Source organism: Papaver somniferum, unplaced genomic scaffold (genome assembly GCF_003573695.1).
Source record: "Papaver somniferum cultivar HN1 unplaced genomic scaffold, ASM357369v1 unplaced-scaffold_10, whole genome shotgun sequence".
Classification (NCBI taxonomy): Eukaryota; Viridiplantae; Streptophyta; class Magnoliopsida; order Ranunculales; family Papaveraceae; genus Papaver; species Papaver somniferum.
Window position 1 is genome coordinate 20,718,877 of NW_020618825.1, and position 72,089 is coordinate 20,790,965.

A 72,089-nucleotide genomic window follows, 5' to 3' on the forward strand; every position below is an offset into this window, starting at 1 on the left:
TTACTACAGTTAGACCTAAGTTTCTCGTTCGGATGAACTGAAGACGAAATATATCAGACTTAGACACCACAGGTTGAAAGATTACTACAGTTAGACCTTAGTTTCTCGTTCGGATGAAATGAAGACGAAGTATATTAGACTTAAACATCACAGGTTAAAAGATTAGTACAGTTATACATGAGTTTCTCGTTAGGATGAACTGAATACGAAGTATATTAGACTTAAACATCACGGGTTAAAAGATTACTACAGTGACTTGAGTTTCTCGTTCGGATGAATTGAAGACTTGGTTGTTTTGAGAACTTAGTGAAGCTTTCGTTACATGTGTAACTTTGTGGAGCAAGTTACTTTTTGGTATAGTTTTTTGTTTTGTGAACTTAGTGCTGATGTGCAGCTTCTTTTGATAGTAAGTTCTAAAAATACTTGTACTCTTAGAATTACTAAGAAATATTATGTCTTTTTGTTTCTCAAACTGTTCTTCCATTAGTAAGAAAATCCCTTTTCATCACGGTTTTTTACCGTGACCAAAGGTCTATGGTCACGGTATTTCAATTTTGAGAAACCGTGTCCAAAGCCTGCGAGGCCAAAAGTGTTTCCCATTTGGTCACGGTGAGTTTCGTGACCAATTTGTACATTTCACCGTGACCACAATTTCTTTGGTCACGTACTTTTGTTAGACACCATGACCAATACGCACAATTAGACACGGATATCGTTCTATACCGTGACAAGTTCATGTTTTTAAACCCGGGAAACTAACATACACCGTGTCCAAATTTGATCATTGGTCACGGACCACATCTCATACTGTGACCAATCAGTGTAATGGTCACGGATCAGGAATACCCACCGTGTCTAGTCCAAGTATCCCCCAATGTTGACTACAGATTTTTAGATCAATACTGTACCCAGAAAAGTCTTAAAAGCCATAACTAACAATAAACTGAGTTTTTACTGAAAATAAAATATTATATCCATGACATAAAATTCAATAAACATATATAGCTTACTGTTAACAAGAATGAACAAGAAAGCATAATGAAATCCCTATTTACAATGCTGGTACCACTTGTAATGTCCAACTTAGACCACCAAAAAAGTCTTAAAAGCCATAACTAACAATAAACTGAGTTTTTATTATATCCATGACATAAAATTCCATAAACATATATAGCTTACTGTTAACAAGAAAGCATAATGAAATCCCTATTTACAATGCTGGTACCACTTGTAATGTCCAACTTAGACCACCAAAAATCTAATCACGGAGATGGAGACAACTCCCAACCTAGGCACTTCCATGTCAGTATTACTGGAAAGCATGCACTGTATTGATCACATCTTCACAGGCGAGGTTTATTTATCCAACAAGAAACTCATTGAGATCATAGCAATGAAATACCTTTACGCGAATATAGTTAGTGCGTTTAAGTCTCATGGAGCATCTAAGTCTCTGACACCGCATGTGTGGCATCTCCATTAGCATCTTGGTGTGCCTGAAATTGAATGCATATTGCCTCTTTCATATCTTTACACTTTTCCAGAAGTTCCTGAAACGTAACCAAATTAGTGTGGTTCACTGTTCTATCAGATTTTTAGATCAAACACTACAGCTAAAATTACGGGTCTGATATATCAATGACAAAATGAAGGAAACAATTTGTTTGTCGTAAGTTCTGCAGCTTCAGCTATAAACGTAATGCTCAGACCTGTGCCAGTAGTTTTCCATTGCGGATAACCGTTGTAGGTCTAAATCAGATAGCCAGCCATTCACAAGTACTGCAGCCCCAACCACCTGAGAAAATACCAAAATCTATTTTAACTTTAGTTTGTTTAAGTTCTACGGAACACACCTCACTTAAGCACCCAAGTTGATTGTTTTATTCATTCTCTGGTCAAGGGTTGGTAGCTACAATCAATTCAACTAACAAGAACTACAGCCGTCAATAGGAAGTTGATCCATACAATATATATTATGGGGACAGTATTTGATGCAGTACATTCAACAAAGACGAAGAGACACACAAGTCAAAAGCTCTTCCGAAATACTCAAATAGTTTCACGGAAACATTCAGAAAACTGGTTTACCTTTATCGGATGGTACTTCGAGAAGGAAGCATGACCATGGTCCATGGGCCAACTCTACAGCAGTTTATCCCAAATGACCAGATATCAGTTGTGCAAGGTGTATAAACAAAGAAACTTCACAAGAGTATATAGTGGTTCTTATAGACATATGAGATAAGGGTTTTCTGTGTATCAGTAGTTTTCATGGAAAAAATCGAGATCTGCCGAGTAAAAACTGTTATACAGTACAGTAAGAGATAAAAAACAGCCACTCATTTGAAATCGTATCCACTTCTCGGCTGCAAAACTTCTAAGCCATCCCGTAAAATATGGGAATGTTTTCTAAATTCAATTGTGTACAGCGGTGAAGAATGAAAAAAGGAAAAAAAAAAGGAAGAAACATAAGATTTTCATTCAGAAAAAACTTGTTAGAAGGAAAAAAAAAAAACTGACGAGCATGCAGTTCTTACAAAAGTATCCCTTGAGCGTTGCCTGCCACCCTTGTCAAATACACAAGCTGAAACACCGAAATCCCCAAGCTTCACTATTCTATCGCTGTCAAGCACAAGCCTGCATAGATGCATTCCTTCAGTTCAATCAATCTCTCCAAATAAATCACAAAGGGAGCACATATGTATCTGTGTCGCTTCTAGTAAAAAGCAATAGATAAAAAACCTTGACGTCATTTCAGTTCAATCAGCATAATGTACTTACGCCAGTTAAAGCCATACTATATACGTCACCTCCAGTCTAGTTTAGCTGTGTCTCGCTGAAGCAATCACAATAAACTCTCCAGTGTACCGGAAGGAAGAAACTCAAATCAGTAATGATCAATTCAGCCAAACTAATTAGAATTATAATTTATCTGAATTGATAAAAAAAAGTAGAGTCGATAATTATAATACAGAACAAGTTACACATCTAAGAGATAAAGGGTGCATTTGAATTGATTGACTTCCCAAAGATATTATACATTCACATTGAGAAATAATGTAATAGCTAGCATGATATAATCAGTGACCAAGACTCCAAACTTCTCATCTTACCGGCAAGATATTCACCTAATGATCCAGGATTAGAAAAACAAACGAACAACAAAGAAAAATCAAAATAGTATATTATAATAAAAATTACCTGATCAACAACCTCAGTGATGAAATCCCCAGCTACCTCCCTAGACTCCGCAACTCCTCAGCGATCCAATTCCTATTAGTTTCAGTAGTAGTAATGAAACTAGCATGTGTGAAAATCCTACATTTTGAGGTGCAAAATTCTAAATCACGAGACATGAGTGCTTCTCCACATTTTGGTAAGTTTTCAGAAGTAAAAAATAAACTGACCTTGCACGGTGGTTAATATTAACCAAAGAATCATCCAACATGTTAAGCATAATATTTTCCAAGCCACTTAAAACAGTACTTGCCGTTAACCGAAAAAATCTTCATCGCTTTTCTTTACCTCGCACAATGTAGTTTGTTTCCACAGGTTTTAAGAATTTAATGGTACAACCATACATGAATATATCCAACATAGATAATGGAAAGGTAAATGAAAAGAAAAAAAGACTTACCAGGGGTTGGTATACCCCCAGCTGGCTACTAGCACATGACCTTCATTGCCCTTGGTTCTTGATGCTTATGTACCTTGCAGAAAGTAGAGTAAAGGTCAACATCGTAAGTCTATGATGTCCGTTATATAGACAGAGTGTTACTGCCATAACACATTAAACAAGAAGTGAAGATTGAACTTCAATCATAGTCTTAACTGTAGAATCAAAAAAATCAATAAGAAAACACTGAAAAACTAGAACATCAATGGGAGATGACAGAATATTGATGAACACTTTCTATTTATTTCAAGAAAACCCTTATCTAGCATCAAAATTCTGCTGGTGATTCGAGCTAGTTATAAGATATTCTTGCCAAGGAAGTACAACGGATTACAGAACATAAATAACAAGTAAAACAAGATAAGAACTTAATTATATGTGCAAATAGAATGCAGAAATGGAAGTAAACGATTTTGAATCTGCCGTAGCACGATAACTACACACAAAATCCACCCTCCCTTCATAATAACAAGCAGGAGGAGTTACCTGCAACAATAAAGCATGGATGAAAGATAATCAATTTATGGGCACATTACCAGCTTGTGAAATTACAAACTGAAAACAAATCTAGCTTCTTTGAAACTGTACTGTTAACATACTGAAACTGGTGGGTCTCTTACCAGCTGTTGCTACCATCTTATTGTTCAAAGCAGGGATCAACATATATCCCCTGACCATCATCGCGAAAATAAGAAGTGTCAGAATCGTCGTCCACATAAAGTGAGCTCATATCTACTGCCATATTATCTTCTGGCCGACGATTCTCAGACATTAGCTCATCCTCAGAAATTTCATCGACATTATCGTCATCCATATAGTTATTTAAAGGGCACGATATAACAACAGACCACCTTGGATCTCCTTGATCTTCTACATAAAAAACTTGATTAGCTTGGGAAGCTAAAATGAAAGGATCCTTTTTATGCCCTAATCTGTTGAGGTCGACTAGTGTGTAACCAAGTTCATCAGTTTTGACACCATAACCACTGTGTACCCAATCACACAAGAACACGGGTATCTTTACGCAGTGGTAATCAAGAAACCAAATCTCATTTATCACTCCATATTGGGTTACTGTCCTTCGCACTAGCAATGTGCATTCCTGACGCCTCCAGGCTAACCCCACAGTTTTGGTTTACGCCAACATCATGACTTTTAGTGCGATACCGGGATCCATTTATGTCATATCCATTGTACTTTACAACTAAATGACGCGGGCCCTGTGATATCCACCTAAGATATTTAGAGATCTTCTTCTCCTCTGCCATGATTTCATCTTCGTTCTCCAACTCCTTCTCGACCTACATAGTTAATGTTTTAGATTAGAAATCGTGGAACATAGTTACGATGCAAATAGCTGTACGTACTAATCAGGGATAGAAAGAGATGCCCAACTTATTAGAACATAGTTAAACTGCACATTAGGACATACATGTATCTTCACATAGTTCAAACCTAACGGATTAATGGATTTCTTAGCTTCATATGTAGAAGAAGGAATTTCATTACCATCAGGAAGCATCTCGTTCTTCAACAAATCTAAAATCTCACCAAAAAACTTGTCTGATACTCCATGCTTCGCTTTCAAGTTGTACAGCTTGATTATTGCCGACAGCTTGGTAAGTTTCGAGTCTCCTGGAAATAAAGGCTTCTTAGCATCCTCTATTAACTTCTCAAACTTTCTACGATCACCTGGAAAGTCCTCTAGTATCTCGTCGACCATCTAAAATCTTATATCAACAGAGAAAAAAACAAAACTGAAGTTAGAAATTTCTGAAGGAGATACCAATCTCTAGTAAAAAACAGAAAAAAAAAATGAGAATCATGTATGCACAAGCTCTCTCAGCAATAAATTTCAACATTTTGCTAGAAAAAAAAAACAAGTTATGAACGCATACCTTAAAAAAATGATGAGTTAGGGGAATGATTAAGAGCTTATGCCTCTTCTTCTCAAGCACATTTAAGGGGATTCACGACAACACAATAAAGTAGGAAAACCCTAACAATGAGTAAACAAAAACACAAAATTAGATAAGCAAAAACTCAAATTTAAAACTTAAGAAAAGTAAATCTAATAAAGGGTTAGAAATAAGTCAGATCTAAAAGAAAAGATGAGTTAGATTGAAGATTTAGAGATTACCTTGTTGACGGAAGTTACAATGGAGACGATTTCACTGTAAAATTAAGAAACCCCAATACTATCACCATACGAATTCGAGTAATTCCAGTACTCGAAACAGGATGTTTCTAATATGAAGAAATAGGAAACGAATATTAAGTTAAACTAAAATTAGTGGGGAAACTGGGGGAGGTGCCTTCTAGATTCTTCGTTCCCGCCATTATAGGGTATAACGGGGAGGATTAAGAATACATTAATCACGACGATGAATTCTCTCCTAATAAAAGTAATAAAATAAAATAAATGGAAAGAGAATATAAGTACTATGAAGTTTACATTAGAACGAGCACGTGTATAAGTATTTCATGGGACATTTTGGCAAAAATAAAAATTCTCACACCATGCACAAAATCCCACTTGTAATCCAAAATATTAAGGCATAAATATTGGTTGAAGAGTAAAGAAGGTCTCCAAACAACAATAAATTTATGGTTGGTTTGTTTTCAGAATTCACTGTTTCTAGGAACTAATAATCCTATGGGATTATAAATTTTGGATTCATGTAATTTTTTGTGTGTTTGGTAACTCAATAAAAATTCCTAGAATTTATAGGATGTGTTTGATAACAGAGAAAGGAAACAATTCCATGGAAAGTTTTTCCATGAAATCAGTTTCCCGGAGGAGGCAAGGAAAGACTTTCCATGAAATTCCACGGAATTGAGTTTAAAAAATACCTTAGGTCACGCTTTTATTGCAATTCCATGGAAATAGATTTTTGACCAAACGGCGGAAAACACGCTATTTCCATGGAAAGATGGCTAATTCCATGGAATTAAATCCTATCAAACACATCCATAGAGTTTCTTTTATTAAAGTCTTTACATCGTTTGGCATTACCTTCAAATCTTAAAATTGCATATGTATATATATATATATACATGAGATTTAGAGTTAAAAAAAAAAGTTGGTTCATAAATCCATTGATAAGTTTCCCAGCAAATCTTAGGGGGAGGGGTCGGACTCCATATGGAGGATTTGATGGAAAACTGAATCCCATAGGAATCATTATTCCAATTATTCGGGCAACCAAACATACAGAGGGAAACATAATTCCACCAAATCCCCTAGACTCATAAATTCCACCTTTAAAATTCTACATCCAAACTCATCATTGACTTCAAAAGAAGTTATTACAATTCGGTCGATTAGGGTGAACCTTAGTCAAAGAGATAAAATAATGTAGCCTCATACTAAAAATGGGGGAAGGAAACCTCTTGATTTCATTAATATGTCAAAATTGAATACATCAATTCCAAGTACTTCAAAGATGGGAACAATAAAAATTTACATATATCTTGTTTTATAGATGAAACTGGTATTTGAAATATGGCATGTGAAATAAATTCCTGCCATTTGAATTTGTCTTCTACATTAAGATTAAAATTTCTCGGAGGAGAATAATATGCCCAGAAGGGAATAGTATCCCCAAATCATCGCTATCACGATCACTTCTTGTTAGCCATGTACCTTCAGAAAATCATAGAATCATGGCCGCTTTTAAAAAAATGTTACTGATGACATATCTGTGATGAAAGCAATCAATGGAAACGCCATTACGGCTGATATAATCTTCTAATTGGCATATAAGAGCCATTGGATATGAAATCAATTGATAAAAAAATACATCATAATCATAGTTACTACTGATCTAGATTAGATTGATGAGTTATTTCTTTACTGGCATGATCATACCCTTGGCATATCCCCTTTTGTTATTAGTTGGTCAAGTATGTGTACTATTGTTATGTGGTTCATTTGGAAGTTAAAGTATGATGTAATCTTCAAGAGTATTACTATACAGATTTGAATAAAGTTATTACGGATGCTAGAAGAATGATTAACACTTATATTGCTCCCCTTTATTGATTAAAAAAGTGAATAAAGATGTTAAAATTCTTAAAGTAGTGATCTTATTGAAGACTGTCGGAATTTGCTTTCTAGTTGTCATTCTTTTAAAATTGTGTGTATTACTATAAGGCGTGTTAAAAAACAATCTAGCAGACTGACTTGCACGTCGGGCTAGAAAATACTGTGTCAAGGATATTTTGATCTCCTTTCCTTATTTTTTGGATAGTCTTGTTAGGAAGGAACCCTTAATTGGAAGAAGTCTTAATGAACCCTTAATGAACCCTTCGCTTCGTTAAATCTAAGGTAACTTTCTCACCAAAAAAGAAGAAGGTACAAGTCCTTTGAAACCTATCACAGACTCGAAACTTGTGACCCATAATCATCCATGCAATACAAATTTTAAGTAATGTGACCCGAAATCCACTTTCTATCTGAAGCATTTCCTCATAACCCGAAACCTACATTTGAAATACAACATTGTGACATGAAGCCTCTCACTTGACCGGAGATATGGTTATTCACCCAAAGTCATCAAGTGATTCAAAACTTGGACAATATAACCCAAAACATAAACTTAGCTAGAGAATCTCCAATGCAACGGTCCAAGGTTTTAAAAAAGCATGACATATAGGATTTAATATCTTTTTCACCAAATTTTCATATCCAATGCAAGGATGAAGGTCATATGGAAAAATGACATGACTAAGTGGGGGTAAAGTAGAAAGTCTGATCTAGACTTTCTTCATAACCCTGGGTCTTCAGTCTAAAATCTAAATCATCTTTTGTCTCTAAATTTAAATAAAAGGTGTTAATAAGACCTTGAGATTTTTTTCTCTTTTCTCTCTTTCTCTTCCCTTTATAAAAAACAACCCTAGAACCGTTTTGCACAAATTTGTTCCCTTTAGGCTAGATTTGAGCAAAGATTCTTTTTCTTTTCAAGTTTTTGGTAGTAGTAGGTAACTGAATAAGATGCGTTTACATCACTTTTTCAAAGATTCGTTATGGGGAGAGTTTTTCAAATTTTAATGGTTGGTTCATGGCTTGCTATTCTCGAATAAAAACATCGACGATTCATTATGACGTCTTTTTCTATCGGCATCTGCGTTCGTGTGGATCGACAAGTTTATTCGAAAACTACTCCTTTATTTTAGGAGCATCTCTTATCGAAGAAGAATATAATCAGATTAAATGGTCAGAATTTACTTGCGAACATAACATCATCTCTCCCTTATACATAAAAAGAAATTGGATATCATTACGGTTTATTGTTCTTTCTCTTCGCGATATACTTATAGATGTCCTTATTTGTATTAGGGTCTTAATTATCTTGCATTTTAATGTTTTTGTTATTCTTGTAAGCGAACATGTAATCCCTATTTTGATTTGTATGTATTGAAATAGTTAATTATCTAAAAAGTCTTATCTTTATTTTGTTTTGCCATTTAGCAATAACTCACACTCAATTCCATGCTCCCAAAATTGAGCACTTTGACCAAAAATATTCTCACTCAATTAGTACATGCCTCACATGTGATCGAAACACATGTTGTCAGAATCTATCTTTGGTTTAAGTAATCACGGAAACCTGTTAAGTTTTCCTTCACACAGATCCCCCTTTTAAAGTTTCTCTCATGCGCAGTGAAGGATATCCATTCAAAATGAATTATGAGCACCATTTGCATTATAAATTTAGATTAAAATTAAAACAAAAAGAAGAGAGAAGAAAAATGAACACAATATCAGACAGTTAAGACTTAGGAACACCATTTGCATCATAGCTGCACCAATCCTTTAAAGTTCAAACTAAAATAAGGAGCTAGGGAAGAAAGTATTTAAAACGTCATTAAATTAATTAATTCAAACTAAACAACAATTTTTTTCTCAATACTTCTTAAGAATTGGTGAAAAAACATCAAATTGTTTTCTCAACTTCTCAAGAATTGGTGAAATATAATCCATCCACTCCCTTTTGATTTCATCAATTTCTGTCGTACCATAGTTCATCCCGACTTAAACATCTGCAGTCAAAGAGTTCAAACACATGTAAGCTCTGTTAAAAACATTTTTAGTATCACATCGTGGAAACATATTGAGCTGCATGAAGAAGTTGAATCACTACCTCCTTAGGGTTCCTCATTGAAGTGTCATAACTTTCTATAATGTGCTTCATATATAGCATCACAAAAAATCCACACTCCCAATCTCCTTTTTGTTTAGGGTTGTGCTGCATGTATCAATTCTACGTATTTGAAACATACTCTTTAAGAGTTAACAAAATAATGGTAAAATAATGGTATTAATCTTAAGTTTCTTTTTCTTACCTTCACGTCCACCCAGAATACTTTCTCTTCAGATCGCTTGACACCTAATTTTCTTAAAGCTTTTGAAACACTGGTGAAGAACAAAGAGATATATTTATTAAAAACTGGATACTAGTTTCACAAATCCTTCAATGGAAGTGCCATGAGTTTAAGCATTTTTCCTTCTATGCATACAAAAAAGTTCAAACCCAAAATCAACTTACGTGCTCATTTGCTCCTCTAGTTTGTATCTACACTTCTCATCCAACGAATTTAAGTAATAAAATACCCCATCGAAAAATACAATTAGTAACCAATGAATTCTACAAAGTGAACAGAGAATAAGTTAGTATATGCAAGTATGCAAAATCAATGTCAGCAACACCAGATGATATCAAAGAATACCTTAACTATGCTTCAAAAAAAAAAAAACAAGGATACCCTAACTCTAATAGTTTTTTTTACTTGATATGCAAATTAAGGTTAAATTCTGAAGAAAAAAATATATCTAAATTCGAGATGAATAATGCAATGCATCTTCCGCTATCCTGTATTACAAGGAATAAATATGTATTTTCGACTCGCACTGAATCTTTCAGTCTATTTAATACACTTTTCACGAGTTCTGTTTTATTGACTGAAAAGTGAACTGCCGCTGGATTCATAAATCCGAACTTGGTTTTGGTGCATCGCATCCAATTTTTCATACAAAAATCTAGGAACAAATAAAAACACGAGTTCCAATAGCATACCATTAGCTAGTCAAAAAGAAGTAATTATTTATGAAAGCAACAATCACAGAGACTTACCGGATGAATAAGACTATAGCATTGTTCGTAAGTTTCTGAGACGTGCAAACAAACTCAATATCTTCTAGTGCCATATGTATAGGCACATCTACAGTTTGACCAAACACATCGCGATGCAACTCAACTTTGATCGCAGCCCTGCTTCTGAACACTTCTTTTGCTCTCTTAACAAATTCATCAAATGCATCCAATCTCGTTCGCCCCTGCAATAAAAAAGTTCAAGTACAAGACGACCAACACCTAAAAGAGATATTAAACTACGCTGTAAATGATTTCATAATTGAAAAAAATAGAGATTAAAATACATTTCCGACAAGGACCACCAAGTGTTTTGGCCATTGAACAACACTTTCACGGGCATCATACACAGTAACAATATCACCAGATGGATATGGAAGTATTGCAGTTTTTATCTCCACAAAATCCACCGACACACGCAAACAATCATCACGCATTTTTTTTCCATGAATCATTTTTGAGTCGCTGTGAATAACATGTCCCAGCGCAACAACCCTGCTGATTTTGTCGTACAATTCACACGGATGGCTCTACATGACAAATATAAAATTATATTTGGAGTTATCTAGTTTCAGATGAGAACGCCATTAGTAGGGGGTCTTTAGATTAAGAAACTTACCCTGTTAGAAGGCGGATGAGGTGGTCCTGTTGGTGGCTGCAGACGTCATATAATAACATATGAATGTCCTGCATAATCAATTAATCTGGTTTGATTTCTAACAAATTAAACAACTCACCTGTGCAACCACTTTTTTTGAGGACATCGATTAGGTACCTAGATAAATTAAATGAGTAACAAAATCAGGATAACCAAAATAAACTATGATTTATCACCATATCATAATTAGGTACAAGATTCCAAACATTTGAGGATAAAAAATGTAGAAAAGAAACCGAATAAAACACTCACTTGGGCGGGCGCTTTAAGAGAGGCCGGGATAGATGTACTGTTCAATTCTTGAGACGTCTTTCTAGCATCCAGTTTAGAGCTTTTGGCCCCATTATGTCTCTAAAAAATTGATATCCAACGAAAAAAAATTTATCATTCTCAATATATCCTGATTGGTTACTGCAACTCGATTACGACAAAGGTATCGTACACAAGAACAATAAGTATATGTCTAAAGTTCAAATTTTGACAAACCCGAATATTTTGGGCCTTTCCTTTCGGATCGTGAACAGCTTCCCCCCAAGTTTCAGCTAAGTCCTTATCCTCAGCACCCTGAAAAATTTGCAATGCCATTTCCATTAAGGTGTTCAAAAACGATCAAACCAGATTAACCCAATTCATCCGGGTTCATGATACCACAATTAACTTCATCATAACAAATATTAACTTGTATTTACTTCTTCATAACTTTCTATGTTCAGCATACTATCTATATTTCTATTTAATTAGAAATATAAACTAAAAAAACAACTCACTAAGGCAGGGACATTTTCTGAGGACATCATAGGTGGCTGAATCGTATCATATTGGGATTTGCCCAATAATTCTTTGAACTGAAGGAATTGTTTCTGCAATTTTCTCTCTGTGTCTAGTGACTGTTCCTCCAATTGTTGTTGGAATTCTTTTCTCAAGTTCTCTTCACTTATTCTTGCTTGCACATCTTTCACTCTTAGTTGCTCTTCCAGTTCTCTGATTTTATTCAGATTATCTTTATTTGATGATCCACGTTGTCGAGGAGTGTCAAAATACTGACTATGGGTCACTCTTGTACCTGCAGCCCTTACTCTTCCACCATGTTCTTCACCCAAAATCTTTACAAGGGCATCTGTCTTACCTTCACAGACAATTGTACCCTCTTTGATCTTTTTCGAGCAGTCATCCTGTTACAAAACCAAAATTTTGCACACATAAAGAGTTAAACTGGATATCTACTTATTTTGAAATAGAACTTGTGTATAATTAAATTGAAGTTGTCTATCTTACAATTTGAGCAGCAACTTCACCAATCTCATCAGTCTTATACTCCCCATTTTCATTTTGGCGTGCAAGTATCCATAATAATTCTCGTGGAGGGGGTGAATCACTTGTCCACTTTCCTTCTCTTTTCTGTACAGCAAATACATTAATATCAGTATGATGCTTATGTTGTATAACACTATATTTCATCTAAAAGCTTATGTTGACAGAACACAACAAAATTGAAGTTAGAAACTTTGGAAGCAGATAGCGAACTCAAGTAAAAAACAAAAGGAAAAAAAATGAGAATGTATACACGAGCTCTCTCAGCAATTAATTTCAACATTTAACTTCACAAATTAAAAAAAAACAAAAAAAAAACTTATGAATGCAAACCAGTTTGTCCTTTAATCCAGCATAGGTCCTTCGTCCCATCCTATGCGGATATTTGTGGTGAGCTTGTACCGTTTTGCCAATTTCAGACAACTCCTGAAAATTAAAAATGTATTAGCTCTATATAGTAACAAAATAATTCTCGACCCAATCTTGTTTAGCTCAATTGACATACCTTGCCTTTGTCGCTCAATCTCCGTTTTACAAACTCTTTCCATTCTTCTTGTTCTACAAAACCTCTTAAATCTGAAGGAACATTCTTAAGCTTTTTTCGGCTTTTTTCGAATGGGGTAACATGCTTTGCAGCAGTTCGTTTCCTCCATCCTCGCCACAAGTCAGAAAATTGTCTCAATACATCTTTCCTCTTTGATTCGTCGAGATCAAACTTAAACTGGAGGTAAATAAACATCGACTAAGTGATATATATATATATATATATATATATATATATAAAACATTGGTAGGGATTTTAACATTGGGCATTTCATTAATTAATACATACCGTTACGTCCTCCCATAACTTTTTCTTCACTACAGGTGGAACTTCTTTCCAACAGGTATACTTCAGTCCAAGACTTGGACCAACTTCGCTGCCTATGTAACTTGAGAGCAAGCAACCATTTTTACCGGTTGCTTGGTTGGCTTCATCATAAGTAACAGTCCGCCTTTCACCATTAGTATCCCTTAAAAGCTTTGGTAATCTTGTCTTACCCCGCTTTCCTTTATTTGCATCCACGTTATCTTCACTTGAAACTTGAGATCAAACAAAACAGAAAAGAAAAACGAATTAATAAGTGTTTGGCGCGGTACAACCTTAAGGAGCTTTATATTGTCAATTTTTTTTGGTCCAATCAACCATGTATACTGCAAGAAAACACTTAAACAACAAACCTGATTGTTCGCTGTGGGAAACTGACTGTTGTTCGCTGTGGGAATCTGAATACTCTTGAAGCCCGCCATCAGACTCCGTGTCTGAAGTATCCATGAAATGAGCTGCAAGAATAGATAATATATAAGCTTCTAGGAGCAAAAAATTACAAACATATCCAAGAACAGATAATATCTGAAGTTCGAGATTACTAGTAAAGACAATAATAAAAAATTACAAACATATCCAAGGTGCTATTACTAATGAGAGATCGGCTAGTATTTGCTATTACTAATGAAAATAGATTTCTATTCAATTTTAGCATGAAAAAATGTGGTTAACTAATGAGAGACCGGCTAGTATTTGTTAAAATGTAGCACTTTCACTATACCAAATATCATAACCATTCAAGCCATTTAGCAATCAAATGAAGGATTCAACTTAAACTGGTACGAAATTCACGTCCTGCAACAGCTTAGAGTATGCACTACAGACCCTGTCTTCCTTTTCTTCTTTAATTGTGGTCAATGCAGAGGTCTCCCTAACACCTGATATCACTAGCCCCTTAGTTAACTTATTCTAATCCTATAAAAACAACTAAAAGGAAAGAGATGCAACAGATATAAAAGACAACAAATAAAGAAACGCAAAACCAAAGGTAACAACACTTAATCTTTTCTTTCTAAAATACTGAAAGTGTGAGAATCAGGCAGTATCCGATTATTTGACATTTCACCAAGCACCTTGTATGCATGGCCCATTGATCGGAGTAGTATAAGATACCGAATTCGGAGAATGATCCCAAGACAAATATAAGAGAAAGATTTGATTTTAGGAGGGGAATACCTTGTAATCAACTGTTTAGGATTTCACCTTTCAATATATTAGTTTCAGGGAAATGGAAGGATTTTGCTTGATTAACATCAGATAGAGAAAACAACTTGCAGTTGGCTTCACGTAATCTCTTCAAAACTGCTACAGTTTCAAACAAGGAAATGATGGAGAGAAAATAGGGAGTGGAGTGGTGTTGATCGTGGGATACCAAAATTGGCAGTAAATTTGAAATGGGTACATCATAGGCGCGGGTATTAAACAGTTTCATCAGACACGATTTAATGTAAGCCGTGTCCAATAAAAAATCTCCGTGAGATCTCATCGATCAATAAAATCTTCGGTAGAATTAGCTGAATGGATAAATTAGTTAGGGATTGATAACAGGGGAGAATGGGTTTTGATTTCGAATTGAAATTTGGCAACAGGGGAGAATGGGATTGATAGCAGGGGAGAAATTAGGTTTAGAAACGAGAGTTGTTCTTCATCTTCCAGGCTAGAACCTTGTCTCCCCCTTTGTGAATTTCGTTTGTATCGAAACCAAGGTCCTAAATCCACAACACGTCTCTGGAGATAAATACGTGTCCAATTTACTGTCTCGGCTATCAATTAAATACTGCCCAATTTACACGTCTTTGGAGATAAGTACGGTTGTAAAACCGGGTCTATTAAGTATCTAGAAATCTAGTGTCTCGGCTACAATGAATGCCGGGACTAAAGATATCGTGAATAGTCCCGGACCTTTATATCCCCGAGACGAACTCAATTTTGGTCACGTGTTTACATAAAACCGTGACAAGGTCAACCGTGACTAAAACCCCTTATTGTACTAGTGTTCATGTCCTATTACCATCTAATCTTTGTTACACTCTTATCATATCATTGCTTCTCTTTCATTTCCTTTTTTATCTCTTTCATTTCAGAGGTTGTACTAAAGAGAAAATGAGCCAAGCCAAGGCCATGCTTACAAGAGTTACAAGTATAGATGAGACTGCAGTAAACTTCACAACCAAAGACTGCAGAAAAAAAGACTCCAAAACAACCCAATAGTGAAAACAAAACATTGCCTAAACAGTGCTGTAGAAATAGTGCAAAAGATTTGAAGACCTCAATACACTTGAAAAACAAAGGAAACAAAACATTTCCAACTGCAAGATACTACAGAGCAATACACAAAAAGTTGAAAACTCATACATAGACTAGGCACTTGAGAAATCATCTTGCAGAACACCAAAACTGCAGACAACAAAAAGCTGAAATTTATTATAGAAGTTTATGTAGTTTCTGTACATAGACAAGGCAGTTCACATACACCAAACAAAATTTAGAGGAAATGTACACAAAACTTTCATATCTTGATGTTGCAAAAGATATGAAAGAGGCTAGCAATGATAGACAATATTGAATGAACTTGGCGTGATTCGAACACACATCTTCTGACGGGAGGTCAGATGTGCTACCATTGCACTACAAGTTAGGTATTTGAGCACACAAAGACTGGAAATTTTGTTTAAAAAGTCAAATATCCAGAAAAGCTAAGAAATCCCCGCACAAAACAGTCAGAATAAGTCCAAACTTAAGTCTAAGTTTTGATCACGTAAGTATTTTCTAGTGTGCATTGTCTACGTAGTTTTATTAAAGTTATACTGTAACCTAACTCTAAGTTGATGACCCACCGGCAATGGTCCAGGTACCAACATAGTCTGTCAAGAATAGGATAACCCTGTCACCGAGAGTACCTTTCTTGAATGGGCAGCGACACCTGTGGCAGCTGCACTCACAGTTCTGAAATGAGCCATTTATGGCTTCCCTTTCAGCCAGCTGCTGCCACTGCTTGTCCCTATAAAGGTTTGCAGATCAAAAATGCATAAGCTATTAGTGCATCCATGAATATTTGGAATGGGAAATATAATAAAGACCTCAGCATAGTGAATGTCAGATAAGCAGTTTAAAAATGGGAAATAGAATAAAGACATCATCATCGAAATGCTAAACCCGCTAAACAAAAAAAGAAATAAATACAACTTCCAAAAAAATATTCAACTTGCAGGTTAGCAAGAAACTTCAGTCAACCAACATGTAATACTCGCCCTCGCCTGCTTCTCCAACTATGGAAATATCACCTGGAACTGAAAGGGAATTTAAAGTGAGCAAGCGTGCCCAGTGGATACTCATAAAGTCCAGAACCAATCACCAGAATTGATTTTTATAACATTTCTAACAACGATAACCTTGTGCCGAAAAATAAGCTTACTGACAGAAATTTAAACATTGGGCAAACATGTATATATTGCGACTTCCTCTATTAATAAAATTAATAAATACTACTAGCAAAGGCCAGGCCTCGGCACCATTCCATACCGGAAAACATGGTGAAGTCCCCATAGCATAATAAGATTATATAGCGGGATCACTGGATCCCGTAATATCGAGGAAATACCAATACATACGCTCAAACAATTGGGAATTCCGTTTCCACACACAACAAGCATCAATAAATATACCTACTCCTTTCTAATCAATGGAGAGAAATAATTGGACAGGAACATTTCAAAGAGTTTTAAGTTCAAACATCGACTAACAGATATGAATGACTTCCATAAATAAATTACCCAAACAATAAGAAATGCACAACCATGATTGCAATAAAATTTCATAAGTTCCCACCTTAATTTTTCTACGCAAACCTTAAGCTCTTTGATCTGCTTGGTAGTTTGAAGTTGTCGAAATCACAGAGAAGCTAAACTAAAGATAAAACAAGAGTCCAGTCAACTTACAAAATTCTCAAAATATTCTACACCAACCAATTTGACTATAACTTTCTGGCTGCACAATGGTTTTCGACAAATGATACCTTTGGTATAATTGGCGCGAGCAATAAACTCTACAAGGTAAACCTAAAGCTAATAGGAACGTAAGATGGTCAAAATTTCTGGTTAAGTATGGAAATCGAAAATTATCCTAATTCACTAATTCTCATACATATTTCTTTCCCAAACTAAAGAAAATTACCTAGTTTCCATCGTTCCATCAACAAGAATCGATTAGCTTATCTAACTGGCCTAATAGTAAAAATTTCCTCAAATAAAAACTAATCACTACTCAAATATTAATAAGTAAAAGAGATAAATATGAGCAATGAAAGAAAGTCAATTATTACCTTAAGGAAATCCCGATCCTAACCTGCCCTTACTTTTTCTTCTTCATCTAACAATTCTACTCTTCCTCTTTCTTATCTTATCTTTCTTTGTCCTCTCTCTAGCTATCTATACTTGACTGAAAACTCAAAGCACCTTATTCATCTAATTGGGGTCACTTGAGGTGTCGTTCGATCTAGATAGTGAATACAAAGCTTATCTACAGTATCATGTCTAAACAACCTAATTCTAGTTGGTTTGTTGTCATTGCAAACCGTCTACACTTCCTGCCATAAGCCACTAAAACCCACTTAACTACCCCTGCTAAAATACCCAGGTCCAAATCAATACCTAGTCAGTAAATGATGTTAACAAAATAAAAATAATAATAATTAATAATGAAAAAAAAATAAAAAAATGTGAGATAAATAATAGTATGGCATCGAAACTGTTGATCACTACAGTACCGCCTGGAGGTATAGCAACTTTTAAAAGTGCAATTTCCAATCCAATCATTTAGGGAAGACTGGAGTTTCATAGGAAAACAACCTGATATAAAAATACAAAGGCCTAAGTAGTCACCAGAAACAACTAGAGCTGTACCTATTCAGAGTTGGACAGCCAAGACGAACTAACTCACCTCATTTAACCGAGCAATAGTCCGTCCTAGTGAAATAGTTCCAAGAATCTCATCCACCACCGCTAAATCTAACAATCACCACCAACATCATGTCCTCCGTCCTCTACCTACAGCACAACCGAGTCATTGATCTTGAAACCAACAAAGCACATCAGATCCGACATATGCCTCAGTAACCACAACACCATCACAAAGATCGAAATTTTAGTCTGCTTCACTAACCTGAATCTTGCAGGCCATCGTAATTAACACAGTTGTAATGCAGGATAATCCCTGTATCAACATTTAACATACCACTGAGTCATCTTACAGGAAATAACATAAATGGGTAGCAAGTACTCATCAAATAAGACAACTAGCTAGGGAACCATTCAACATTCAGTGTTACCCTCGACTACTGCAGCTCTGTGTATGCATATAATTGCATATATTACAGTAATAACATCAATTTTGTTTCAATAGTCCATGGTGATGTTTTTATTAAAGATCAGTAAGCTAAATCTTATTCATCATTGCATCCACATCTATAAACTTCTTGGACAAATAACTTTCAACATAAAAAATCTATATGGACATCAACTTAGTTCTACTAAACATGCAATTGATTGAAGAACAAATTATAGCAAACTTCATCTCCAAAATTTTTTTATCTATTTCTGCATCTCATACTGTAATCAATCTAAACTAAAAGAACCCACATCAAAAAATCAGTTCTGTAATCAATCTAAACATTCAAAATACCCTATAATTTCACCCTAATCTTTCACCCAATTTCATATAACTAAATTATCAAACGATTCTGAAGATATAGATAACTCAATCACTTACCTCGTCAAGAAAAAGATGACCAACGAAATTATCATCAGCAGAATCAACTTTGAACCATCTTCAACGTTCCCACAAAAAAATCAATTTATCATCAGCAAAATCCATCAACCCTGAACCATCTTCTTCATCGATTTAGGTCAAACCGATGGACATAATTAACAGAATATATAACCTAGCTAAAATTGAAACTCAGATTCAGTTTTGGTGAAACGGCTACCTCACTTAGAAATTTTTACACTCTCAGAGAGGGTTAATGGCGGCACCCACGAAGAAGAAGGGAGAAGGAGATTTTTCTCTTGTGTTGTGTCGACTAAATCAAGAGAAAAGGGTTAGAATTTGTCCAAGTCAAACTTCCTACTAGGTCACGAATTGTTGACTTGGTCTTGAATTCAGTTTTCTAATATTAAGAAAAATAAAAATAAAAATAGATTTTCACTTTTAGAAATTAAATTAAATTGTTAGTTTGTATAAATGTTGGGAAAGTTGTGACAATCAAAATCCTAAGAGTGGTTGATTTGGGGTTGTTTTAGATGTGGTGAAAGTTTTGGGTGAAATTATAATTTTAGATTATAATTGTGATTGTTTGGATAATTATCAACAAATATTATTGTGACTAGTAAATTTTTTTTAATATCTTATTTATTATCACGAATACAAAATTTGTCACAGTTATAACTGTTGCAAGAATTATCACAGGCGTATCAGTGACTGAAAAATAAACTGTGACAAGTTGCACTGTGAGAAAATCCTGATTTTGGTGTAGTGATGTGTAGTTCACACTACAAATACATATGTTTTTCGGATCATTATGTGAGGGGGAGTGGTTCTCATGTTGAGATGAAAGTATTGACTAAGGGGGGGTGACACATATCACCATAGTATTGTTGTCGAATTGTAATACAATTGAACTTTGATACTGTGTAATAATACTATGACATTGTATAACAATGATCGAAAGCTTTTGTTTTCTCATTGTTATGGCTACGGATCTTCAACAACTATGATGTTGAACTGATCATCTATGGAATCATGGGAGTACTTGGAAAAGATGAAGTTTTCAAGCACCAAGGAGATCAAGCATGTGGACGAGAAGCTGCAAAGTTTTATTTATTTTGTAATCCATATGTATTGATAGTTTTTCCACTAAAATTGACAAAGGGGGAGATTGTTAGAGAATTGCTCGGTCGAACTCGCAAGCTTTTCTATCTCAAGCTTGTTTGTCAAATTTTGTTGTCAAAACTATATGTCTTGATTTCTACTCTACGTATAGATAAGTCTCGGACTAGGATAGTTAAGTGTAGTTGAGCTCCAGACTCCACGGCGATCATATTACGAAGACGAAGAACTACACAAGGAACTAGTGGAACTTCATCCAACTAAAAGGTATGTGGAGACTTGAACTTATCTATCACTCAAAAGTTTATCTACTTTATCTCTTACTCTTGAGACAAAAATCGTATAAGTATAATAGTTTTCATACATAAAAATTTGATATTTTGAGCCGAGTTTATCTCGCCTATCTATTTCTCTAAATATGTGTTGGTAAGCTTTCGCTTTAACCATTTTCATCTTTACCTGTAACGAAAGTCACGATGACGTTTCAATCTCTTGAAAATTGTTTTGATGACGATAGTTGTGAATAACGACTATTATGACATTATAGAAGAATGTTTCAATGATTGGAATGTAGAGTTGAAATTATGTAACCATCTATGGATACAAGCGTATATAGTGTGTTCGCACATTAGTGTGTAAATCCATGTACCAGAAACCAAGTGTGTGCATATGTGTGCATACTGAATTGGTAGAGGAGACAGGTTAGGTACGCTTACTGGCGGAACTTTTCCTCCCGGAAAATTCTGTCGAGTTTGTAGTTTGCAAACTAGTAAACCAGTCACCTTAGTTATGCGTACCCGTACCCGTACTGGCGGAACTTTTCTACCCGAAAAATTCTGCTGAGCTTGGAAACCAAAACCAACTCAATCAAGTTGCTAAGGTACGCATACCCGTACGCGTACCCAAGCTGGTTATTTTCTCTAATCGGTAGTTCATGAACTTAAACAATCAATTATAAGCAATGCAATCTTTGCAAACCGTGGCTATATTGTTCATGAATTGATTCAAATGAATCAAACCGATTTTGTTTCAATTGTGTCTATTTATAAAGACATAAGCAATTGAACAACTCTTAAACTAGTTCTTTTGAAGTCATTTGAACTAGTTGCGAAGAAGATGAATACGGTTAATATGAAAGTGATCATATGTCTAACCATTGGTTAACTATTTGTGAACCAACTAAGTATACACGTTTAGGTACGGCACTCAAACCTAAATGAAATGCATATCGTTTGTGTATGACAAGCTAAGTTTCTATCTAACGGTTGAAATATATTAGCTTGTATCCAATCAGGTTTTCATCTAACGGTGAATATTGAATGCTTTGTTACTAAGCTAACATTGATTGCAAACCCTGATTTGAAAACTATATAAAGGAGAACTCTAGCAACTGGAAAAATTAATCCTCACATCTCCTGTGTGATACTAGTTGGTTTAGCTAGAGTCGATTCTCCATTAACCTTAGGTTTCTTCTCGAGACCCTGCAGGTTAACGACTTAAAGACTTCACTGGGATTGTGAAGCCAGACGAAACTACTTCTCTTGTAGTTGAGCGATCTGATCTTGCCATTTATATCGTACGAGTTCAATTGAAAGATTGGCTTGAGATTATATCTCTGATAGGGAAAGATAAAAAGAAATCACAAACATCTTCGTCTCATCGTTTGTGATTCCGCAATATCTTTTTTCGCTACCATACGATTAAGATTATTGTGAGGTGATTGATCATTCTAGGCTGTTCTTCAGGAATATAAGTACGGGTTATTGATTGGTTCCTGTTCACCTTGATTTTATCAAAAGACGGAACAAAAATCATATGTTTATCTGTGGGAGACATATTTATCTATTACCATAGACTTTTCTGTGTGAAACAAATTTGTTTATTCAAGTCTTCGACTTTGGGTCGTAGCAACTCTTGGTTTTGGATGATATTAGCTAAGGTAATCAAGTACGTAGCATCCTGCTGGGATCAGAGACGCAAGGAGCGCAAATGTACCTTGAATCAGTGTGAGATTGATTGGGGTTCAACTACAGTCCAAACCGAAGTTATTTTGTAGTAGGATAGTGTCTGTAGTGGCTTAATACAATGTGGTGTTCAATCTGGACTAGGTCTTGGGGTTTTTCTGCATTTGCGGTTTCCTCGTTAACAAAACTTCTGGTGTCTGTGTTATTTCTATTCCGCATTATATTTTGTTATATAATTGAAATATCACAGGTTGTGCGTTGTATCGATCAATTGTGAAATCCAACATTTGGTTGTTGATTGGAAATTGATTGATCCTTGTATATTGGTCTTTGGTACCATCCAAGTTTATATATCATGTATTTAATAAAGACTCGCAGATTTCTATTTGCTTGAGTATAGATTAAATCAAGAGATCGAGATATTAACTCCTTGATATACTTTTTATTAAGATTGAGTCTGAATGTCTAGTTGATTCTTTTAAAAGTATATTAGAGTTATTCCATACAGATTGTTAATCGAAATATTGGGTGAGATTGTTAGACCCTCGCCTTTTCAGTTCACAAGGTTGAAAATAGTATCGAAATGACAAAATCTTAGCACAGTACTGTGTGGAACATAATCCAGTTTCCCACCGTCCCTGACGGTCATCTAGGTTGTCACTCGTAAGTTGGATGCTATCCGGGCCTGACAACGTACACCATTGGCCATTTTCCAACATGTGGGGATGATCAGTCCCATTGTCTACCCACCGTCCCAGACGGTCTTCCAAATATCCACTCGTAAGTAGAGTGCGACTTAGGCATGCAAAGTCACAACACCTAAACAAGCTCAACTCGATTCGCATAGTAACCGGCATAGCTGTTACAAATTCTTTCAACGCAAAATTTGGCCTACTCTCCAACTTTAAGTTTCCGATTAAAGGAAAATACTCGCCAATTAGTCCACTCCGCACAATCCCTAGAGTTATCTCGGAACTTCCTATGATACCAACTATGAAGGAACAAAAAATTTACTCCTACCGCGTCAGGGCGCGCAGGCCATAACTTCCCCGATGCACCATGATACAGCTATTTATCGGGACTGCAAACTAGGAAAATGCACATACATTTTCCCTTGCAAGCATGATCGTTGAGCATGATGCAACTAAATTAGCTTCCACACCGTTCCAACTTACCCTTGTTTCGCGAAGGGTTTATTAATACAATAAAAACCTTCTTAAAACGGCAAAAACAACCTTTTGAGGCCCTAAATGATGGAATTTGGCTAAAATTACAAGACCCATCTTGATATAAATTACGAAAATTCGTTTTCTAGGCTCCAGATAAGCTATAACTTGCAAATCTGCATCAACTTGTCTCATCAAGTTTGGCCACAATCATATCATGGGTCGAGCTACCGAGCCAGATGATATGAGAGGCCAATATGCCGCAATCACCTCCCAGATAGATTATATGAGCGACAAAGTGCTGGACCGGCAATGATGTAACTCATTACGGCTGCCTATGTATCCTTCCATACTCTAAAGGGATCAAGAACATACCGTAGTTCATCCTCGAAGGAACATCAACTTAAGGAAAACTCGTTTGCGATGTCGTGGCCTAGAAATAATGGTAATCACCTACTCCGTATAGGGTGTTTCGTCCAAATTCACAAAGGTTACGCATTATCGGGTCCGCGGCATGGAATAGTGATTCCTTCGCATCATATGCCCCATTGGAAAGGCTACGCAACTATAAATGATTCTTATACTCTTTCGGATAAGCTATGAAGCTTACTTGGTGCATGGTCCGCATATGCACCTTCAACTAACTACCCCTACCTATATATGTTAACTTGCAATTTCTACAACTTTGGAAAGGGGAGCAAAATGACTTCACCAAGTCCCAACACAGGTCGTTGCCATGTATTTCTGAATAACCGGTAATGATTGCTGAATTTAGTTCCGTTTTGCAAAATGATTACGCACCACTCGTTCTAGCTGTTGCACAAAGATTGTGCACCACTGATTTTGGCCGTTGCACAATGATTATGCAAGATTCACTTTGTCGTATCGCACAATGATTGCGCAACATTCGCTTTAGCATATCGCACAATGATTGTGCAATATTTAGTCGGCCAACCCTCTCTGGCCTAATGCATAATGATTGTGCACTATTGGATCTAGGCCAATTTTCCTTTTAACGCAACAGAAGCTTGAGATTAAGCTTCATCTCATGCCATGATGCATCTTTGAGAATGCGCCATGCTAAGAATTCGGGGTGCTACATCATTCACCCATTTAAATAACTTCGTCCCCTAAATTTAAAACAAAACTATGATTGAAAAACTCTTCGGTTTGGATTCCTAATTAAAAGTCACATACCAGATGCTCAGAAATCATGAGTTTATTCAAGTTATAGTGAACAACAATTTAGACCTTCTGAGCAACAGTCCCTTACCGCATGTCCTGGGATCCAAAAGTTCCTACAACGTTACCAAGAATCTCAATGGCCAGTTGCTAAAAATATATCTCAAGCAGGTATCCTAAGTGGGCGTCCCATACCGCACACTTAGGAGTCCATAAAGTTCACAAGGTTAAAAATATAATCGAAATGATAAAATCTTAGCACAATACTGTGTGGAACATAATCCATTTGCCCACCGTTCCTAACGGTCATCCAGGTTGCTCATAAGTTGGATACTAGTCGGGCCTGAAAACACACCATTGTCCAATTGCCAACGTGTGGGGATGATTAGTCCCATTTTCTACCCACCGTCCCAGCCGGTCTTCCAAATATCCACTCGTAAGTGGAGTGTCACTTAGGCCAGGAAAACTCACGGCACCGAAACAAGCTCAACTCGATTCGCATAGTAACCGGCATAGCTGTTACAAATTCTTTCAACGCAAAATTTGGCCTACTCTCCAACTTTAAGTTTCCGATTAAAGGAAAATACTCGCCAATTAGTCCACTCCGCACAATCCCTAGAGTTATCTCGGAACTTCCTATGATACCAACTATGAAGGAACAAAAAATTTACTCCTACCGCGTCAGGGCGCGCAGGCCATAACTTCCCCGATGCGCCATGATACAGCTATTTATCGGGACTGCAAACTAGGAAAATGCACATACATTTTCCCTTGCAAGCATGATCGTTGAGCATGATGCAACTAAATTAGCTTCCACACCGTTCCAACTTACCCTTGTTTCGCGAAGGGTTTATTAATACAATAAAAACCTTCTTAAAACGGCAAAAACAACCTTTTGAGGCCCTAAATGATGGAATTTGGCTAAAATTACAAGACCCATCTTGATATAAATTACGAAAATTCGTTTTCTAGGCTCCAGATAAGCTATAACTTGCAAATCTGCATCAACTTGTCTCATCAAGTTTGGCCACAATCATATCATGGGTCGAGCTACCGAGCCAGATGATATGAGAGGCCAATATGCCGCAATCACCTCCCAGATAGATTATATGAGCGACAAAGTGCTGGACCGGCAATGATGTAACTCATTACGGCTGCCTATGTATCCTTCCATACTCTAAAGGGATCAAGAACATACCGTAGTTCATCCTCGAAGGAACATCAACTTAAGGAAAACTCGTTTGCGATGTCGTGGCCTAGAAATAATGGTAATCACCTACTCCGTATAGGGTGTTTCGTCCAAATTCACAAAGGTTACGCATTATCGGGTCCGCGGCATGGAATAGTGATTCCTTCGCATCATATGCCCCATTGGAAAGGCTACGCAACTATAAATGATTCTTATACTCTTTCGGATAAGCTATGAAGCTTACTTGGTGCATGGTCCGCATATGCACCTTCAACTAACTACCCCTACCTATATATGTTAACTTGCAATTTCTACAACTTTGGAAAGGGGAGCAAAATGACTTCACCAAGTCCCAACACAGGTCGTTGCCATGTATTTCTGAATAACCGGTAATGATTGCTGAATTTAGTTCCGTTTTGCAAAATGATTACGCACCACTCGTTCTAGCTGTTGCACAAAGATTGTGCACCACTGATTTTGGCCGTTGCACAATGATTATGCAAGATTCACTTTGTCGTATCGCACAATGATTGCGCAACATTCGCTTTAGCATATCGCACAATGATTGTGCAATATTTAGTCGGCCAACCCTCTCTGGCCTAATGCATAATGATTGTGCACTATTGGATCTAGGCCAATTTTCCTTTTAACGCAACAGAAGCTTGAGATTAAGCTTCATCTCATGCCATGATGCATCTTTGAGAATGCGCCATGCTAAGAATTCGGGGTGCTACATCATTCACCCATTTAAATAACTTCGTCCCCTAAATTTAAAACAAAACTATGATTGAAAAACTCTTCGGTTTGGATTCCTAAATAAAAGTCACATACCAGATGCTCAGAAATCATGAGTTTATTCAAGTTATAGTGAACAACAATTTAGACCTTCTGAGCAACAGTCCCTTACCGCATGTCCTGGGATCCAAAAGTTCCTACAACGTTACCAAGAATCTCAATGGCCAGTTGCTAAAAATATATCTCAAGCAGGTATCCTAAGTGGGCGTCCCATACCGCACACTTAGGAGTCCATAAAGTTCACAAGGTTAAAAATATAATCGAAATGATAAAATCTTAGCACAATACTGTGTGGAACATAATCCATTTGCCCACCGTTCCTAACGGTCATCCAGGTTGCTCATAAGTTGGATACTAGTCGGGCCTGAAAACACACCATTGTCCAATTGCCAACGTGTGGGGATGAGTAGTCCCATTTTCTACCCACCGTCCCAGCCGGTCTTCCAAATATCCACTCGTAAGTGGAGTGTCACTTAGGCCAGGAAAACTCACGGCACCGAAACAAGCTCAACTCGATTCGCATAGTAACTGGCATAGCAGTTACAAACTCTTTCCACGCAACAGTTGGCCTACTCTCCAACATTAAGTTTCCCATTCATGGAACTACTCTCCAATTAGTCCACTCCGCACAATCCCTAGAGTTATTTCTGGACTTGCTCCTATACCAACTGTAACAGACCGAAAAATGTACCCTTAGCGCGTCAGGGCGCGCATGCCATAATTTCCCCGATGCGCTATGATGATGCTTTTTACCGGGCCTTAAAACTAGGCAAATGCACGTTCATTTTCCCTTGCAAGCATGATCGTGGAGCATGATATAGCTAAATTAATTTCCACACCGTTCCAACTTACCCTTGTTCCGCGAAGGGCTTATTAAAAAAAAATAAACTTTCTTAAAACAGCAAAAACGGCCTTTTGAGCCCCCTTAAATGATTGTATTTGGCTAAAATTCCAAGATCCGTCTTGTGCTAAATTACGACAATTGGATTTTTAGGCTCCAGATACGCTATAACTTGCTCATCCGCATCAACTTGTCTCATAAAGTTTGGCCACAATCATATCATGGGTCGATCTACCAAGCCAGATGATATGAGAGGCCAATATGCCGCAATCACCTACCAAATAGATTATATGAGCGACAAAGTGATGGACCGGCAATGATGTAACTCATTACGGCTGCCTACGTACCCTTCCATACTCTAAAGGGATCAAGCACATACCGTAGTTCATCCTCGAAGGGATCAATTTAAGCCAAACCCGTTTTTCAGGCAGTGGCTTAGCAATAGTGCTAATGGTCTAGTCCGTATAGTCCGTTTGGTAAAATGCAAAAAGATTGCGCATTATCGGGTTCGCGGCATGGCATAGTGATTCCTTCGCATCATATGCCCCATTGGAAAGGCTATGCAACTATAAATGATGCTTATACTCTTTCGGCTAAGCTATGAAGCTTATTTGGTGCATGGTCCGCATATGCACCTTCAACCAACTACCCCTCCCTATATATGTTAACTTGAAATTTCTAAAACTTTGGAAAGGGAAGAAAAATGACTTCACCAAGTCTCAAGGCTAGTCCGTTGCGATGTATTTTTGAATAACGTAATGATTGCTTTCTTTACTTTTGTGTTGCACAATGATTGTGCACCACCCATTCTGGCCGTTGCACAATGATTGCGCACCACTCGTTCTGGTTGTTGCACAATGATTATGCAACATTCACTTTGGCGTATCGCACAATGATTGCGCAACATTCACTTTAGCTTATCGCACAATGATTGTGCAATATTTACTCGGCCAGCCTTCTCTAGCCTGATTCACAATGATTGTGCAATATTCACTTGGCCAGCCCTCTCTGGCCAGATGCACAACAATTGTGCAATATTGTCTCTAGGCCAGTTTTTCTGTTAACGAAACAGATACTTGAAATGAAGCTTTATCTCATACCATGGTGCATCTTTGAGCATGCGCCATGCTAAAAATTTGGGGTGCTACAACTGCGTGGATGGACGAAATGAAGAAATTGGAAGATCCGCAGTGCGAGTTTCATTTGTTGAGAAGCTGTGCTGGTGTGTCTGAGTTATATATTTTTATGAGGACAACCATGCCAGAATATTTAACAGAGTCTTAAGCTATTTTTGACTTTCATCTTTCTCATCATCTGCGATATAGTGTTACGAATTAGGTGCCTGGATGGGGCTTGTTGCAGCAACGTATTGCTTCCTTGTCGCTTAGGTTTGTGGGGCTTGGGCTTTATTTTATGGATGATGCAATGCACTACTACTTTTTAGCATCGCATATCCAAATTCAGTATCTCTGGGTCATTATTCTTCGTTTAACATATCTCTTCATGAGGTTGACATAGGTTTGCATCGTGTTATTGAGTTTTTTTTTGAGTGTGTGGTCCTTGTGCCAACGTTGATTTTACTTCCCCCATCCCATGAAGACCTTGGCAGTTAAATATTTTGACGTTGTAACGAAGGAGATGCCCACTAAATTTGCCATGACTATGCGGGATAATATGCTTTGGAAATGCAACAAGACTAGCCATGCTCAAGATTTTCTCAAGGCGTTACCTATTGAAGGGATTAACCTATCAGAAGATTAATTAGCTAGCTAGACTCTATACAAAAAGTTCTGTTATACTCTTGTATCAGGATTTTTATTTACAATTAGTGGAGTTATATGGAAAGATTAATTAGCTAGACTCTCTCATTGCATGATACGAAGACTTTTTAATATAAAAAACCTACACTTCAAAAACATGATCGGTAAAGTATATAAACAGGAAATATAACTCCGCAGCGGACTACATTGTAAAAGAAGCTCGAGTAACATCTTCGACACATGTTCTCCCATATTTAGACATGGTTTTAAAATCTAGTGTTATTTCCAATATTTTTGATAAAAATGAGCTCGTAAACATCTTGCACTATATCTTTTAATTAATATAGTTCCTCTATACATCAAAAAAAGAAAAAAAGATGGTCGGTATTATGTTGGCCAAACAGGAATGGGCCTGGACATTATTAGATCCTAATATGAAGAATATCTCAATTATAATGTCTCAATCATACATGATTTAATTTGACTGGATGATGATTTGATTGCACAAATGTGCTTAAAGGTTTCGATCCTTCAAGTTATATTGTGGATTGTGCATGTAGGCCAGAGGGTTGTTGATTGTGCGTATAGGCTAGAGGGTAGGAATATGGGACTAATCTCCTCAACATGTTTGTGATACCACCAAAGAACTAATGTTTGTTTAAGAATACAAAAAGCTCGGCAACACTCTTGTACCAAGACATCTTAATAACTTAGACAGTTTGGTTTGCTAAATCAGTTTTAATCAAATGATGAACACCTAATGACACCATGATTTGGTTTAATTAATGGATAAGCATGCATTCAAGGAGATGCTTTGGCTGTGCAGGGCGGCATGACTTTTTATTTAGTCTTTATAAAACTAAACAAAAATAGTTGTTAGAATAACCGAATAAGGCAGGATGCATTATTGGCCGGACGTCGCTGTCGAATAAGACACACGTCCCTTTATCGGCCGGTCACTGACACTAATGCATCAACAACGGTGGTTAAAGGTAAATTTTGCAGCGGGACTGGCTTTTTGATCAGCCTTCGTTTAAACCACATAGACAATGCAGTCGGTACAATCAAATGAAGATACGCCTCTTTGCGTAACATAAGAGCAATTTATATTTTGTAGTAATTTTTTTTTCTCTAACAGTAATGCAGGTATCCCAACGGAAAATTAAATAAGAAAAAATTCAAACCAAAAGACAAATAGCCGGGCACCTGAGTTACTTGATTGCTAGACCGCCAAACTCTCTAATAGATAGAGAAATGGCCACTGGGTAGCTCGACTGCTGGACATGTCCAAGTGAAGTCTCCTAGAGAGTTGTAGGGTATGTAATTTGAGAAAAATTAATTTCAAGATTGTTTTGGGTAAGGGGAATCATTTTAATTTTGGCTCCCACCTGTTATTATCAATTTTATAGACTCACATCCTCTTGTCAAGAATAATGAATCTTAGTTAGTACCTTGCAAGAAGATGCCTAAATTTATATATAAAATATAAACCAAGATGTCGATAAAACATAATTGAATTAATGATATGCGGCTATCTTACCTATGGTGGTGCTATAAATAGATTCGTGATGGTTCCCCTAAACCATAACTAGCAAACATTTCAATCTCTGTCTTTAAAAACAAAGATAATCACTAAATCCATACATCCCATCATACATCATGGATTCGACTAAAAGCAATAATTTCTCATTTGTTGTTCTATTTTCACTGATATTGGGCTTATCACTGTTGTCGCGTAAGTATATCACTTTCGTTTCTCCCTCATGGTTATTATCCGCTGACAATGTTAGGTTGACATTATCTTGTGACGATCCAAATATTTTTGTGGGAGCTAATTTTTTTGATAGTTTTTTCCATTCTGCACTACATGTTTATGTATTATATGTTTACTCTTATCAGTATCTGCTAATCTCAATATTTATTTTTGTATACGTAGAGCTTCCATCTACCGGAGCTCTAACATGTGGCGATGGAGAAACTTATGTTCTTAACAGGACAGTGCATGTCAGTTCCGATCAGTTCTGCAGAACTTGTCCCGTAGAAGTGGAGGAGTTATGTAGACTGCAAGGAAGACCTGTGTCCACAGTAGAGTGCAACTGGTGGAATTCTCCCCCACAACTAAGGGAATCCAGGTGCGAAGGTTGTTGTGGTAAACCTACTGCAACACCAGCGCGTCCAATATCAAACATTGAATGTCAAGCAGGAGACATAGAGACATCTTTCCCCTTGTATCCTAATTTCCCTTGGGATTGTGGTCTATGTCAAGAAGGTTGCGAAAAGAAATGTGCGCATGAAAGTAAATGCATGAAAACTGGACCTACAAAGGTATCTAGACAAATGTGCACATACATGCAATATTGGGGGGAAGCGATTTTTGTGTGCAATTGCTGTTGCAGAAAGACGAACGCTTTAGTATCGCCTATGTGATAGTAAATTGAACTTTGTCACGTACCTTGCTTACGTGTGTTTTCCGTTAGCTAGCTGCTACTATATATTAGTGTTATCGATCTAATATGGTAAGTTCGTTAAGTTAAACCATATATTAAACTTAAATAGACAAGCAGCATGTATTGTTTTTGGCGTTTGTTTCTGTATTTGTGTTTGTATCTGCACCCTGATGATATTGTGCTTGTCTGTGTTATTTTCTGAATGAATAAACGTTTTCTTATTGTGATTATATTAAATTATATTAATGCTTAATTGTGTATTTTTGAATATCTTTAATTGTTCATGAAACCACAACACTCCTAGATGGTCACGAAAAATACCCGCTACGTATATAGTGAAGAACACTAGTAATCGATTTGCTGTTAAAAGTCCAAATACTGATTTGTAACTGCTAAATGTAAAATGCCGATTAGTGGTATCAGCACCTCCAGTTTCACTTCAGTAACTTGTCTTTTAAACTCGATCTCCACCGACATCGCACTTTACCTCTAGTTGCTGCGTATTCATTCAAACCAATTAAGCTAGGCTGATTTATTGGACTCTTATAGGGGTTTTGTCCTTTCTTTTCTGTAGCAACATTCCATAAGGTAAACAAAATATGCTATTGCGTTTCTAACAGGAAAAATAAAATGAGAACCACGACAAATACATGAGACCTTAATTTCAACAATATAAAAAACACGACACCATATGTTATGAGCATGCCTAACTGATTTTATTCACAGTTGAATGTCCTCCATTAGGCCACTTACCTAACAAGCTTACGCGACAAAATAACAACGCTGCTGCCGGGGATCAACCCAGGTAACTCAACTAACAAGCTCACTCGACAGAATCAGACAAACAAACAAAAAAAAAAAAGACCGCTGCAGGGAATCAAATCCGTGTAAGCCCGCGTGACAAGCTCATTCGACAAAATCATACAAAACTAAGAAAAAAAAAAACGCTGCTGCCGGGGATCAAATCCGGCAGGGCTCAAAGTGGGCAATGCAATCCTAAAGGTGGAGTGGGGATCAAGGGGCATCAACACAAAATCAATTAGCAACTGTAAATTGTATGGCCCTTTCAAGTTAAAATATTTAACTAGAAGGTAGCTCGATGTGAAAATAAGCTAGAAGGTAGGTCATTGTGGGACTAATCTCCTCGACATTTTTGTGATAACACCAAAGAACAATTGTTTGTTTAAAAGGTAGCGCGACTGGGTTTTTCATCAGTCTTCGTTTAAACCATAAATAAACAATGTAGGATGCGAAGAGCAATTTATTTTTTGTAGTAAATTTTGTTTTTTTCTCTCAAATAGCTAGAGAACTTGCCACTGGGTAGCTCGACTGTGGCACATGTCCAAGTGGTTCGAGGTTATTATAGAAAAAGAAGTCCAGTTTTTTGTTTGATTATTTATATAGTCCAATATTGGATTTTAGTACGTACCGGCTTGCATTAAAATTCCTAAATTTATTTTATTTATATTAGTATACTATAAAAAAACATGTTGTAATTGATTGAATTAATGATAAGTTGGATTTTAGTACGTACCGGCTTGCATGAAGATGCCTAAATTTATTTTATTTATATAGTATAATATAACAAAACATGTTGGAATTGATAATTTTTTTATAAATAAAAAAAACTTACTGATAAAGAGTTGGAATTAAAGGTGCCTCCCATAATTGAGGAATTTGAGTGTTGCAACCTATAATAGCTAATCTTTTCAGATCAGGAAAGTTACTATTTTTGATAGTTTTACAAAATACTTTGTCAAAAGATTTGAGACTCAAAATGATTTGCTCTATTCTTTCATTTGTCCTCCAACTAGTGCTTCTTGTTCCACCTTGTAGAGTTATTGTTATATTCTTGTTGCATCCTATAAGATTGAAGCTTGTTGAGTTGGATGGCCCATTCTACGGCTTCCTTAACAGCTATGCACTCCCCTTCCTCCCTGTCATGGACTCTGGTGCACCTTGTTCTCCTGCAATAATTTCTCCAGAGGTACCTAATATACAAACACCAACGCCTGTTAGTCATGTGACAGAGTTCATAATAGTCATGTAAGCAAAGGAGATTTGCAGATCGAGTTGTTGGACTGGAGGTTCCATCAATATTTCATTCTGGCTGACCATAGAGATTTGCTTCATCACCATTTCAGAGTTAAGATGGTTAATAATTTGGATAGAAGTATTTTTAGGACAAGGTTTAGCTCTTTCAAAAACATTATCACATCTCCCTTTCCATATGAACCAACAGATGGTTGCACAAAAACAAGCCCAGGGACCCCAATGAGTATCGGGATGGTTGGGAGAGAACCAGTTACAACACTAATCAGAAAAATTGTTAAAACTATTTCGAGAAATTTCTAAGCTAAGGGAGAAATGAGCCCAGACAGCTTTGGAAAAGTTGCAATACATCAGAGAATGTTCACCTGTTTCGATGCCATTACTACATAGGGTGCAGGTAGGATCTATGTAACCCATATACCTAGATAGGTGACCACTAAAGGGTAGCATGTTATTCTTCATTTTCCATATAAAAAACTGAATTCTGGGAATGACATTAAGCTTCCAGATTTTCTTAGCAAGCACATTAGTTGGTTGAGAGTATTTTTTATCTAGGAGATTATACAGAGATGTAGTAGTGAAATTTCCTTGTTTATTATCCATCCATCTAAGAGTATCATCCTTAGATCTATTAGGGGAGATAGTAAGAATTCTAACAGTGACATCCCATTCAAAAAGATGATTTAGGATATCCATATTCCAACCAGTTTCATTCATTAGCTCATTCACCATTTTGTATCTAGAGTTATCTTCAGGTCCTAGCAGTCTAATAGGTTTTCCTTCTTCATCTGGAATCCAGCTATCAGTCCAGATGTGAACATTGGTACCATTACCAATTTCCCAAATGCTAAAATCTTTGAGAATCATAAGGCCTCTGTGAACACCTTTCCAGGCCCAAGAGGAGCCCTCATTACAGGTAGCATAAAAAGGGTTAGTGAAAGGGAAGTATTTCCCTTTTATGGTTTTGGAAAAAATAGATTTTGGTTGGTGGAAAAGCCTCCAAACATTCTTGGCAATGAGAGATAGATTCATAAGATCTACCTTTTTTAACCCATTTCCACCTTTTTCCTTACTTTTACAAAGACCACGCCACCCTTTTATGTACACTCCTTTTTTAGGTCCCAGTTTACCCCGCCAAAAGTCACGTATAGTGTTCTCAATTCTCTTAGTGGTAGTTTTAGGGAGGATAAAAGTAGACATACTATAAACAGGCAAGGATTCAAGAACAATTTTGGCCATGATACCTCTTCCAAGAGGAGACATGGACGCACTCTTCCAATCTTTAAGACGACTGCCCATGTTAACAGTTAAGCTATCAAAACAAGCAATTTTCGACTTATTCGTAAAGAGAGGACCCCCTAGATACTTGTCATTTAACCTAATTTTTTTCACTTGAAGAATGTTTATGATTTCTCTACCAAGACTATTAGATATGTTAGGAGTGAAAAAAATGCCAGATTTGAAAAAATTTATCATTTGGCCCGAAGTGCTACCATAATCTTCTAAAAGTTTCAGGAGGTTTTTACTTTGGGAGGTATTAGCTTTTGAAAAGATCAAACAGTCATCAGCAAAAAGAAGATGACTTATTGAAGGACAGTTTTTATTTATCTTAAAACAATAAATGAGGCCCTTACTTTCAGCATAAGAAAGCATTTTAGAGAAGGATTCCATGCGAAGAATGAACAGATAAGGGGACAGAGGGTCCCCTTGTCTTAGCCCTCTAGAAGGCTTAAAAGGCTTGCAAGGCACACCATTAATAAGAATACAAGAGTTACTAGTGCTAATGCATTGAAGAATGAGGTTGCACCAACCATCACAGAAGCCCATTTTCCTTAGAATTACAATGAGAAAATCCCATTCAACTCAATCGAAAGCCTCAGACATGTGAATTTTCAGGCTTATAAATTCAGTTATACATTTTCTTTTTTTTTTCTCATAGCATGTATTATCTCATGAGCAACAATAATGTTGTCTGAGATAAGTCTTTGCTTGATAAAAGCATATTGATATGGGGATATCAATCTATCCAGAAAAGGTTTTATTTTGTTAGAAATGACTTTAGAGATAATTTTATATGTTATGTTGCATAGACTAATAGGTCTATAGTCACCAGAGCCAGCAGGGTGATGGAATTTAGGAATTAGGGAAATAAAAGTTTGATTTAGTTGCTTGAGCATATGCCCACTTTGAAAAAAATCCCTAACAGTGTCTATAATGTCATTTTTAACAATGTGCCAGTTTTTTTGAAAGAAGCAAGAAGGGAAACCATCAGGACCCGTACTAGAGTTAGGGAGCATACCAAACAAAGCATCATGGATCTCTGCCTCAGTTGGAGAGACCACTAGCTTAACATTATCTAAGTCACTTATAGAAGTAGGAACAAGATTCACAATATCATTGTTAATAACAGGAGCAGAAGTAGTGAGCAGGGTTTCAAAGTGTAAATTTAGGCAATTAGCTATTTGATCCCTTCCTTCAACCCAGTTATTGTTGCTATTATATAAGCCTACGATTCTGTTTCTCCTTTGCTTGATAATAGCATTCTGATGAAACTAGTGAGTGTTTCTGTCTCCTAAATATATAAAATTCTCTTTACCTTTTATTTTCCAGAATTCTTCCTCATAGTCATTCAATTTTTGTATAGCACTGTTAGTTTCTATGATGTTTTTATCATTTAATCTAATGGAATGATCAGAAATTAAAATATCAAGATTGTTATTGAGGCCTAAAAGATTATTCTTAATTTTACCAAAGTCATTACTATTCCACAGACTAACTTCCTTCTTAACAATGGCTAATCTATTAACTAGAATAAAAGCACAAGAACCAGAGATCCTAGTATCCCACGAGTTTTTTATAATGTCTCTGCACCTTTGTTCATTTTGATAAAGACCAAATATTTGAAGGGTTTGAAACCCTCTTGACACGGAATGTCAGTACTCATCATAATAGACGAGTGATCAGAGCCAATGTGGTTTAGATGTCTAACAATAGCATTAGGAAAATTGGTTAACCAGAATCCATTCGCCATGCCTCTATCTAATCTTTCTTCAATCAGATCAGAGCAACATTTCTGGTTGGAGCAAGTGTAAGGGAAGCCGATGTAACCTACATCCTTAAGACCAATTTAGTTGAAAAGAGCATTAAATTTTCTAATATCAGCTCTCTTAGCTTGGTTTCCCCCTCTTTTCTCTTCCTGACTTAGAATGACATTAAGGTCTCCTAAGACTAACCAAAGTTTGTTCATGGTCTCACTCATTTTCACAACAAGCTTCCAAGATTCATCCTTTCTAGCATCCTTCAGATTTAGTCTTTTCATCCCATACGGAGCAGTTTATCTAATTATCATCTTTATAAAGAACTGAGAGTTTAGTTGAGTTATCCCAAGCTACAACTAGACCCCCAGCTAGACCAACAGGATTTTGACAAACCATGTTATAAAAAAGGGAGTCATGCAGAGTTTTTTCAACAAAATGATGCATTTGTTTTGTTTCAGAGAGAAAAAGAATATTATGTTCATGAGAGTTATCTAGTTTTTTTAACTGTTGTCTAGTATGAGGTCGCCCTAAACCTTGACAGTCCCATGATATGATTCTAACAAATTGCCAAAAGTATGACATTGCAGGATATCTAAAGCTTAAAAAATTCAGAGTTCTACCTTCGTACCAAACAAAATTCATTTGTAAATAATAATCATTTTCAGCTTGATTGAAAATAAGTAAAAAGGAGAAAATGATTGGTAGAAAAACCTGGTTTGAGATTGCATCCAAAACTTTTGCAGGCGAAGAAAATCCTCCATCAGCCATCTTGATTCCTTTCTCATTTCCAGTAATTCCTATCTTAATTCCTTTGGCCGCCTTTTCGAGACTTAATGGGTTTTTTGCCGGCCTAAATGATAAGCGCGCGGCTAACTTATATTTTATTTTATATGGAACAAGCTCCGTAAGCCCGTCCAAATGGACGGGCTAGTTCATTAATTGACCCAACTGAAAAAGTAATAAGTGTAATCATAGACCTTTGTTGCGCAAATTTTTCATAAGATCATTTCATTGAGTTTATACTTTATAATCATCTTATAGCCCAAAGGTTCTTCCTTCGAGACCAACATGTCATCTCAATCTGTTGGGAAACACTTTACCTTAGTATTCTAATAAATAACAAATGGCTCATTAAAGTGACAAATACACCATTTCGGACATACCTGCATAGTCTCAAGTTTGAATGGAAAAAATAATATCTGTTTAGGAAGCTTAGGAAAGATAGGTACCATTTTTATTTTTTTCGGGCATACCTGCATAATCTTATTTGAAATTAATCAGAGTGCAGGTCGAGACTCTGCGAATATAAATTTGCAGTTTCAAACAGTCATGTCTTTTTATTGTAGACATACGTGTTGGCCGGAAAGTGTCCATCTCTTTCCAAAAGACACACCTGACCTGTTTCATTCGAAATGTTCTGTGAGATGAGAATCTCAAACCAAAAGACGTGTCTATTTTATTCAATCTTGTTAAAGGGGCCGGATGTTCCATTAGAGGGGCGGCAAGTGTGATAATAATGTCCCTCTAATTAGTTAGGGAATTCCCTATATAGGGGGTGTAAATTGACTAGATTACCCTTTTCACCTTAAATGGACTAATTAACCTAATAGAATCAGATCTCTTCTCTTCTCCTCCTCCATTAAAATTGAAATTTTCATCATCCTCGATTTGAAAAATTGATAATCGTTGATTGAAAACTATATTTCGAAAAATCCAGTTAGAGTTTAGTTTATTATGTATGATTTAAGTTAATTTTGTATCAAAAATTAGGATTTTGGATCAAAATTAAAATTGAAATTTCTGTGTTGCATGTGAGTTACGGTTGGTAATAACTCCAATTGGAACCGTAACTATAGATTTGGTTAATGTTACGGTTCATTTAACTCAAATACCAACCTTAAGTTCTTGATTTTTTGAGATAAAATGTTCAGTTACGAATTTTTTTTTGCAACCGTAAATTACTTACGGCTGGTCTCGTTACTTAAGTTACGAACCGTAATTTGTCCTGTATGTTTCATTTTCTTTTTACGGTTTATAATTTCATCACTGTTATCAACCGTATTTGAGTTACGAGTTGTAACTCAAATAACCTTACCAACCGTAGGTTAGTTACGGTTGATCCCGATTCATTAGTTATTAACCGTAGTTTGTTACGGTTGCTATATGTTGTCATTCTACCAATCGTAATTGGTATTACGAATGGGTTTTCCCCAAATTGAACCAGTTACAGTTGGTATTCGATGATTTTGGAACCATAACTGCGAGTTACGGTTGGTAACGAGCTAAATTCCAACCGTAAGTTCTTCTGAAATTTTAAAAGTTTCGCTTTTTTTACGTATTTTAGATAATTTTGAGCGACAAAAAGCTAATGGGAACTAATTTAGACATTTACCCATCTCAAATTTGTCACTAGAATCACTCATTTTGGTTTGAGTGAATCAAAATATAGGATTTCACAAATTTCACAAAAGTTTTTCTTTTCTTCTCTTTTAAACTTTTTTTTTTAACTCTAAAAATCTGATTTTAATTTGTTTTAGAGTTAATATAAGTGAAATTTGATTATCAAAACTAAACTAACTTATCAACACTAAACTAGTTTATCAACACTAAACTATGTAAGGGTTAATTAGTCATTTTAATTTTTTTTATAAGGGGCACTTCGAATTACTGTGTAGTTACCCTTTTTGTCCTATTCACTGCCGCCCCTCTAATAGAATCGGCAGCCCATTTAACGGGATTGATTTTATTAGGTAAAAAAACGATCCACAACTTCTTTACGTACATTTCTTGAGATTGCAGTTCATAATGTTGTTGCAATTAATTTCTCCATCATGAAAACAGAACCACCATTCATATACCAAGGCAAAACTCAGTTATTTTCAAAGGCCAATTTAGATATGAAGTCGCGCTAGTTTTATGGATGATCTGTCCGCACCACCATCCGTCGTTGTAGGATGCATGCATTACTTTGTCCGAAGCACAAAAATCAAGGTCGGTTTACTTGGAAGATCTGGCCTTATGTAGGTGATGTGGACGACTTCTCTTAGTGAATTCTTTTCTTCTTCCGTTAACAGTCTTGAATAGCTACCCTTAATTTTTGTTCCTTCCATCATCTGTAATATCGTTGCCTCGTAATACAAATTAAATGCCTACTTCCACCAATTCTTATATGCCAAAAATGCATTGTGAGTGCAAAGATTGTTTGTAACCGATCTTCCACCTTGTATAAGAAATATTATACGACTCCATGAAGAATTTTTTTGTATTGGTGAATGAATAGATAGATAAAATAGAAGAGGCTGGTGATAACACGCAATATAATTACTGCCATATAAACTCTTTCTCCGAAAAGCATCACAGATATAGACACAATTAATGGGTTGTTGATGCATTTGTAACAGCATCTCCCAAACCTGCAGGATCCTTACCCACACTTAGATTTTGCATGGTTACTTAGTTTTAGATTGAGTATAATCTCCATAGAACCACAATGGATTTTCTTGTGTGGTGGTAACATCCCTTATTCCATAAACCGGAAAACCTTTCTCACTTACTTGTAAGACGTATGGTGCACGACCATTATTGATCTTCTTGTTTATTTTTACCTCCCATAAATGTAAAAGTAAACACGGCCTGGCTTTTAGGGTATGTATGATTTGGGATGCTGAAGTCCCATACGCTATTTACTGATCCTTCTTTTTAAAGAAACTAGAATATGACCGGTGCCGTAATGGCACGGGGTTTTCAATGTTGTTATTAATAAGCGATCGCTGAAGCTTTTTCCTAACACACCAACATCTTTTTCCTTATTGTTGACCAATTGGTGCTTGCTTCGATGGGCAAAATTTCCTTGTTTTTGATGGTGCTGGCGTGATGGGCATCAAAAATTGGAATACTGTATGTTGGTAGTCTTACGCCAGCAAAATTTCTTTGCCGCTACAAAGAAGTGTGTCTTCGGTACAGATCGCATTTTGTTTCTTGGATACATCATATCCAAGGATGGTATTTCCGTGGATGAATCGAAGGTTGATGCTGTGCGTACTTGGCCTTGTCCGCAAACAATCCATGAGGCCAGGAGTTTTCATGGGTTCGCATCCTTTTATAGAAGGTTTATTCCCCACTTTAGCACTATTGCAGCAGCAATCACCGATTGCATGAAGAATGGCAAGTTTTCTTGGACAGATGCAGCTACAGCAAGCTTCCTCTTACTGAAGGAGAAGCTTTGTTCTGCCCCGATACTGTCGTTACCAAATTTTTCTTTACCATTTGAGGTTCATACAGACGCCTCTAAGGTTGGTATAGGTGCAGTCCTCAGCCAATCCGGCAAACCGATCGCATTTTTTAGTGAGAAATTAAATGGCGCTAAGCGTAATTACAGCACGTATGAACTAGAGTTTTATGCCATCATCCAAACCCTTAAGCACTGGCGTCATTATTTGATTCATTCTGAATTTGTGTTGTTTACTGACCATGATGCTCTCAAGCACATCGGCAATCAAGACAAGATGAATGCACGACAAGTTAAATGGGCTAATTATCTACAAGATTTCACATTTGTCCTCAAACACAAGGCTGGAACTCAGAACCGTGTGGCTGATGGTCTCAGTCGTCGACGAAGTCTGCTAACGTCACTACGGACGGAGGTCTTGGGTTTGGAATCGTTTGCTGATTTATACAAGACTGACCCCTATTTTGGTTCAATTCTGGACGCTGTGCATGCTGGCAACAGTACCCAGTTCTCGCTGTTGGATGGTTTTCTCTTCAAGGGAACTCGACTTTGCATTCCTGACTGTAGCTGGCGTTTACGTATCATTCAAGAACTGCATAACGAGGGTCACTTTGGTCGTGACAAGACCTTCCAGTTGGTTTCAACATCATACTTTTGGCCGCGCTTGTTTAAAGAGGTACAACGTTTCGTCTCTCGTTGTCATATCTGTCAGGTATCTAAAGGTTCTACGACAAATGCTGGTCTTTATATGCCATTACCAATTCCGTCTAAGCCTTGGACTGATATTAGTATGGACTTTGTTGTGGGTTTGCCTCGCACTCAACATGGGATGGATTCTATTTTTGTCGTCGTTGACAGATTTTCCAAAATGGCGCACTTTATAGCTTGCAAAAAAACTACGGATGCAGTTCATGTGGCATTTTTGTTTTTTCAACACGTGTATCGTCTTCATGGTCTCCCAGAGTCCATTGTATCGGACCGTGATTCTAAATTTCTTAGTCATTTCTGGAGGTCTCTTTGGAAATTATTGCGTACGGAGTTGAAATTCAGCAGTGCTTATCACCCTCAAACGGATGGGCAGACAGAGGTTGTTAACCGATCTCTTGGGAACATACTTCGCAGCCTGGTGGGTTCTCACACTAAACAATGGGACAAGCATTTGTTTCAAGCAGAATTTGCCTTCAACAGAGCCATTCATAAGAGCACCGGGTTTAGCCCTTTCCAAGTGGTCTGTGGATTTAATCCGCGTTCACCCCTTGATCTTGCGCCTGTGCCAGATTTGCAACGAGTACATGCCACTGCTGATGAGTTGGTGCATCACTTACAGCAGATACATGACGAAGCTGCTCAAAACTTGGTGGCGTCCTCTACGAAGTACAAAACGGCTGCCGATAAGCATCGTCGTCACGTTGAATTTGAGGTAGGTGATTTCGGGGCTGTACTTATTAAGGAACGTTTCTCTACGGGCACATACAACAAATTGGGTCCTCGCAAGATTGGTCCGTTTGAAATTATTGAGAAGATCAATCCTAATGCTTACCGTTTGCGACTTCCCAGTCATATTCATACTGCTGATGTGTTCAATGTCCGTCATCTCATTCCTTACCACGGCGACTTGTCTGATGATGATTTTTCTACCCTGCCTAATTCGGGGGCGAATTTCCTCTTTCCCGGGGAGAATGATGTAGTGCAAGATATGGCAGAATCCTACTTGGAAGGAAGGGATCGACGAAAGAATATCCGTTAAATATTTTCCTATTTGTTATTTTTGTTAGGAAATAAGAGATATCTTGCTAGTATTGGCATGATATTATATTTAGTAGGATTTCCTCTTTATTAGCATTAATCATAAAAGATATTGGCATATCCCATAAGGCCTATATATGGCCACGTTTGTAAGGAAGATCGGCAGATTTTTGAGAAAAGAAAACTCTTCCTTTGAGAAGTTTATTCATTGTGTGATTTCTAGTACTAACATTCTACACCAGTAACAGAGCAGAGCACCCATGAGAATTCCCAGTCATAATACTTTTATAATCAAACTATGGAAAGACTTATTTCAAACTTATCTGGGAATCGAGTTGAGAACTCCTACCTTCACGGTGCTATGGCAAGACTTATTAGAAGTTTTTCCTCCCCACTAAATGATACTTTTATATTCAAACTTATCTGGGAATCGAGTTGAGAACTCCTACCTTCACAGTACTATGGCAAGACGTCAGCTACCACCACCAAATTTTGTATTTCATTCACCCACGACATGATCATCTCTTACCTGTAGTATCTTACTGAACTTAGAATTATCAAACCACATTATTTATACTCCTACAGCCCATATGAAATGTCTATCATGCAAATGTCAGGAGTAACCTGCAGTGTCTATTTTTGCAGAGTGCTGACCAAAAAGGAATGAAACGAGTTTACTGGCAAAGCACGACCAACACGGTAACGACACAGGCACAAAATCAGTGCTTTTTTTTTGTTTTTTTCTTTTTCTTTTTTAGTGTCAAATAACATGTTAAATCAAAAAGTGGATACAATAAAATCGATGAAACTAATTTACAAATCCAAAGAAAACGGTGTACGGTAAGTAAATATTAATCTGAACAAACAAACAACTACTTTAAGGTTGCAGACGTGATGATAGAAACTGCTGCTAGAGCAGGCTATTGCATCTGGATTTGTAGTTGTTCCTTTTGATGATTTAACTTTTTAATCAGACCTTCAAATGTCGGTGTCCTCATCCCTTCGAATGAATCTAAGGATGGAACTGCTCGCAGTAGCTCGCTTCCTAAGTGATTTGTAGCTTAGCTTAATCAAGTAATTACTTAAAGACAGTACTCAGAAAGTCAATCACTTAATGTACTCGTGATCCAGCAACGAAATTCAGGAAGCCCAGCATACCAGCATATCTGCCTCCATTGTCCTAAGGAAAGAATAATCTTCCAAGCAGTATTTGGTGTACCTCAAAGCTAACAACTATTGCCCGGACCTGAGAATGAAGTAACAGTTAGTTAAGGACGAAGTTTGTACAATCAGAAAGTAAGACCTATAATTGTTAATTAATAATTGTTAATTAATTTAGATATTAACTTCTTTAAAAATTAATTATTCTGCATGTTGTATGTAACAAGTAACTGGATTAATTGGAGTCAACTCTAGCTTTTTCAACACTCCACCTCGAACACGATCTAAAATAGATGGATATACTGCCATAAGAGTGTGCTTCGATACAGAAACATCTCCCTAGGTCCCTTTCTTGATTTTATTTGAGGTGTTGGTTAAAGTCAGATCTCAATCATTACCAATGAAAACATCTGTCCTCAACAAAGTATACTGAAAAACCACTCCATAAATTTTTACGGAAAGACTCTATACTTAGAAAACCTATACCCAACAATGTAAAAGAAAGCAGCAATTGAAGAAGTACAGACAAAACTAAAACATTGAATTGAATAATAAAAACCTAAAAACAAAATATAGCAATGTGGAATCCATATATGATAAGTACAGTATACAAATTTCATTTGTTCACATGCAAAACTCACCTTTGTAGCCTCTTAATTAGAACACGTGATTGGGGGATATCAAAACTAATTGCAGCTGCTAAATTTTTAGCTCAACTACAACAACAATCATATACTCAATCTTCGGCTAATATAACAACTCACAATTGGAATTATATGATGAACCAACACGATTGGATCATGAATTTCGTGAGCATCAAGTGTTTTTTGAAGAACCAACCCAAGAAAGTAAACATGTTCAACATACAAGCAACCCCAACACACAGGTAATGCTGCTAAGGGTCGAAAATTTATTGTTTTTTTTTGAAACCGCCATTTTTTCTCTGAAAAAGCTTGGTGCCGGCATACCCGTAGTATGAATACCACGCCGGCACCACCAGAACCGGCACAATATTCATATTATTTCCATGCCGGGAATAGATTTCTCCAATTCAGAAGCAATTTCCGGCGTGGTCTTCAACAAAAAACCATGCCGGCACGAAGTTAACTTTTTACCTACCACCGAATATTCCATGGAATATCCAAACCGGCATGGTTCCCTCCTAACTTTCCATACCGATACCACCAATAAAACATCCAGGAGTTAGAGAGTTTTGAACTTAAATACCGGCATCTTATACAAATTATAGAGCACGCCGGAACTTATTACCGGCGTGGTAAAAAAATTACGGACCAAGCCGGCACGAGGTACCGGCTTGGAATCTTTCATATCTAGAATGCCGGTACCACTAGAAAAACATCCAAAAGTTAGTCACTTTAGTACCGGCATTGTTTTAGAAGTATCTGGAATGCCGGCTCCGGTTTCCGGCGTCGAACCTTGTGTAAAGAGAATGCCGGTATTACCAATTCCGACATCGATGTTCAAGAAAATACAATGCCGGTACTGTTTAAAATTAGGTGCTCTTTTTCAAGTGCATTTCCGGAAAGCCGGAACTTTTTCGAGATTGCCGACACTAATTTCCGGTTTAGGTCGTTTTTGCCGAACTGTCGTCGAGCATGCCGGAAATAGTACCCGGCATAGTACTTTAATTTTTTTTTGATCTTGCCATTTATATCGTACGAGTTCAATTGAAAGATTGGCTTGAGATTATATCTCTGATAGGGCAAGATAAAAAGAAATCACAAACATCTTCGTCTCATCGTTTGTGATTCCGCAATATCTTGTTTCGCTACCATACGATTAAGATAATTGTAAGGTGATTGATCATTCTAGGCTGTTCTTCAGGAATATAATTACGGGTTATTGATTGGTTCCTGTTCACCTTGATTTTATCAAAAGACGGAACAAAAATCATATGTTTATCTGTGGGAGACATATTTATCTATTACCATAGACTTTTCTGTGTGAAACAGATTTGTTTATTCAAGTCTTCGACATTGGGTCGTAGCAACTCTTGGTTTTGGGTGATATTAGCTAAGGTAATCAAGTACGTAGCATCCTGCTGGGATCAGAGACGTAAGGAGCGCAAATGTACCTTGAATCAGTGTGAGATTGATTGGGGTTCAACTACAGTCCAAACCGAAGTTATTTTGTAGTAGGCTAATGTCTGTAGTGGCTTAATAAAGTGTGGTGTTCAATCTGGACTAGGTCTTGGGGTTTTTCTGCATTTGCGGTTTCCTCGTTAACAAAACTTCTGGTGTCTGTGTTATTTCTATTCCGCATTATATTTTGTTATATAATTGAAATATCACAGGTTGTGCGTTGTATCGATCAATTGTGAAATCCAACATTTGGTTGTTGATTGGAAATTGATTGATCCTTTTATATTGGTCTTTGGTACCATCCAAGTTTATATATCTTGTATTTAATAAAGACTCGCAAATTTCTATTTGCTTGAGTATAGATTAAATCAAGAGATCGAGATATTAACTCCTTGATATACTTTTTATTAAGATTGAGTCTGAATGTCTAGTTGATTCTTTTAAAAGTATATAAGAGTTAGTCCATACAGATTGTTAATCGAAATATTGGGTGAGATTGTTAGACCCCCGCCTTTTCAGTTCACAAGGTTGAAAATGGTATCGAAATGACAAAATCTTAGCACAATACTGTGTGGAACATAATCCAGTTTCCCACCGTCCCTGACGGTCATCTAGGTTGTCACTCGTAAGTTGGATGCTATCCGGGCCTGACAACGTACACCATTGGCCAGTTTCCAACATGTGGGGATGATCAGTCCCATTGTCTACCCACCGTCCCAGACGGTCTTCCAAATATCCACTCGTAAGTAGAGTGCGACTTAGGCATGCAAAGCCACAACACCTAAACAAGCTCAACTCGATTCGCATAGTAACCGACATAGCTGTTACAAATTCTTTCCACGCAAAATTTGGCCTACTCTCCAACTTTAAGTTTCCGATTAAAGGAAAATACTCGCCAATTAGTCCACTCCGCACAATCCCTAGAGTTATCTCGGGACTTCCTATGATACCAACTATGACGGAACAAAAAATTTACTCCTATCGCGTCAGGGCGCGCAGGCCATAACTTCCCCGATGCGCCATGATACAGCTATTTATCGGTCCTGCAAACTAGGAAAATGCACGTACATTTTCCCGTGCAAGCATGATCGTTGAGCATGATGCAACTAAATTAGCTTCCACACCGTTCCAACTTACCCTTGTTTCGCGAAGGGTTTATTAATACAATAAAAACCTTCTTAAAACGGCAAAAACAACCTTTTGAGGCCCTAAATGATGGAATTTGGCTAAAATTACAAGACCCATCTTGATATAAATTACGAAAATTCGTTTTTTAGGCTCCAGATAAGCTATAACTTGCTCATCTGCATCAACTTGTCTCATCAAGTTTGGCCACAATCATATCATGGGTCGAGCTACCGAGCCAGATGATATGAGAGGCCAATATGCCGCAATCACCTCCCAAATAGATTATATGAGCGACAAAGTGACGGACCGGCAATGATGTAACTCATTACGGCTGCCTATGTATCCTTCCATACTCTAAAAGGATCAAGCACATACCGTAGTTCATCCTCGAAGGAACATCAACTTAAGGAAAACTCGTTTGCGATGTCGTGGCCTAGCAATAATGGTAATCACCTAGTCCGTATAGGGTGTTTCGTCAAAATTCACAAAGGTTGCGCATTATCGGGTACGCGGCATGGAATAGTGATTCCTTCGCATCATATGCCCCATTGGAAAGGCTACGCAACTATAAATGATTCTTATACTCTTTAGGATAAGCTATGAAGCTTACTTGGCGCATGGTCCGCATATGCACCTTCAACTAACTACCCCTACCTATATATGTTAACTTGCAATTTCGACAACTTTGGAAAGGGGAGCAAAATGACTTCACCAAGTCCCAACACAGGTCGTTCCATGTATTTATGAATAACCGGTAATAATTGCTGAATTTAGTTCCGTTTTGCAAATGATTGCGCACCACTCGTTCTAGCTGTTGCACAAAGATTGTGCACACTGATTTTGGCCGTTGCACAATGATTATGCAATATTACTTTGCGTATCGCACAATGATTGCGCAACATTCGCTTTAGCATATCGCACAATGATTGTGCAATATTTAGTCGGCCAACCCTCTCGGCCTAATGCATAATGATTGTGCATATTGGCTCTAGGCCAATTTTCCTTTTAACGCAACAAAGATTGAGATTAAGCTTCATCTCATGCCATGATGCATCTTTGAGAACGTGCCATGCTAAGAATTCGGGGTGCTACATCATTCACCCATTTAAATAACTTCGTCCCCTAAATTTAAAACAAAACTATGATTGACAAACTCTTCGGTTTGGATTCCTAAATAAAAGTCACATACCAGATGCTCAGAAATCACGAGTTTCTTCAAGTTATGGTGAACAACAATTTAGACCTTCTGAGCAACAGTCCCTTACCGCCTGTCCTGGGATCCAAAAGTTCCTACAACGTTACCAAGAATCTCAATGGCCAGTTGTTAAAAATATATCTCAAGCAGGTATCCTAAGTGGGCGTCCCATACCGCACACTTAGGAGTCCATAAAGTTCACAAGGTTAAAAATATAATCGAAATGACAAAATCTTAGCACAATACTGTGTGGAACATAATCCATTTGCCCACCGTTCCTAACGGTCATCCAGGTTGCTCATAAGTTGGATACTAGCCGGGCCTGAAAACACACCATTGTCCAATTGCCAACGTGTGGGGATTATTAGTCCCATTGTCTACCCACCGTCCCAGCCGGTCTTCCAAATATCCACTCGTAAGTGGAGTGTCACTTAGGCCAGGAAAACTCACGGCACCGAAACAAGCTCAACTCTATTCGCATAGTAACTGGCATAGCAGTTACAAACTCTTTCCACGCAACAGTTGGCCTACTCTCCAACATTAAGTTTCCCAATCATGGAACTACTCGCCAATTAGTCCACTACGCACAGTCCCTAGAGTTATCTCTGGACTTGCTCCCATACCAACTGTAACAGACCGAAAAATTTACCCTTAGCGCGTCAGGGCGCGCATGCCATAATTTCTCCGATGCGCCATGATGATGCTTTTTACCGGGCCTTAAAACTAGGCAAATGCACGTTCATTTTCCCTTGCAAGCATGATCGTGGAGCATGATGTAGCTAAATTAATTTCCACACCGTTCCAACTTACCCTTGTTCCGCGAAGGGCTTATAAAAAAAAAATAAACTTTCTTAAAACAGCAAAAACGGCCTTTTGAGCCCCCTTAAATGATTGTATTTGGCTAAAATTCCAAGATCCGTCTTGTGCTAAATTACGACAATTGGGTTTTTAGGCTCCAGATACGCTATAACTTGCTCATCCGCATCAACTTGTCTCATAAAGTTTGGCCACAATCATATCATGGGTCGATCTACCAAGCCAGATGATATGAGAGGCCAATATGCCGCAATCACCTACCAAATAGATTATATGAGCGACAAAGTGCTGGACCGGCAATGATGTAACTCATTACGGCTGCCTACGTACCCTTCCATACTCTAAAGGGATCAAGCACATACCGTAGTTCATCCTCGAAGGGATCAATTTAAGCCAAACTCGTTTTTCAGGCAGTGGCTTAGCAATAGTGCTAATGGTCTAGTCCGTATAGTCCGTTTGGTAAAATGCAAAAAGATTGCGCATTATCGGGTTTGCGGCATGGCATAGTGATTCCTTCGCATCATATGCCCCATTGGAAAGGCTATGCAACTATAAATGATGCTTATACTCTTTCGGCTAAGCTATGAAGCTTATTTGTTGCATGGTCCGCATATGCACTTCAACCAACTACCCCTCCCTATATATGTTAGCTTGAAATTTCTAAAACTTTGGAAAGGGAAGGAAAATGACTTCACCAAGTCCCAAGGCCAGTCCGTTGCGATGTATTTTTGAATAACGTAATGATTGATTTCTTTACTTTTGTGTTGCACAATGATTGTGCACCACCCATTCTGGCCGTTGCACAATTATTGCGCACCACTCGTTCTGGTTGTTGCACAATGATTATGCAACATTCACTTTGGCGTATCGCACAATGATTGCGTAACATTCACTTTAGCTTATCGCACAATGATTGTGCAATATTTACTCGGCCAGCCTTCTCTAGCCTGATGCACAATGATTGTGCAATATTCACTTGGCCAGCCCTCTCTGGCCTGATGCACAGCAATTGTGCAATATTGTCTCTAGGCCAGTTTTTCTGTTAACGCAACAGATACTTGAAATGAAGCTTTATCTCATACCATGGTGCATCTTTGAGCATGCGCCATGATAAAAATTTGGGGTGCTACTACTGCGTTGATGGACAAAATAAAGAAATTGGAAGATCCGCAGTGCGAGTTTCATTTGTTGAGAAGCTTTGCTGGTGTGTCTGAGTTATATTTTTTTATGAGGACAACCATGCCAGAATACTTAACAGAGTCTTAAGCTATTTTTGACTTTCATCTTTCTCAGCATCGCGATATAGTGTTACGAATGATGTGCCTGGATGGGGCTTGTTGCAGCAACGTATTGCTTCCTTGTCGCTTAGGTTTGTGGGGCTTGGGCTTTATTTTATGGATGATGCAATGCACTACTACTTTTTAGCATCGCATATCCAAATTCAGTATCTCTGGGTCATTATTCTTCGTTTAACATATCTCTTCATGAGGTTGACATAGGTTTGCATCGTGTTATTGAGTTTTTTTTGAGTGTGTGGTCCTTGTGCCAACGTTGATTTTACTTCCCCCATCCCATGAAGACCTTGGCAGTTAAATATTTTGACGTTGTAACGAAGGAGATGCCCACTAAATTTGCCATGACTACGCGGGATAATATGTTTTGGAAATGCAACAAGACTAGCCATGCTCAAGATTTTCTCAAGGCGTTACCTATTGAAGGGATTAACCTATCAGAAGATTAATTAGCTAGCTAGACTCTATACAAAAAGTTCTGTTATACTCTTGTATCAGGATTTTTATTTACAATTAATGGAGTTATATGGAAAGATTAATTAGCAAGACTCTCTCATTGCATAATACGAAGACTTTTTAATATAAAAAACCTACACTTCAAAAACATGGTCGGTAAAGTATATAAACAGGAAATATAACTCCGCAGCGGACTACATTGTAAAAGAAACTCGAGTAACATCTTCGACACATGTTCTCCCATATTCAGACATGATTTTAAAATCTAGTGTTATTTCCAATATTTTTGATAAAAATGAGCTCGTAAACATCTTGTACTATATTTTTTAATTAATATAGGTCCTCTATACATCAAAAAAAGAAAAAAAGATGGTCGGTATTATGTTGGCCAAACAGGAATGGGCCTGGACATTATTAGATCCTAATATGAAGAATATCTCAATTATAATGTCTCAATCATACATGATTTAATTTGACTGGATGATGATTTGATTGCACAAATGTGCTTAAAGGTTTCGATCCTTCAAGTTATATTGTGGATTGTGCATGTAGGCCAGAGGGTTGTTGATTGTGCGTATAGGCTAGAGGGTAGGAATATGGGACTAATCTCCTCAACATGTTTGTGATACCACCAAAGAACTAATGTTTGTTTAAGAATACAAAAAGCTCGGCAACACTCTTGTACCAGGACATCTTAATAACTTAGACAGTTTGGTTTGCTAAATCAGTTTTAATCAAATGATGAACACCTAATGACACCATGATTTGGTTTAATTAATGGATAAGCATGCATTCAAGGAGATGCTTTGGCTGTGCAGGGCGGCATGACTTTTTATTTAGTCTTTATAAAACTAAACAAAAATAGTTGTTAGAATAATCGAATAAGGCATGATGCATTATTGGCCGGACGTCGCTGTCGAATAAGACACACGTCCCTTTATCGGCCGGTCACTGACACTAATGCATCAACAACGGTGGTTAAAGGTAAATTTTGCAGCGGGACTGGCTTTTTGATCAGCCTTCGTTTAAACCACATAGACAATGCAGTCGGTACAATCAAATGAAGATACGCCTCTTTGCGTAACATAACAGCAATTTATATTTTGTAGTAATTTTTTTTCTCTAACAGTAATGCAGGTATCCCAACGGAAAATTAAATAAGAAAAAATGCAAACCAAAAGACAAATAGCCGGGCATCTGAGTTACTTGATTGCTAGACCGCCAAACTCTCTAATAGATAGAGAAATGGCCACTGGGTAGCTTGACTGCTGGACATGTCCAAGTGAAGTCTCCTAGAGAGTTGTAGGGTATGTAATTTGAGAAAAATTAATTTCAAGATTGTTTTGGGTAAGGGGAATCATTTTAATTTTGGCTCCCACCTGTTATTATCAATTTTATAGACTCACATCCTCTTGTCAAGAATAATGAATCTTAGTTAGTACCTTGCAAGAAGATGCCTAAATTTATATATAAAATATAAACCAAGATGTCGATAAAACTTAATTGAATTAATGATATGCGGCTATCTTACCTATGGTGGTGCTATAAATAGATTCGTGATGGTTCCCCTAAACCATAACTAGCAAACATTTCAATCTCTGTCTTTAAAAACAAAGATAATCACTAAATCCATACATCCCATCATACATCATGGATTCGACTAAAAGCAATAATTTCTCATTTGTTGTTCTATTTTCACTGATATTGGGCTTATCACTGTTGTCGCGTAAGTATATCACTTTCGTTTCTCCCTCATGGTTATTATCCGCTGACAATGTTAGGTTGACATTATCTTGTGACGATCCAAATATTTTTGTGGGAGCTAATTTTTTTGATAGTTTTTTCCATTCTGCACTACATGTTTATGTATTATATGTTTACTCTTATCAGTATCTGCTAATCTCAATATTTATTTTGTATACGTAGAGCTTCCATCTACCGGAGCTCTAACATGTGGCGATGGAGAAACTTATGTTCTTAACAGGACAGTGCATGTCAGTTCCGATCAGTTCTGCAGAACTTGTCCCGTAGAAGTGGAGGAGTTATGTAGACTGCAAGGAAGACCTGTGTCCACAGTAGAGTGCAACTGGTGGAATTCTCCCCCACAACTAAGGGAATCCAGGTGCGAAGGTTGTTGTGGTAAACCTACTGCAACACCAGCGCGTCCAATATCAAACATTGAATGTCAAGCAGGAGACATAGAGACATCTTTCCCCTTGTATCCTAATTTCCCTTGGGATTGTGGTCTATGTCAAGAAGGTTGCGAAAAGAAATGTGCGCATGAAAGTAAATGCATGAAAACTGGACCTACAAAGGTATCTAGACAAATGTGCACATACATGCAATATTGGGGGGAAGCGATTTTTGTGTGCAATTGCTGTTGCAGAAAGACAACGCTTTAGTATCGCCTATGTGATAGTAAATTGAACTTTGTCACGTACCTTGCTTACGTGTGTTTTCCGTTAGCTAGCTGCTACTATATATTAGTGTTATCGATCTAATATGGTAAGTTCGTTAAGTTAAACCATATATTAAACTTAAATAGACAAGCAGCATGTATTGTTTTTGGCGTTTGTTTCTGTATTTGTGTTTGTATCTGCACCCTGATGATATTGTGCTTGTCTGTGTTATTTTCTGAATGAATAAACGTTTTCTTATTGTGATTATATTAAATTATATTAATGCTTAATTGTGTATTTTTGAATATCTTTAATTGTTCATGAAACCACAACACTCCTAGATGGTCACGAAAAATACCCGCTACGTATATAGTGAAGAACACTAGTAATCGATTTGCTGTTAAAAGTCCAAATACTGATTTGTAACTGCTAAATGTAAAATGCCGATTAGTGGTATCAGCACCTCCAGTTTCACTTCAGTAACTTGTCTTTTAAACTCGATCTCCACCGACATCGCACTTTACCTCTAGTTGCTGCGTATTCATTCAAACCAATTAAGCTAGGCTGATTTATTGGACTCTTATAGGGGTTTTGTCCTTTCTTTTCTGTAGCAACATTCCATAAGGTAAACAAAATATGCTATTGCGTTTCTAACAGGAAAAATAAAATGAGAACCACGACAAATACATGAGACCTTAATTTCAACAATATAAAAACACGACACCATATGTTATGAGCATGCCTAACTGATTTTATTCACAGTTGAATGTCCTCCATTAGGCCACTTACCTAACAAGCTTACGCGACAAAATAACAACGCTGCTGCCGGGGATCAACCCAGGTAACTCAACTAACAAGCTCACTCGACAGAATCAGACAAACAAACAAAAAAAAAAAGACCGCTGCAGGGAATCAAATCCGTGTAAGCCCGCGTGACAAGCTCATTCGACAAAATCATACAAAACTAAGAAAAAAAAAAACGCTGCTGCCGGGGATCAAATCCGGCAGGGCTCAAAGTGGGCAATGCAATCCTAAAGGTGGAGTGGGGATCAAGGGGCATCAACACAAAATCAATTAGCAACTGTAAATTGTATGGCCCTTTCAAGTTAAAATATTTAACTAGAAGGTAGCTCGATGTGAAAATAAGCTAGAAGGTAGGTCATTGTGGGACTAATCTCCTCGACATTTTTGTGATAACACCAAAGAACAATTGTTTGTTTAAAAGGTAGCGCGACTGGGTTTTTCATCAGTCTTCGTTTAAACCATAAATAAACAATGTAGGATGCGAAGAGCAATTTATTTTTTGTAGTAAATTTTGTTTTTTTCTCTCAAATAGCTAGAGAACTTGCCACTGGGTAGCTCGACTGTGGCACATGTCCAAGTGGTTCGAGGTTATTATAGAAAAAGAAGTCCAGTTTTTTGTTTGATTATTTATATAGTCCAATATTGGATTTTAGTACGTACCGGCTTGCATTAAAATTCCTAAATTTATTTTATTTATATTAGTATACTATAAAAAAACATGTTGTAATTGATTGAATTAATGATAAGTTGGATTTTAGTACGTACCGGCTTGCATGAAGATGCCTAAATTTATTTTATTTATATAGTAATATAACAAACAAAATGTTGGAATTGATAATTTTTTTATAAATAAAAAAAACTTACTGATAAAGAGTTGGAATTAAAGGTGCCTCCCATAATTGAGGAATTTGAGTGTTGCAACCTATAATAGCTAATCTTTTCAGATCAGGAAAGTTACTATTTTTGATAGTTTTACAAAATACTTTGTCAAAAGATTTGAGACTCAAAATGATTTGCTCTATTCTTTCATTTGTCCTCCAACTAGTGCTTCTTGTTCCACCTTGTAGAGTTATTGTTATATTCTTGTTGCATCCTATAAGATTGAAGCTTGTTGAGTTGGATGGCCCATTCTACGGCTTCCTTAACAGCTATGCACTCCCCTTCCTCCCTGTCATGGACTCTGGTGCACCTTGTTCTCCTGCAATAATTTCTCCAGAGGTACCTAATATACAAACACCAACGCCTGTTAGTCATGTGACAGAGTTCATAATAGTCATGTAAGCAAAGGAGATTTGCAGATCGAGTTGTTGGACTGGAGGTTCCATCAATATTTCATTCTGGCTGACCATAGAGATTTGCTTCATCACCATTTCAGAGTTAAGATGGTTAATAATTTGGATAGAAGTATTTTTAGGACAAGGTTTAGCTCTTTCAAAAACATTATCACATCTCCCTTTCCATATGAACCAACAGATGGTTGCACAAAAACAAGCCCAGGGACCCCAATGAGTATCGGGATGGTTGGGAGAGAACCAGTTACAACACTAATCAGAAAAATTGTTAAAACTATTTCGAGAATTTCTAAGCTAAGGGAGAAATGAGCCCAGACAGCTTTGGAAAGTTGCAATACATCAGAGAATGTTCACCTGTTTCGATGCCATTACTACATAGGGTGCAGGTAGGATCTATGTAACCCATATACCTAGATAGGTGACCACTAAAGGGTAGCATGTTATTCTTCATTTTCCATATAAAAAACTGAATTCTGGGAATGACATTAAGCTTCCAGATTTTCTTAGCAAGCACATTAGTTGGTTGAGAGTATTTTTTATCTAGGAGATTATACAGAGATGTAGTAGTGAAATTTCCTTGTTTATTATCCATCCATCTAAGAGTATCATCCTTAGATCTATTAGGGGAGATAGTAAGAATTCTAACAGTGACATCCCATTCAAAAAGATGATTTAGGATATCCATATTCCAACCAGTTTCATTCATTAGCTCATTCACCATTTTGTATCTAGAGTTATCTTCAGGTCCTAGCAGTCTAATAGGTTTTCCTTCTTCATCTGGAATCCAGCTATCAGTCCAGATGTGAACATTGGTACCATTACCAATTTCCCAAATGCTAAAATCTTTGAGAATCATAAGGCCTCTGTGAACACCTTTCCAGGCCCAAGAGGAGCCCTCATTACAGGTAGCATAAAAAGGGTTAGTGAAAGGGAAGTATTTCCCTTTTATGGTTTTGGAAAAAATAGATTTTGGTTGGTGGAAAAGCCTCCAAACATTCTTGGCAATGAGAGATAGATTCATAAGATCTACCTTTTTTAACCCATTTCCACCTTTTTCCTTACTTTTACAAAGACCACGCCACCCTTTTATGTACACTCCTTTTTTAGGTCCCAGTTTACCCCCCAAAAGTCACGTATAGTGTTCTCAATTCTCTTAGTGGTAGTTTTAGGGAGGATAAAAGTAGACATACTATAAACAGGCAAGGATTCAAGAACAATTTTGGCCATGATACCTCTTCCAAGAGGAGACATGGACGCACTCTTCCAATCTTTAAGACGACTGCCCATGTTAACAGTTAAGCTATCAAAACAAGCAATTTTCGACTTATTCGTAAAGAGAGGACCCCCTAGATACTTGTCATTTAACCTAATTTTTTTCACTTGAAGAATGTTTATGATTTCTCTACCAAGACTATTAGATATGTGGAGTGAAAAAAATGCCAGATTTGAAAAATTTATCATTTGGCCCGAAGTGCTACCATAATCTTCTAAAAGTTTCAGGAGGTTTTTACTTTGGGAGGTATTAGCTTTTGAAAAGATCAAACAGTCATCAGCAAAAAGAAGATGACTTATTGAAGGACAGTTTTTATTTTATAAAACAATAAATGAGGCCCTTACTTTCAGCATAAGAAAGCATTTTAGAGAAGGATTCCATGCGAAGAATGAACAGATAAGGGGACAGAGGGTCCCCTTGTCTTAGCCCTCTAGAAGGCTTAAAAGGCTTGCAAGGCACACCATTAATAAGAATACAAGAGTTACTAGTGCTAATGCATTGAAGAATGAGGTTGCACCAACCATCACAGAAGCCCATTTTCCTTAGAATTACAATGAGAAAATCCCATTCAACTCAATCGAAAGCCAGACATGTGAATTTTCAGGCTTATAAATTCAGTTATACATTTTCTTTTTTTTCTCATAGCATGTATTATCTCATGAGCAACAATAATGTTGTCTGAGATAAGTCTTTGCTTGATAAAAGCATATTGATATGGGGATATCAATCTATCCAGAAAAGGTTTTATTTTGTTAGAAATGACTTTAGAGATAATTTTATATGTTATGTTGCATAGACTAATAGGTCTATAGTCACCAGAGCCAGCAGGGTGATGGAATTTAGGAATTAGGGAAATAAAAGTTTGATTTAGTTGCTTGAGCATATGCCCACTTTGAAAAAAATCCCTAACAGTGTCTATAATGTCATTTTTAACAATGTGCCAGTTTTTTTGAAAGAAGCAAGAAGGGAAACCATCAGGACCCGTACTAGAGTTAGGGAGCATACCAAACAAAGCATCATGGATCTCTGCCTCAGTTGGAGAGACCACTAGCTTAACATTATCTAAGTCACTTATAGAAGTAGGAACAAGATTCACAATATCATTGTTAATAACAGGAGCAGAAGTAGTGAGCAGGGTTTCAAAGTGTAAATTTAGGCAATTAGCTATTTGATCCCTTCCTTCAACCCAGTTATTGTTGCTATTATATAAGCCTACGATTCTGTTTCTCCTTTGCTTGATAATAGCATTCTGATGAAACTAGTGAGTGTTTCTGTCTCCTAAATTATAAAATTCTCTTTACCTTTTATTTTCCAGAATTCTTCCTCATAGTCATTCAATTTTTGTATAGCACTGTTAGTTTCTATGATGTTTTTATCATTTAATCTAATGGAATGATCAGAAATTAAAATATCAAGATTGTTATTGAGGCCTAAAAGATTATTCTTAATTTTACCAAAGTCATTACTATTCCACAGACTAACTTCCTTCTTAACAATGGCTAATCTATTAACTAGAATAAAAGCACAAGAACCAGAGATCCTAGTATCCCACGAGTTTTTTATAATGTCTCTGCACCTTTGTTCATTTTGATAAAGACCAAATATTTGAAGGGTTTGAAACCCTCTTGACACGGAATGTCAGTACTCATCATAATAGACGAGTGATCAGAGCCAATGTGGTTTAGATGTCTAACAATAGCATTAGGAAAATTGGTTAACCAGAATCCATTCGCCATGCCTCTATCTAATCTTTCTTCAATCAGATCAGAGCACATTTCTGGTTGGAGCAAGTGTAAGGGAAGCCGATGTAACCTACATCCTTAAGACCAATTTAGTTGAAAAGAGCATTAAATTTTCTAATATCAGCTCTCTTAGCTTGGTTTCCCCCTCTTTTCTCTTCCTGACTTAGAATGACATTAAGGTCTCCTAAGACTAACCAAGTTTGTTCATGGTCTCACTCATTTTCACAACAAGCTTCCAAGATTCATCCTTTCTAGCATCCTTCAGATTTAGTCTTTTCATCCCATACGGAGCAGTTTATCTAATTATCATCTTTATAAAACTGAGAGTTTAGTTGAGTTATCCCAAGCTACAACTAGACCCCCAGCTAGACCAACAGGATTTTGACAAACCATGTTATAAAAAGGGAGTCATGCAGAGTTTTTTCAACAAAATGATGCATTTGTTTTGTTTCAGAGAGAAAAAGAATATTATGTTCATGAGAGTTATCTAGTTTTTTTAACTGTTGTCTAGTATGAGGTCGCCCTAAACCTTGACAGTCCCATGATATGATTCTAACAAATTGCCAAAAGTATGACATTGCAGGATATCTAAAGCTTAAAAAATTCAGAGTTCTACCTTCGTACCAAACAAAATTCATTTGTAAATAATAATCATTTTCAGCTTGATTGAAAATAAGTAAAAAGGAGAAAATGATTGGTAGAAAAACCTGGTTTGAGATTGCATCCAAAACTTTTGCAGGCGAAGAAAATCCTCCATCAGCCATCTTGATTCCTTTCTCATTTCCAGTAATTCCTATCTTAATTCCTTTGGCCGCCTTTTCGAGACTTAATGGGTTTTTTGCCGGCCTAAATGATAAGCGCGCGGCTAACTTATATTTTATTTTATATGGAACAAGCTCCGTAAGCCCGTCCAAATGGACGGGCTAGTTCATTAATTGACCCAACTGAAAAAGTAATAAGTGTAATCATAGACCTTTGTTGCGCAAATTTTTCATAAGATCATTTCATTGAGTTTATACTTTATAATCATCTTATAGCCCAAAGGTTCTTCCTTCGAGACCAACATGTCATCTCAATCTGTTGGGAAACACTTTACCTTAGTATTCTAATAAATAACAAATGGCTCATTAAAGTGACAAATACACCATTTCGGACATACCTGCATAGTCTCAAGTTTGAATGGAAAAAATAATATCTGTTTAGGAAGCTTAGGAAAGATAGGTACCATTTTTATTTTTATTTCGGGCATACCTGCATAATCTTATTTGAAATTAATCAGAGTGCAGGTCGAGACTCTGCGAATATAAATTTGCAGTTTCAAACAGTCATGTCTTTTTATTGTAGACATACGTGTTGGCCGGAAAGTGTCCATCTCTTTCCAAAAGACACACCTGACCTGTTTCATTCGAAATGTTCTGTGAGATGAGAATCTCAAACCAAAAGACGTGTCTATTTTATTCAATCTTGTTAAAGGGGCCGGATGTTCCATTAGAGGGGCGGCAAGTGTGATAATAATGTCCCTCTAATTAGTTAGGGAATTCCCTATAGGGGGTGTAAATTGACTAGATTACCCTTTTCACCTTAAATGGACTAATTAACCTAATAGAATCAGATCTCTTCTCTTCTCCTCCTCCATTAAAATTGAAATTTTCATCATCCTCGATTTGAAAAATTGATAATCGTTGATTGAAAACTATATTTCGAAAAATCCAGTTAGAGTTTAGTTTATTATGTATGATTTAAGTTAATTTTGTATCAAAAATTAGGATTTTGGATCAAAATTAAAATTGAAATTTCTGTGTTGCATGTGAGTTACGGTTGGTAATAACTCCAATTGGAACCGTAACTATAGATTTGGTTAATGTTACGGTTCATTTAACTCAAATACCAACCTTAAGTTCTTGATTTTTTGAGATAAAATGTTCAGTTACGAATTTTTTTTTGCAACCGTAAATTACTTACGGCTGGTCTCGTTACTTAAGTTACGAACCGTAATTTGTCCTGTATGTTTCATTTTCTTTTTACGGTTTATAATTTCATCACTGTTATCAACCGTATTTGAGTTACGAGTTGTAACTCAAATAACCTTACCAACCGTAGGTTAGTTACGGTTGATCCCGATTCATTAGTTATTAACCGTAGTTTGTTACGGTTGCTATATGTTGTCATTCTACCAATCGTAATTGGTATTACGAATGGGTTTTCCCCAAATTGAACCAGTTACAGTTGGTATTCGATGATTTTGGAACCATAACTGCGAGTTACGGTTGGTAACGAGCTAAATTCCAACCGTAAGTTCTTCTGAAATTTTAAAAGTTTCGCTTTTTTTACGTATTTTAGATAATTTTGAGCGACAAAAAGCTAATGGGAACTAATTTAGACATTTACCCATCTCAAATTTGTCACTAGAATCACTCATTTTGGTTTGAGTGAATCAAAATATAGGATTTCACAAATTTCACAAAAGTTTTTCTTTTTTCTCTCTTTAAACTTTTTTTTTAACTCTAAAAATCTGATTTTAATTTGTTTTAGAGTTAATATAAGTGAAATTTGATTATCAAAACTAAACTAACTTATCAACACTAAACTAGTTTATCAACACTAAACTATGTAAGGGTTAATTAGTCATTTTAATTTTTTTTATAAGGGGCACTTCGAATTACTGTGTAGTTACCCTTTTGTCCTATTCACTGCCACACTGCCCCTCTAATAGAATCGGCAGCCCATTTAACGGGATTGATTTTATTAGGTAAAAAAACGATCCACAACTTCTTTACGTACATTTCTTGAGATTGCAGTTCATAATGTTGTTGCAATTAATTTCTCCATCATGAAAACAGAACCACCATTCATATACCAAGGCAAAACTCAGTTATTTTCAAAGGCCAATTTAGATATGAAGTCGCGCTAGTTTTATGGATGATCTGTCCGCACCACCATCCGTCGTTGTAGGATGCATGCATTACTTTGTCCGAAGCACAAAAATCAAGGTCGGTTTACTTGGAAGATCTGGCCTTATGTAGGTGATGTGGACGACTTCTCTTAGTGAATTCTTTTCTTCTTCCGTTAACAGTCTTGAATAGCTACCCTTAATTTTTGTTCCTTCCATCATCTGTAATATCGTTGCCTCGTAATACAAATTAAATGCCTACTTCCACCAATTCTTATATGCCAAAAATGCATTGTGAGTGCAAAGATTGTTTGTAACCGATCTTCCACCTTGTATAAGAAATATTATACGACTCCATGAAGAATTTTTTTGTATTGGTGAATGAATAGATAGATAAAATAGAAGAGGCTGGTGATAACACGCAATATAATTACTGCCATATAAACTCTTTCTCCGAAAAGCATCACAGATATAGAATATACACAATTAATGGGTTGTTGATGCATTTGTAACAGCATCTCCCAAACCTGCAGGATCCTTACCCACACTTAGATTTTGCATGGTTACTTAGTTTTAGATTGAGTATAATCTCCATAGAACCACAATGGATTTTCTTGTGTGGTGGTAACATCCCTTATTCCATAAACCGGAAAACCTTTCTCACTTACTTGTAAGACGTATGGTGCACGACCATTATTGATCTTCTTGTTTATTTTTACCTCCCATAAATGTAAAAGTAAACACGGCCTGGCTTTTAGGGTATGTATGATTTGGGATGCTGAAGTCCCATACGCTATTTACTGATCCTTCTTTTTAAAGAAACTAGAATATGACCGGTGCCGTAATGGCACGGGGTTTTCAATGTTGTTATTAATAAGCGATCGCTGAAGCTTTTTCCTAACACACCAACATCTTTTTCCTTATTGTTGACCAATTGGTGCTTGCTTCGATGGGCAAAATTTCCTTGTTTTTGATGGTGCTGGCGTGATGGGCATCAAAAATTGGAATACTGTATGTTGGTAGTCTTACGCCAGCAAAATTTCTTTGCCGCTACAAAGAAGTGTGTCTTCGGTACAGATCGCATTTTGTTTCTTGGATACATCATATCCAAGGATGGTATTTCCGTGGATGAATCGAAGGTTGATGCTGTGCGTACTTGGCCTTGTCCGCAAACAATCCATGAGGCCAGGAGTTTTCATGGGTTCGCATCCTTTTATAGAAGGTTTATTCCCCACTTTAGCACTATTGCAGCAGCAATCACCGATTGCATGAAGAATGGCAAGTTTTCTTGGACAGATGCAGCTACAGCAAGCTTCCTCTTACTGAAGGAGAAGCTTTGTTCTGCCCCGATACTGTCGTTACCAAATTTTTCTTTACCATTTGAGGTTCATACAGACGCCTCTAAGGTTGGTATAGGTGCAGTCCTCAGCCAATCCGGCAAACCGATCGCATTTTTTAGTGAGAAATTAAATGGCGCTAAGCGTAATTACAGCACGTATGAACTAGAGTTTTATGCCATCATCCAAACCCTTAAGCACTGGCGTCATTATTTGATTCATTCTGAATTTGTGTTGTTTACTGACCATGATGCTCTCAAGCACATCGGCAATCAAGACAAGATGAATGCACGACAAGTTAAATGGGCTAATTATCTACAAGATTTCACATTTGTCCTCAAACACAAGGCTGGAACTCAGAACCGTGTGGCTGATGGTCTCAGTCGTCGACGAAGTCTGCTAACGTCACTACGGACGGAGGTCTTGGGTTTGGAATCGTTTGCTGATTTATACAAGACTGACCCCTATTTTGGTTCAATTCTGGACGCTGTGCATGCTGGCAACAGTACCCAGTTCTCGCTGTTGGATGGTTTTCTCTTCAAGGGAACTCGACTTTGCATTCCTGACTGTAGCTGGCGTTTACGTATCATTCAAGAACTGCATAACGAGGGTCACTTTGGTCGTGACAAGACCTTCCAGTTGGTTTCAACATCATACTTTTGGCCGCGCTTGTTTAAAGAGGTACAACGTTTCGTCTCTCGTTGTCATATCTGTCAGGTATCTAAAGGTTCTACGACAAATGCTGGTCTTTATATGCCATTACCAATTCCGTCTAAGCCTTGGACTGATATTAGTATGGACTTTGTTGTGGGTTTGCCTCGCACTCAACATGGGATGGATTCTATTTTTGTCGTCGTTGACAGATTTTCCAAAATGGCGCACTTTATAGCTTGCAAAAAAACTACGGATGCAGTTCATGTGGCATTTTTGTTTTTTCAACACGTGTATCGTCTTCATGGTCTCCCAGAGTCCATTGTATCGGACCGTGATTCTAAATTTCTTAGTCATTTCTGGAGGTCTCTTTGGAAATTATTGCGTACGGAGTTGAAATTCAGCAGTGCTTATCACCCTCAAACGGATGGGCAGACAGAGGTTGTTAACCGATCTCTTGGGAACATACTTCGCAGCCTGGTGGGTTCTCACACTAAACAATGGGACAAGCATTTGTTTCAAGCAGAATTTGCCTTCAACAGAGCCATTCATAAGAGCACCGGGTTTAGCCCTTTCCAAGTGGTCTGTGGATTTAATCCGCGTTCACCCCTTGATCTTGCGCCTGTGCCAGATTTGCAACGAGTACATGCCACTGCTGATGAGTTGGTGCATCACTTACAGCAGATACATGACGAAGCTGCTCAAAACTTGGTGGCGTCCTCTACGAAGTACAAAACGGCTGCCGATAAGCATCGTCGTCACGTTGAATTTGAGGTAGGTGATTTCGTTTGGGCTGTACTTATTAAGGAACGTTTCTCTACGGGCACATACAACAAATTGGGTCCTCGCAAGATTGGTCCGTTTGAAATTATTGAGAAGATCAATCCTAATGCTTACCGTTTGCGACTTCCCAGTCATATTCATACTGCTGATGTGTTCAATGTCCGTCATCTCATTCCTTACCACGGCGACTTGTCTGATGATGATTTTTCTACCCTGCCTAATTCGGGGGCGAATTTCCTCTTTCCCGGGGAGAATGATGTAGTGCAAGATATGGCAGAATCCTACTTGGAAGGAAGGGATCGACGAAAGAATATCCGTTAAATATTTTCCTATTTGTTATTTTTGTTAGGAAATAAGAGATATCTTGCTAGTATTGGCATGATATTATATTTAGTAGGATTTCCTCTTTATTAGCATTAATCATAAAAGATATTGGCATATCCCATAAGGCCTATATATGGCCACGTTTGTAAGGAAGATCGGCAGATTTTTGAGAAAAGAAAACTCTTCCTTTGAGAAGTTTATTCATTGTGTGATTTCTAGTACTAACATTCTACACCAGTAACAGAGCAGAGCACCCATGAGAATTCCCAGTCATAATACTTTTATAATCAAACTATGGAAAGACTTATTTCAAACTTATCTGGGAATCGAGTTGAGAACTCCTACCTTCACGGTGCTATGGCAAGACTTATTAGAAGTTTTTCCTCCCCACTAAATGATACTTTTATATTCAAACTTATCTGGGAATCGAGTTGAGAACTCCTACCTTCACAGTACTATGGCAAGACGTCAGCTACCACCACCAAATTTTGTATTTCATTCACCCACGACATGATCATCTCTTACCTGTAGTATCTTACTGAACTTAGAATTATCAAACCACATTATTTATACTCCTACAGCCCATATGAAATGTCTATCATGCAAATGTCAGGAGTAACCTGCAGTGTCTATTTTTGCAGAGTGCTGACCAAAAAGGAATGAAACGAGTTTACTGGCAAAGCACGACCAACACGGTAACGACACAGGCACAAAATCAGTGCTTTTTTTTGTTTTTTTCTTTTTCTTTTTTAGTGTCAAATAACATGTTAAATCAAAAAGTGGATACAATAAAATCGATGAAACTAATTTACAAATCCAAAGAAAACGGTGTACGGTAAGTAAATATTAATCTGAACAAACAAACAACTACTTTAAGGTTGCAGACGTGATGATAGAAACTGCTGCTAGAGCAGGCTATTGCATCTGGATTTGTAGTTGTTCCTTTTGATGATTTAACTTTTTAATCAGACCTTCAAATGTCGGTGTCCTCATCCCTTCGAATGAATCTAAGGATGGAACTGCTCGCAGTAGCTCGCTTCCTAAGTGATTTGTAGCTTAGCTTAATCAAGTAATTACTTAAAGACAGTACTCAGAAAGTCAATCACTTAATGTACTCGTGATCCAGCAACGAAATTCAGGAAGCCCAGCATACCAGCATATCTGCCTCCATTGTCCTAAGGAAAGAATAATCTTCCAAGCAGTATTTGGTGTACCTCAAAGCTAACAACTATTGCCCGGACCTGAGAATGAAGTAACAGTTAGTTAAGGACGAAGTTTGTACAATCAGAAAGTAAGACCTATAATTGTTAATTAATAATTGTTAATTAATTTAGATATTAACTTCTTTAAAAATTAATTATTCTGCATGTTGTATGTAACAAGTAACTGGATTAATTGGAGTCAACTCTAGCTTTTTCAACACTCCACCTCGAACACGATCTAAAATAGATGGATATACTGCCATAAGAGTGTGCTTCGATACAGAAACATCTCCCTAGGTCCCTTTCTTGATTTTATTTGAGGTGTTGGTTAAAGTCAGATCTCAATCATTACCAATGAAAACATCTGTCCTCAACAAAGTATACTGAAAAACCACTCCATAAATTTTTACGGAAAGACTCTATACTTAGAAAACCTATACCCAACAATGTAAAAGAAAGCAGCAATTGAAGAAGTACAGACAAAACTAAAACATTGAATTGAATAATAAAAACCTAAAAACAAAATATAGCAATGTGGAATCCATATATGATAAGTACAGTATACAAATTTCATTTGTTCACATGCAAAACTCACCTTTGTAGCCTCTTAATTAGAACACGTGATTGGGGGATATCAAAACTAATTGCAGCTGCTAAATTTTAGCTCAACTACAACAACAATCATATACTCAATCTTCGGCTAATATAACAACTCACAATTGGAATTATATGATGAACCAACACGATTGGATCATGAATTTCGTGAGCATCAAGTGTTTTTTGAAGAACCAACCCAAGAAAGTAAACATGTTCAACATACAAGCAACCCCAACACACAGGTAATGCTGCTAAGGGTCGAAAATTTATTGTTTTTTTTGAAACCGCCATTTTTTCTCTGAAAAAGCTTGGTGCCGGCATACCCGTAGTATGAATACCACGCCGGCACCACCAGAACCGGCACAATATTCATATTATTTCCATGCCGGGAATAGATTTCTCCAATTCAGAAGCAATTTCCGGCGTGGTCTTCAACAAAAAACCATGCCGGCACGAAGTTAACTTTTTACCTACCACCGAATATTCCATGGAATATCCAAACCGGCATGGTTCCCTCCTAACTTTCCATACCGATACCACCAATAAAACATCCAGGAGTTAGAGAGTTTTGAACTTAAATACCGGCATCTTATACAAATTATAGAGCACGCCGGAACTTATTACCGGCGTGGTAAAAAAATTACGGACCAAGCCGGCCGGCACGAGGTACCGGCTTGGAATCTTTCATATAGAATGCCGGCCGGTACCACTAGAAAAACATCCAAAAGTTAGTCACTTTAGTACCGGCATTGTTTTAGAAGTATCTGGAATGCCGGCTCCGGTTTCCGGCGTCGAACCTTGTGTAAAGAGAATGCCGGTATTACCAATTCCGACATCGATGTTCAAGAAAATACAATGCCGGTACTGTTTAAAATTAGGTGCTCTTTTTCAAGTGCATTTCCGGAAAGCCGGAACTTTTTCGAGATTGCCGACACTAATTTCCGGTTTAGGTCGTTTTTGCCGAACTGTCGTCGAGCATGCCGGAAATAGTACCCGGCATAGTACTTTAATTTTTTTTTGATCTTGCCATTTATATCGTACGAGTTCAATTGAAAGATTGGCTTGAGATTATATCTCTGATAGGGCAAGATAAAAGAAATCACAAACATCTTCGTCTCATCGTTTGTGATTCCGCAATATCTTGTTTCGCTACCATACGATTAAGATAATTGTAAGGTGATTGATCATTCTAGGCTGTTCTTCAGGAATATAATTACGGGTTATTGATTGGTTCCTGTTCACCTTGATTTTATCAAAAGACGGAACAAAAATCATATGTTTATCTGTGGGAGACATATTTATCTATTACCATAGACTTTTCTGTGTGAAACAGATTTGTTTATTCAAGTCTTCGACATTGGGTCGTAGCAACTCTTGGTTTTGGGTGATATTAGCTAAGGTAATCAAGTACGTAGCATCCTGCTGGGATCAGAGACGTAAGGAGCGCAAATGTACCTTGAATCAGTGTGATTGATTGGGGTTCAACTACAGTCCAAACCGAAGTTATTTTGTAGTAGGCTAATGTCTGTAGTGGCTTAATAAAGTGTGGTGTTCAATCTGGACTAGGTCTTGGGGTTTTTCTGCATTTGCGGTTTCCTCGTTAACAAAACTTCTGGTGTCTGTGTTATTTCTATTCCGCATTATATTTTGTTATATAATTGAAATATCACAGGTTGTGCGTTGTATCGATCAATTGTGAAATCCAACATTTGGTTGTTGATTGGAAATTGATTGATCCTTTTATATTGGTCTTTGGTACCATCCAAGTTTTATATCTTGTATTTAATAAAGACTCGCAAATTTCTATTTGCTTGAGTATAGATTAAATCAAGAGATCGAGATATTAACTCCTTGATATACTTTTTATTAAGATTGAGTCTGAATGTCTAGTTGATTCTTTTAAAAGTATATAAGAGTTAGTCCATACAGATTGTTAATCGAAATATTGGGTGAGATTGTTAGACCCCCGCCTTTTCAGTTCACAAGGTTGAAAATGGTATCGAAATGACAAAATCTTAGCACAAACTGTGTGGAACATAATCCAGTTTCCCACCGTCCCTGACGGTCATCTAGGTTGTCACTCGTAAGTTGGATGCTATCCGGGCCTGACAACGTACACCATTGGCCAGTTTCCAACATGTGGGGATGATCAGTCCCATTGTCTACCCACCGTCCCAGACGGTCTTCCAAATATCCACTCGTAAGTAGAGTGCGACTTAGGCATGCAAAGCCACAACACCTAAACAAGCTCAACTCGATTCGCATAGTAACCGACATAGCTGTTACAAATTCTTTCCACGCAAATTTGGCCTACTCTCCAACTTTAAGTTTCCGATTAAAGGAAAATACTCGCCAATTAGTCCACTCCGCACAATCCCTAGAGTCTCGGGACTTCCTATGATACCAACTATGAAAAAAAATTTACTCTATCGCGTCAGGGCGCGCAGGCCATAACTTCCCCGATGCGCCATGATACAGCTATTTATCGGTCCTGCAAACTAGGAAAATGCACGTACATTTTCCCGTGCAAGCATGATCGTTGAGCATGATGCAACTAAATTAGCTTCCACACCGTTCCAACTTACCCTTGTTTCGCGAAGGGTTTATTAATACAATAAAAACCTTCTTAAAACGGCAAAAACAACCTTTTGAGGCCCTAAATGATGGAATTTGGCTAAAATTACAAGACCCATCTTGATATAAATTACGAAAATTCGTTTTTTAGGCTCCAGATAAGCTATAACTTGCTCATCTGCATCAACTTGTCTCATCAAGTTTGGCCACAATCATATCATGGGTCGAGCTACCGAGCCAGATGATATGAGAGGCCAATATGCCGCAATCACCTCCCAAATAGATTATATGAGCGACAAAGTGACGGACCGGCAATGATGTAACTCATTACGGCTGCCTATGTATCCTTCCATACTCTAAAAGGATCAAGCACATACCGTAGTTCATCCTCGAAGGAACATCAACTTAAGGAAAACTCGTTTGCGATGTCGTGGCCTAGCAATAATGGTAATCACCTAGTCCGTATAGGGTGTTTCGTCAAAATTCACAAAGGTTGCGCATTATCGGGTACGCGGCATGGAATAGTGATTCCTTCGCATCATATGCCCCATTGGAAAGGCTACGCAACTATAAATGATTCTTATACTCTTTAGGATAAGCTATGAAGCTTACTTGGCGCATGGTCCGCATATGCACCTTCAACTAACTACCCCTACCTATATATGTTAACTTGCAATTTCGACAACTTTGGAAAGGGGAGCAAAATGACTTCACCAAGTCCCAACACAGGTCGTTTCCATGTATTTATGAATAACCGGTAATAATTGCTAAATTTAGTTCCGTTTTGCACAATGATTGCGCACCACTCATTCTAGCTGTTGCACAAAGATTGTGCACAACTGATTTTGGCCGTTGCACAATGATTATGCAATATTTACTTTGGCGTATCGCACAATGATTGCGCAACATTCGCTTTAGCATATCGCACAATGATTGTGCAATATTTAGTCGGCCAACCCTCTCGGGCCTAATGCATAATGATTGTGCAATATTGGCTCTAGGCCAATTTTCCTTTTAACGCAACAAAAGATTGAGATTAAGCTTCATCTCATGCCATGATGCATCTTTGAGAACGTGTCATGCTAAGAAATCGGGGTGCTACATCATTCACCCATTTAAATAACTTCGTCCCCTAAATTTAAAACAAAACTATGATTGACAAACTCTTCGGTTTGGATTCCTAAATAAAAGTCACATACCAGATGCTCAGAAATCACGAGTTTCTTCAAGTTATGGTGAACAACAATTTAGACCTTCTGACCAACAGTCCCTTACCGCCTGTCCTGGGATCCAAAAGTTCCTACAACGTTACCAAGAATCTCAATGGCCAGTTGTTAAAAATATATCTCAAGCAGGTATCCTAAGTGGGCGTCCCATACCGCACACTTAGGAGTCCTTAAAGTTCACAAGGTTAAAAATATAATCGAAATGACAAAATCTTAGCACAATACTGTGTGGAACATAATCCATTTGCCCACCGTTCCTAACGGTCATCCAGGTTGCTCATAAGTTGGATACTAGCCGGGCCTGAAAACACACCATTGTCCAATTGCCAACGTGTGGGGATATTAGTCCCATTGTCTACCCACCGTCCCAGCCGGTCTTCCAAATATCCACTCGTAAGTGGAGTGTCACTTAGGCCAGGAAAACTCACGGCACCGAAACAAGCTCAACTCTATTCGCATAGTAACTGGCATAGCAGTTACAAACTCTTTCCACGCAACAGTTGGCCTACTCTCCAACATTAAGTTTCCCATCATGGAACTACTCGCCAATTAGTCCACTCCGCACAGTCCCTAGAGTTATCTCTGGACTTGCTCCCATACCAACTGTAACAGACCGAAAAATTTACCCTTAGCGCGTCAGGGCGCGCATGCCATAATTTCCCGATGCGCCATGATGATGCTTTTTACCGGGCCTTAAAACTAGGCAAATGCACGTTCATTTTCCCTTGCAAGCATGATCGTGGAGCATGATGTAGCTAAATTAATTTCCACACCGTTCCAACTTACCCTTGTTCCGCGAAGGGCTTATTAAAAAAAAATAAACTTTCTTAAAACAGCAAAAACGGCCTTTTGAGCCCCCTTAAATGATTGTATTTGGCTAAAATTCCAAGATCCGTCTTGTGCTAAATTACGACAATTGGGTTTTTAGGCTCCAGATACGCTATAACTTGCTCATCCGCATCAACTTGTCTCATAAAGTTTGGCCACAATCATATCATGGGTCGATCTACCAAGCCAGATGATATGAGAGGCCAATATGCCGCAATCACCTACCAAATAGATTATATGAGCGACAAAGTGCTGGACCGGCAATGATGTAACTCATTACGGCTGCCTACGTACCCTTCCATACTCTAAAGGGATCAAGCACATACCGTAGTTCATCCTCGAAGGGATCAATTTAAGCCAAACTCGTTTTTCAGGCAGTGGCTTAGCAATAGTGCTAATGGTCTAGTCCGTATAGTCCGTTTGGTAAAATGCAAAAAGATTGCGCATTATCGGGTTCGCGGCATGGCATAGTGATTCCTTCGCATCATATGCCCCATTGGAAAGGCTATGCAACTATAAATGATGCTTATACTCTTTCGGCTAAGCTATGAAGCTTATTTGGTGCATGGTCCGCATATGCACCTTCAACCAACTACCCCTCCCTATATATGTTAACTTGAAATTTCTAAAACTTTGGAAAGGGAAGAAAATGACTTCACCAAGTCCCAAGGCAGTCCGTTGCGATGTATTTTTGAATAACGTAATGATTGCTTTCTTTACTTTTGTGTTGCACAATGATTGTGCACCACCCATTCTGGCCGTTGCACAATGATTGCGCACCACTCGTTCTGGTTGTTGCACAATGATTATGCAACATTCACTTTGGCGTATCGCACAATGATTGCGCAACATTCACTTTAGCTTATCGCACAATGATTGTGCAATATTTACTCGGCCAGCCTTCTCTAGCCTGATGCACAATGATTGTGCAATATTCACTTGGCCAGCCCTCTCTGGCCTGATGCACACAATTGTGCAATATTGTCTCTAGGCCAGTTTTTCTGTTAACGAACAACAGATACTTGAAATGAAGCTTTATCTCATACCATGGTGCATCTTT

The 72,089-nt window shown here is 37.4% G+C and overlaps 3 protein-coding genes and 1 long non-coding RNA gene across 5 annotated transcripts; all 4 read right to left on the reverse strand.

Moving 5' to 3' along the window:
- Positions 1-1,445: 1,445 nt before the first annotated feature.
- On the reverse strand, positions 1,446-4,312 carry LOC113326535. The gene is made up of 6 exons (XM_026574244.1): positions 4,265-4,312; positions 4,086-4,162; positions 2,538-2,637; positions 2,089-2,142; positions 1,710-1,795; positions 1,446-1,584 (listed from the first exon to the last, which is right to left on the reverse strand). The coding sequence occupies exons 1-6, from the start codon at positions 4,310-4,312 to the stop codon at positions 1,446-1,448; spliced, it is 504 nt and encodes a 167-aa protein (XP_026430029.1).
- Positions 4,313-9,822: 5,510 nt separating this feature from the next.
- LOC113326704 lies at positions 9,823-10,306 on the reverse strand. Of its 2 annotated transcripts, none has more exons than XR_003348489.1 (3): positions 10,228-10,306; positions 10,025-10,094; positions 9,823-9,927 (listed from the first exon to the last, which is right to left on the reverse strand). It is a non-coding gene; the product is annotated as an uncharacterized LOC113326704 (long non-coding RNA). The 2 variants fall into 2 exon arrangements; XR_003348487.1 differs by having other exon boundaries at positions 9,823-9,942.
- Positions 10,307-10,633: 327 nt separating this feature from the next.
- LOC113326536 lies at positions 10,634-11,486 on the reverse strand. The gene is made up of 4 exons (XM_026574245.1): positions 11,450-11,486; positions 11,118-11,360; positions 10,813-11,015; positions 10,634-10,718 (listed from the first exon to the last, which is right to left on the reverse strand). The coding sequence occupies exons 2-4, from the start codon at positions 11,283-11,285 to the stop codon at positions 10,634-10,636; spliced, it is 456 nt and encodes a 151-aa protein (XP_026430030.1). The 5' UTR covers positions 11,286-11,360; positions 11,450-11,486.
- Positions 11,487-11,563: 77 nt separating this feature from the next.
- LOC113326537 lies at positions 11,564-18,481 on the reverse strand. The gene is made up of 12 exons (XM_026574246.1): positions 18,433-18,481; positions 18,241-18,316; positions 16,505-16,668; positions 14,021-14,149; positions 13,632-13,882; positions 13,305-13,520; positions 13,133-13,225; positions 12,764-12,886; positions 12,256-12,660; positions 11,975-12,052; positions 11,741-11,839; positions 11,564-11,605 (listed from the first exon to the last, which is right to left on the reverse strand). The coding sequence occupies exons 1-12, from the start codon at positions 18,479-18,481 to the stop codon at positions 11,564-11,566; spliced, it is 1,725 nt and encodes a 574-aa protein (XP_026430031.1).
- Between the last annotated feature and the right edge of the window lie 53,608 nt (positions 18,482-72,089).

Coding starts and splice junctions, on each gene's coding strand:
- LOC113326535 (XM_026574244.1), bottom strand. CDS start 4,312: ATGGTAGCAACAGCTGGTAAGAGACCCACCAGTTTCAGTATGTTAACA. Junction 2,638..4,085: donor GCTACGGCAGATTCAAAATC/GTTTACTTCCAT, acceptor GCATCTATGCAG/GCTTGTGCTTGACAGCGATA. Junction 2,143..2,537: donor AACGCTCAAGGGATACTTTT/GTAAGAACTGCA, acceptor AAACTGCTGTAG/AGTTGGCCCATGGACCATGG.
- LOC113326536 (XM_026574245.1), bottom strand. CDS start 11,285: ATGATTCATGGAAAAAAAATGCGTGATGATTGTTTGCGTGTGTCGGTG. Junction 11,016..11,117: donor TGGTGGTCCTTGTCGGAAAT/GTATTTTAATCT, acceptor TTTTTATTGCAG/GGGCGAACGAGATTGGATGC. Junction 10,719..10,812: donor GCTATAGTCTTATTCATCCG/GTAAGTCTCTGT, acceptor ATTTGTTCCTAG/ATTTTTGTATGAAAAATTGG.
- LOC113326537 (XM_026574246.1), bottom strand. CDS start 18,481: ATGATTGGATTGGAAATTGCACTTTTAAAAGTTGCTATACCTCCAGGC. Junction 12,887..13,132: donor CTGGATTAAAGGACAAACTG/GTTTGCATTCAT, acceptor TTTGCTGTACAG/AAAAGAGAAGGAAAGTGGAC. Junction 12,661..12,763: donor GTGAAGTTGCTGCTCAAATT/GTAAGATAGACA, acceptor GTTTTGTAACAG/GATGACTGCTCGAAAAAGAT.